At 33.7% G+C, this 72089-nt stretch overlaps 5 protein-coding genes, 1 long non-coding RNA gene and 1 pseudogene across 12 annotated transcripts; 4 read left to right on the forward strand and 3 right to left on the reverse strand.

Moving 5' to 3' along the window:
* The first annotated feature begins 6809 nt into the window (after positions 1-6809).
* Positions 6810-8780, forward strand: LOC109149730 (60S ribosomal protein L10a-like). The gene is made up of 6 exons (XM_019297680.1): positions 6810-6837; positions 6962-6997; positions 7206-7425; positions 7767-7932; positions 8160-8365; positions 8502-8780. The coding sequence occupies exons 2-6, from the start codon at positions 6993-6995 to the stop codon at positions 8553-8555; spliced, it is 651 nt and encodes a 216-aa protein (XP_019153225.1). The 5' UTR covers positions 6810-6837; positions 6962-6992; the 3' UTR covers positions 8556-8780.
* Positions 8781-9514: 734 nt separating this feature from the next.
* On the reverse strand, positions 9515-11998 carry LOC109149654 (myb-related protein 2-like). 4 transcript variants are annotated; one of them, XM_019297568.1, is made up of 7 exons: positions 11840-11998; positions 11541-11758; positions 11375-11451; positions 11034-11091; positions 10850-10940; positions 10689-10758; positions 9515-10485 (listed from the first exon to the last, which is right to left on the reverse strand). In XM_019297568.1, exons 2-7 carry the CDS (start codon positions 11749-11751, stop codon positions 9754-9756), a joined length of 1239 nt encoding a protein of 412 aa, XP_019153113.1. In that variant the 5' UTR covers positions 11752-11758; positions 11840-11998; the 3' UTR covers positions 9515-9753. The 4 variants fall into 4 exon arrangements, with proteins under 4 accessions (XP_019153113.1, XP_019153103.1, XP_019153122.1 ...); XM_019297558.1 differs by having other exon boundaries at positions 9515-10503; positions 11840-11997; XM_019297577.1 differs by lacking the exons at positions 11541-11758; positions 11840-11998 and having other exon boundaries at positions 9515-10503; positions 11034-11146.
* Positions 11999-12045: 47 nt separating this feature from the next.
* LOC109149715 lies at positions 12046-15735 on the forward strand. Of its 4 annotated transcripts, none has more exons than XR_002048995.1 (4): positions 12046-12182; positions 12764-12922; positions 15035-15286; positions 15438-15735. XR_002048995.1 is itself a non-coding variant. In XM_019297655.1 (3 exons), the coding sequence occupies exons 1-3, from the start codon at positions 12071-12073 to the stop codon at positions 15073-15075; spliced, it is 312 nt and encodes a 103-aa protein (XP_019153200.1). In that variant the 5' UTR covers positions 12046-12070; the 3' UTR covers positions 15076-15735. The 4 variants fall into 4 exon arrangements, 1 of the variants encoding a protein (XP_019153200.1); XR_002048994.1 differs by having other exon boundaries at positions 15035-15194; XM_019297655.1 differs by having other exon boundaries at positions 15035-15735.
* An 11465-nt stretch (positions 15736-27200) lies between these two features.
* On the forward strand, positions 27201-29617 carry LOC109153691 (alpha carbonic anhydrase 1, chloroplastic-like). The gene is made up of 6 exons (XM_019301567.1): positions 27201-27293; positions 27623-27849; positions 28017-28123; positions 28317-28425; positions 28914-29114; positions 29277-29617. The coding sequence occupies exons 1-6, from the start codon at positions 27215-27217 to the stop codon at positions 29412-29414; spliced, it is 861 nt and encodes a 286-aa protein (XP_019157112.1). The 5' UTR covers positions 27201-27214; the 3' UTR covers positions 29415-29617.
* A 1774-nt stretch (positions 29618-31391) lies between these two features.
* Positions 31392-32219, reverse strand: LOC109153216. The gene has a single exon (XM_019301057.1). The coding sequence runs from the start codon at positions 32217-32219 to the stop codon at positions 31392-31394; it is 828 nt and encodes a 275-aa protein (XP_019156602.1).
* Positions 32220-36804: 4585 nt separating this feature from the next.
* On the forward strand, positions 36805-50177 carry LOC109153741. Its single transcript, XR_002049571.1, has 4 exons — positions 36805-36814; positions 45668-45674; positions 49659-49665; positions 49938-50177. It is a non-coding gene; the product is annotated as an uncharacterized LOC109153741 (long non-coding RNA).
* Positions 50178-58773: 8596 nt separating this feature from the next.
* LOC109153226 lies at positions 58774-60106 on the reverse strand (annotated as a pseudogene).
* Between the last annotated feature and the right edge of the window lie 11983 nt (positions 60107-72089).

Consider the following 72089-nt stretch of genomic DNA (forward strand, 5'->3'; position numbering starts at 1 on the left):
TCAGTTCCTTCAACTCCACAACTTAATTGTAAAAATGTTGACCACTGACTTCTATTACATTTACAGGGCGTTTGGTTAGAGTGGAGGAAATTAGGTGGGAAATGAATTGTAATTTCATGGGAGATGAATATTATAGAGTGGAGGAAATTAGGTGGGAAATGAATTGTAATTTCATGTGAGATGAATATATTGTAGAATAAAATGGTAATTTAAATTTCAATATTTGGTTTGCATGAATAAAATTACTGAGAATTTTAATTCGTTTAGTATACATGGAATTGAAAGGGAATAAGTAGTATAAAGTCTAAAATGCTCATAATAATTTATTATTATTACTATGATACTCGTGCCAGACAAAAGATTATAAGTATTGTTATGTTATGATACTAAGAATTATTAGTTTTATTAAAACATCTTATTTATAATTGAGGTGTGGTTCAATTATAATTTTTTTTTCTCTATTTTCTATCTTGGTGTGGTTCCATTATATAAGACTAGTATGATACCCGTGTGATGCACGGACTAAAGATTATAAGTATTGTATGTTGTTATGTTATGATACTAAGAACTATTAGTCCTATTAAATTTGAAGTATAAATATATTATGTAAAGCTTATTCATTTAAAAAAGTTTATTTATGTAACAACTATGTTGATTTTTTATATATAATTTTCTTTTTATATATGTGGAGTCCAATTATAATTGAGGTATAGTTCAATTATAATCTTTTTCTTATAAGGATGGAGTTATATTAGTTCATACTTATATAAGGATGGAGTCAACAAATAAAATAATCGCATAACATAATTTCATCTTTCAGTGAAGTCACCATCCTCGTAAATCATAAGTATGAACTTGGGAACTGGGAATCAAGATTGTGACATTGGCACGCGCACACACATATCCAAAAACATAATAGGCTTGTTTATTAACTGAAAATTTTATCCAATAAAAACATACTTGTATTACTAACTTTATAGCAGAACAATAATCCTTTAATACAATTAGAAAATTAGATGCCTATTATACCCTAAACATACTTACATTTCTATCTGTAAAGCAATACCAGATGTCCAGATGTCTTTTATCCATGTTGCAGAATAATTATCTAAAAATCCCTACAAAAGATAGTTAAAAAGCATACAATAAATAGTTTAAATAAAACTAACCATCTAAGATACACCATTGAAGAGTACTTTTAATTCAATTTAAAATTACAAATACCAATGTCCAACCTAAAATTCATATTAATGTAAAATAAAAAATAAAAAAATAAAAAATACTCCGTAAAAACTTATTTCAAGACATCTTGTACCCTTAATTAAAAATATATTTGAATTGTAATGTTAAACTAACAGGGCGTTTGGTTGGAGGGAGGGAATTATGTGGGAAAGGAATTGTAATTCCAATTATGTGGGAAAGGAATTGTAATTCCATGGGAGTTGAATTACTGGGAATAAAGTGAGAATTTAAATTCCAGTGTTTGGTTGACAGGAATAAAATTACTGGAAATTTCAATTCCAACGTTTGGTATACATGGGAATTGAAAGGGAATAAGTAGTATAAAGTCAAAAATGTCCATTATTGTTGTTAGACATTAATTTTAGGTTAAAAAAAGGAATGGGTAATTTTGACTCATCACTATCTTTTTTTCCCAGGAATTAAAATACCAAGGGGGGACATGGGATTTTAATTCCATGAAAATGGGGAAATTGCAATTCCATGGAATTGCAATTCCCTCCAACCAAACTACGGAATTTAATGGTCTTTGGAATTAGGTGGGAATTAAGTGGGAAGGGAATTTAAAATCCCTCCAACCAAACGCCATGTAATATGTTAGTTATTCGTATATTCAATTGTTCAATTTTTTTACACTATATATTTGTTTGACTGAGCTTTATAATTTAAAAACAATGAATGAAAAAAAATATATAATTCAACAGGGCTTATCAAGTTTGAGGAAAAAAAATCTTTCACTGTATATGTGCATGTATTTTGACGCCTTTATTATTTTCTTTCAATTCAGCAAAATTGAGCTAAAAAACACTTTTTGGGTGTAAAATCAGCCTCGTTGACTATTACTATCTTGCCGTGAGTTCAGAACTTGTTCCTTCTTCATAGCTATAAATACCATATTTATTATTGAGAGAGAGACTTTTTAGCTACTTTTAAGTGTTAGCTTTTAGCTCGCGAGCCTCTGACCCACTAGCAAGCACTCCAATCTATAACACTTAAACCAACAAGTAGACTAAGCCCATGCCCGTAACTGACCCTAGAACTGTATTTCGTAGCTAACATCATTCGTATATACTACATCAATCATTATTATGGATTACAATGATGAGTGAAATTAAAAAGGAAATTATTATTGTTATTACGGAAACAAAAATAAAAAGAGGCAAGACAAATGAACAACAACAAGAGAATACAATAAATCTTAGGGATGGTAGGGGTAAAATGGTCATTTTATAATTAAGGCCAATCGACTAACCAAAAATTCTACTCTTATTAGTTTTTCAGATTTTGGCTTATTGTCCCAATAAACTAATTAAATAAGCCATTTTACCCAATACTTAGGCTATGTCTGGCAAACCTAGCTAAAAGTTGAAAAGTTATAAGCTATAAACAGAAAACTAAAGAGTTGTTAAGCTCGTTAATTATACTTAAAAATGTTTGGTAAAATTAGCTTCTTGATAAGTTAATAAATGTAGAAAGACTAAAAAGGACATTTTCATAAAATTTAAATAGTTTTAAATTTAAATAAGTTCGTTGACATATTAAAATTTAACATTATAAACTATAGAGATTTATAAAATCTTATAAAACATTATAGAACTCATATGATTGTATAGAATTTTAAGGAGAATTTTAGAGATATAATTATAGTCATACGATCAAGTAGATCTCCACCGTCCGGTGAGGACGTAAAATAAGTATAAATAACTTCATGTGGCTCATTTTGTAACCATAAGTGGTCTAAAAATAAAATGTCTTAAATTAAATAAGAGAAGAGAAAATGGGCGAAGAGATGTCGATGCACGGTATTAGCTATCAATTATAATAATGGTATTTAAAATTTAAAAAGAAAAAACATGAATCACACTACAGAATACATTCTAATAGAGCAATACTTAAAAGACAATTGCATAACACTATTAAGATGCTATCAATCATTTAAAATAGTCACGCAATTATCTACATTTTAAAAATTAGATAATTAAAACCCCAATTCTTAAAAATTAAGAATCCAAAAGAATATTAAAATTTTTTATTTTTTTTATTTTTTGAAATTTTAAAAACATAAAAAATGTATACCGTCACAATTGCCTTTCCAAAACCACATCACCACAAATCGCCTTTCCAAAACCACATCACCACAAATCATCACAATTGCCTTTCCAAAACCACATCACCACAAATCATCACAATTGCCTTTCCAAAACCACATCACCACAATCATCATAGTGTATCAATAACACACCATGCTATATACTTTCATTCAATATATTATCTCACTATATAATGTTATTACATAAATTTAAGTTAATTGATAAACCTGTGAAATGGTAGTGCATCAATAACACAGCATGCTATATACTTTCATTATGTGAATAAAATGATTCAATATATTATCTCAGAATATAGTGTTATTACATAAATTTTAAAGAGTAATATAAAATACTACCCAAGTTAATTGATAAAAATGTGAAATGGTACATAGATTTAATTCCCGAATTGTGATTCCTCAAATCCATTTCCATAAACGGAAGCTTGATAACACTCATTATTTATTGAATTGGGATTCGTTAACCACATAGACATAAAACTTGAAAAAAAAACATTTAGTTAGGAAAATCATTACAGATTTTAAAATATATAATTACATTAAGAGATAATTAAGTACCTGTCTAATTACCATTCCAAGGGTCTATAAACATTTGAGGACATACCTTCGTAAAATTCCAAAAACTAAAATAGATTCCTAGTACTTGGGTAACGTCATAGGAACGACAGATCTTAACCTCACCGGCTTTATATGTTTGAATACTTTAAATTATTGTATTTAAAGAAAACACAACTATCACTGGAATTAGATCCTACTCGCACAATATTTAGCACTACAAAACTGTGGAAAAACAACAACTGTGAAAAAACAACAACAGGATCGTGATTTACCTGATTTCCCCCACAAAAACCACGCAATAAACTAAAAAAAAATTCACTTACTGCGAGTTCTAAATAATAGAATCAATAAGCATGGAAGGTTTTCCAGCAATAGCTTGTCACCATAAACTCTTTCCCTTAAACTTGGTGAGGTAAATAGCAACATGCCCTTTTGGGATATGAGCAAAAAGTTCCCCTGTATATCATAAACAAAAATCCCGAGTTAAAAAAAAAAACATGAAAAAAAATTGCAACGTACCTCTTGATTCATGGAAAAGTACTCCTTGGCTTCACTCCCTTTCTCATCTTGGAGAGATTTCCGGCCAACAATGTATAAGGGAATATTCAATTAAGGATTGGTCTGCGATTGTGGTCGAAGTAGTCTGGGATGATGTGTTTTTATATGTGAAGTGTTTGTATTTGAATCAAAGTGATATATATATATATATATATATATATATATATATATATATATATATATATATATATATATATATATATATATATAGAGAGAGAGAGAGAGAGAAGGGTTCAGGTGCGGGTATAGCTTCTCATGCGGTTGTGCGGTTAGATCTGAGTTGTTGATCAAATTTAGATCAACGGCTCAAATCAATGAAAATTAAAAAAAAAAAAAACGCGTGTTTGAAAGAAATAAGCATAAGCTAAAAATGACGCACCTTAAGGGATAGAAACATGCACTTAAGTGTTAGATCTTAAGCACAAACTCACGCACATTAAGTACAAAACTCACACACATTAAGCACAACCACACGCATATTAAGCACAAAACACACGCACTTTAAATATTAACTCACAGACTTTAAGTTTCAACAACTATTGACATTAAGCACAAACTCACGCACATTAAGTACCGTACATTAAGCACAACCTCACGTACATTAAGCACAAAACTCACGCACTTTAATTATTAACTCACAGACTTTAATTTTTAACAACTACTCACATCAAGCACAACCCCACGCACATTAAGCACAAACCTCACACACCTTACGCACAAACCTCACGCACCTTACGCACAAACCTCACGCATATTAATCACAGATCCGCCAACCTTAATTTTGACCTAGATACAAAAATTACAAAATTACCACCACATTTTTTTAAAAAATTTTGGTAATCCTGGACGTTGATTTAAGCGAGATGAATGGCCCAGATTAAATCGCACAACCGCACCTGGACACCTTAACCGCACCAGAACCTATATATATATATATATATATATATATATATATATATATATATATATATATATATATATATATATATATATATATATATAATTATATATTAACATTCACATATAAAATATAAAATATAACAAGTTGAATTATTACGAACGAGTTAATCATAAATAAATGAGATAATAAAATTTAAATTTAAATTTAAATAAAGACAATATTTAATAAAAATGGTATTTTCAATAATCTGGCTGCTCTTGAAAATTGTTCAAGAGCAAACATGTAATCTTTAAAAGCCTATAAAAGGCTTCCTTTAGAGCTTATTCGGCCAGTTTTGCATTTACAGTAGCAACCGCTTACAATTGTAGCCATCAACATATATTGCATCTTCTTTTGTATCCTAAACATGCCTTTCATGTTTGTTCCTGTCAAATAAATCCATCTTGTACACAAAATGAGAACAAGTTGTCAGGGTTTATGAAGTCCCCGAGGTTAGGGGAGGGGGCATACAAGCAAGAGTCTTGAACGTTTGCTGCATGATGCATGAAGAGGTAATCTTATTGTTATTATTTTTTACAGCATTTTCTTCCCTAAGCAATCTCTAATTTTTTTTGTTACTCCCAGCCTTACTCTCAAACATGCGAATATAAAACTTGATTCCCAGGTTCACGAGTAATTCTTAAAAGAAAAAGGGATTTTGCACTTCCCAAGGCTGAGAGTAAAATAGATGTCAATATTGAGGTCACTGAATTGTCCATTTATTTAACACTAATTTGATGGAATAACAAACGAATGACTAAATTAAGCAAAAATACAAAAGTATGGGACTACATTATGTCACCAAAATCGTTTAGGACGAAATTGAAAAAACCCACTATAGTCAAGGACTATTTTGAATATTAACTCTATATTATACTATACATATAGCCATGCCGGATGAAACTACTAGTAGATAGATAAAAAACAAAAGCACCACTTTGTCGATTGCACTATTTAACCAGATTAATTGAAACATTAGTTAGAGAATGAAATTGCAATATTTTATTGATTTAATGAATGAATTTGGTATTTTTTTCTTAGAAATTATAAGTTATAGTGTGTGTAAAAAAAATGTACAAAAAAAAATAGTGTCTGTAAAAATATAAATTCGTTTTTTTTTCAAATTTTGCCAAAAATCTTGTGGTTCAACGGCACTAAGTTGTTCCCTCTTAAAGGATGTTGTGGGTTCGAGCCAGTGAATGTGATATTGGCTCTTTGTGCTTAAAAAAATAAATTCCTGAACCACCACATTAAAAAAAAAAAAAAAAAAGAAAAAGGAAAAGAAAAAGAAAAAGCAAATATATTAAAATGAAAATAAGGGTATAATCGGAATACGGGCCCAAACTCCAGAAACCCTAGCTACATACCTGAGGGTTTTATTATAGCATCGACAGCGGCTCAACTTCGCTTCGTATACCTCAGGACTTGACTTCAGGTTAGGCTTCTGAATCTTCATGCCTTTTCTTCCTAATATTGCCTTCTTCTATCTACGTGCCTGTGAATCTATCCATCTATATCATTTTCAATCTGATTTAATTTCCCCCCTCTACGTGATACAGGTATTTACAAGGGACAGCAAAGTCGTCCGCCATGAGGTAAATCTATAAACCAGCATTGACTTCAAATCGCCTTGTGTTATTTGTAGAATTGTTTTGAATCTTATCCAAATGGTGCTGTTTGTGCGGTGTAACTTTAGGGTTTTGCTACTTGTTGGTATGTCGTGTTGTTGGTAGGGTGAAAAATATTGTAGAATGTGATTGTTTTTTGTGATTTTGAAGTATTTGTGCTTGTTTTGTTTACTAGTAAATTGCAAAGTGATGCCGTGAGGGAAGCAATCACCCAGATAATGGGGGATTCCAAGGAGAAGAATAGAAAATTCACAGAGACTATTGAGCTGCAAATTGGGTTGAAGAATTATGATCCCCAGAAGGATAAGCGTTTCAGTGGCTCTGTTAAACTACCCCACATTCCCCGCCCTAAGATGAAGATATGCATGCTTGGTGATGCTCAGCATGTTGAAGAGGTATTTTGCTCATGCACATTAATTGATAATCATTGTTGCTTATTTGGATTGATTTTGTTTGTTTATTGTGTAACCTAAAAATGAATTTGCTAGAATATACTTGGGTGGTGTTTGTGGAAATTGCATTTCTAATTTGGAATGTACCAGCTATGATTGTGGTGTGCTCTGGTATCAGTTATGACTTTTGAGCTAGATATACTGTTGTTGTTCTATATATTTTTATATATATATATATATTGCAGTGTATACAATATAATTGGTTTTAAATTGTCAGTGATTGTGTGAATTCCATCTTTGATGAATGAATACCATCCTGATGTCACCCACATTCTATACTGCAGGCAGAAAAGATTGGAATGGAGTATATGGATGTGGAGAGTTTAAAGAAACTCAACAAGAACAAGAAACTTGTAAAGAAGCTGGCTAAGAAGTACCATGCCTTCTTGGCATCTGAAGCTGTTATTAAACAGATTCCAAGGCTTTTGGGCCCTGGTCTTAACAAGGCAGGCATGTGCACCTGAAATCCCTTTAGTATTCTATTAAATGATGCATTCTTGAGCGCTGTACCTACATAATTGTTTGCATGACTTCGCTCTGCACTTAATTCAAGTCTTATGGATCCCTGATCAGTATGCCAGAGCCTGGCTATTGGAACCTCAAGGATGATTGAATCTCTCTCGTTGGGACACCTTTGTTTTTTTTTTTTCCTGAACTTTTACCTCTTATATTATCAGGTAAGTTTCCAACATTGGTGACACATCAAGAGTCCTTGGAGAACAAGTCCAATGAAACGAAAGCTATGGTGAAATTTCAGCTTAAGAAGGTCCTCTGTATGGGTGTTGCAGTTGGAAATGTGGCAATGGAGGAGAAGCAGGTGTTTCAGAATGTTCAGATGAGTGTCAACTTCCTTGTCTCGCTGTTGAAGAAAAACTGGCAAAATGTAAGTTCAGCTACCTTGTTTTCAGTTGTCATCTTTATTTCATATATTCATATATAGCCGGATGATAAGGTTCATTACTTCTTGAATCATAACTGATTCACTGGTTGAAATATCTTATTTATTGTTTTACAAACAGGTCAGGTGCTTGTATCTCAAAACAACCATGGGAAGGACAGTCCGGATCTTTTGAGTTGGTGCTTTTGTTTTTCTAGAGTTCTGTAGGGAGAGCTGAGAATTGGATTTGTCATCTTCTTCTAGTGGTTAAAATCCCTTTTTTGTTTTTCCATTTTCTTGGATTTTCCAGCTTCTGATTATGCAAAACACTGAGATTTTGATTTGTTCTAAGGAACCATGTTTTGGAAACCAGAAAAGTGTGTGCCCTACCTTAACATGAAATGAACAAATATAAATGAAATTACTATATAAATATGGGGATTGCAAGTTGATCCAGCGAAGAATGCTATAATGGATTGTGTTTAGGAATAGCATCGGGGCCGGATATATTCCTGTCCCCGAGGAAATTTTGGGACGAATTTTTGTCCATAGTCAATTCTCCCGTAACAGTACAATTTTAATATTAAAATAACAAAATATACAATTTTTATGCATTCATAAATTTTTCGAGAGGTAATTTGATAGAATTAGTGACAATCAGAATCAAGCATTTTTTAAGGATTTTTTTTTGGTGTTCCATTTTACTATTTACTTCACTGCGATAAGGTATGTAAACGTACAGAGTCTGAACAAGCAACGAACAGAGTCTAAACAAACTCGTTTGATTTCGTTTAGTGTTGAACAAGCAATTAAGCATATGTACAAATTGTGTCATGAATATGTGGATGTGTTTGGTTATTAAGCATTCATGAACGTAAATGAACAAATTAAGTATATATACAAATTATGTCATGAATATATGCATGTGTTTGGTTATTAAGCATTTATGAACGTAAATGAATATGTTCATGAACGTATTCGTTAATTTTAACGAGAACGTTTGTAAACATGTTCGCGAACGTACGAAAACGTATATTCGTTTCGTAAACTGCCAAAAGCCCCTCACTACTGGAAGGATTATGAACATCAAAATAAAAAATATAGATTAAATGAATAGAAAGAGATGTTTGTGTTGAAAAATTATGAGCGGCTAAATTATATAAAAATAACGTGAGATTATTTTCTGGAATTAGAGCACAGACAGCTACATCGCAAATCTGGCGGCTTTAGAATTTTGATGATCTAGAATTCGTGTATGTCAAATGCTGTAATAGTATTGCAATACATTATTGTGAGTCAAGGTTTCTTCCTACAGAAAACTCGAAACCATCTACCTGGTCTATGGTTTTCCAATTCCAATTCAAATTCATTTTCCTGGAAATGTGGCCGGCCTCTCAGCTCCAACTGAAGCCATTCAAGTCGAATTGCTTGCAACTGGAAGCAACATCGGTTTCATCTTCTGTGTTGAGGTCCAGTTTTGGTCCAAAGTATGGGAGTTTGTATTCTTGTGCCATCTTCTGCTTCTCTGTTTTACCTGAATCACTTCTATCAGCAGGCCGGGAATAGAGCTTGGCGTCTCCATCTGCTCCGGTGAATTCGTAGCTCTTCTTGCTATTCCATCGCCCTCCTTCAAGTCCAATGCTCATCGATAAGTCGCTGCACTTCGTTTCCTTGTCAACTGCTTTTTCCAGATCCTCCCCCATTCCAGAAAGGAACTTCCCGGTCTCTTTGAGCTCATCGCTCCATCTCACTTCGCTCTGCTGTCGCCTCGTCTCATTGTCCATCTCCTTGGGATCCATATATGCTCTCAAGTTTAGGGATCCTAATCCTATCTGGCTATTGTGCATTTCATGCTCCCTTGAAGGCCCTTCACAGGAGGTCAGGCAGCTATCCAGTGAACAATCGGTTGGTTGCGTTGTTCGTGCTTGCTGTGGGCCCAATCCCGGTACTTCTTTCATCTCTGAAAATGTTGAGTTCAGGCATTGGTTGGATACTTTGGATACTAACTCTGATATCTGAACCCTGGCTGCCTCTAGGCCCATTGTTCCCAAGTTCTGTCTCCCTAGGGTTTCTTGTGCCTTCTCCAGGACCGCCTGTAGGTATTTTCCTTGAGCCTCTATCCTAAGCTGTAAATGTCGTTGTACCTATGTCATTCCAATTGCATATCATTTAAAATGAAGCTACGAGTTCTCTTTTGACACTTGAAATTATGATATGAGAAAAGGGCATATCATTTGCAGCAGTTCGAGAACTTAACGCTACTGCTAAATAAATCCAAATTTGGACAACACTGACTACAAAAAAAAAAAAAAATTGAATAATATTTTACCTCAAGCTGCTCATGTAGCCTTCTTTGCACTTCAATTTGCATTTGTATTGCTTCACTTATGTGCACGTTTCTGAGTATAAAATGTGTTGGTCAGAACAACTTTGGTTGACGGTTTTTTATCACATGAAATAAGGTGTTTGACTAGTCATACGAATTCTTACTTGTTTGTTTGGGGCACGGTGTTTGAATTATTCATATTCATATGATTTCCATTTGCCTCATATATCTTGTCTGTTCCTGACCCTTCGGTTGCTGCATTCATTTCCATGCTCAGCAAATTGATTTTGTATTTTCTAATTAAAATATATTTGCAGATATATTACTGAGAAATTCTGGATTACTTACTTGTTTTATTGGACCCGCTATTGGCTTGCAGGTGAAGATTCTTACTGAGTCTGTATTTCTGCCATCCCAAACGTGAAGTGTTAGTTTGCTTTACCATTCCAAGATGAAAGTATCTGTTAACAATGCTGTTTAATTTTTTAGTTGAAAACAAATGATGGAACTTTTTAGATTTATATGCATGAGTGTTTCCTGGGCAACAAGGCCCGCCAAGCCCTATTGAAGCCAATAGCATGCATGTAGTTTAAAACCACTGTGCTTGGTTGAAAAGGTCTAAATTAATGAGCAGCTCAAGGTGTTGTAAATTTAGTCAAGGATGATTTATGGGGGTGATGAGAATTTACCTGAAGATGACTCTTTAAGTGGTATAAGGTTAACCCCTGAATTCCCATTAGCTTCAAAACTGACTTTGGAGTGGCTTCTGCATTAAAGGAATTCTGAGTTGAGTTAGCAGAACAAAATCTCATATTTCTGTCGCTTCTTGAAATTTACACGTTTGCTTGCACTTACTGTCAGCTCCACCAAGTTGATTTACTGCTTCTATAAACCGCTCATGGAGGTCTGCAGTCCACTTCAATCTTGGCTTGGCATCTGTTGAAAGAACGAGTCCTGAATCTCCTCCATGGACGTTCCCATCTTGCAGGAACAAATGCCTTTCAGGAGGAACCGACATCCTTGTGGAAGGGTGCATACTCCTTCCTTGATGGTGGTGATGGTACATAATTGGCCTTCAATGTGATAATTAGCAAGTAAGTCGCATATATGAGAAAACTGGTACTGGGCCTAGTTATAGATAGCTCTAAATGTACCTGAAGGAGGTATTTATTTGCTTGTGCAGTCTGTTCCCACCCTTGAATTGTGAATAACGTGTCTTCTATACTCTGCAAAGTATATTGTCTCTGACGCTTGATTAAAGAAAGCTTCTTCTACAGCTCTTATTTATCTCCAATTTCCTTGACAATTTTTCACAATACAAAGTTGTGCTCAAGGAGGATTTATAAGGATTTGAGGAAAGCTAGTGGGAAGGGTCCATGTAAGGAATGGAATCTTGCACAGGGCCACTGCAAGCTTACACAGCTACATCCAATCCAATCTTCACAGCAACTCAAAAGGAGATCTTGTCCTTGCAGTTCTACACATCTGTGGGCCATGGTATGCATGTTCTCTATGTATAATCAGGCCGCAGCAATATGCATTTAAATCTTCTGCAATATAAGTCCTGAAACACTTCACACCTTACAAAGGGTACAAGAATAGATCCACCACAGACTTTTTCTTTGCATACATATTCGTTGCCTGAAAAAAATTTCGAACCTTATTCGCAAGATTAATAGCGGAAATTTTATTATATTTTTTTTTGGTGGGAATTGGAGGAATCCACTATCTATGATGTCCTGAAACCTTCAAAGTCGTTTTCTCTTTCCTATGGAAGATTCTGTTGACTGAAGCATCTTGTACCTGGTGTTATATACTTGCATACATATAAGGAAATGGTAGAAATACAGTAGAGATATGCTTCTGCTGTAGTGCTGTTTGAAGTCCATCAATAAGAAAAGCTAATGCATCCTTTCTTTAATAAGTGCTATTTTCCCCTTGGTTATCAGGTTTTGATATGCTGCAATACTATATAATTTGTCATATTAGCTCGACTGCTCAAGTATAGATCCCATGGGCAGAAGAAAAAATCCAACTATTTTCTAGCCCAGTCCCTAATCACTTCTATTTGCTTGCAGATATTGGTTTGTTATTTATTCATAACTGCATACTTTTGCTAAAGGAAGGAGCTTCAGTATTGTTTTCCATAAATGACTTGGGCATGGAGCTTGCTGCCTTGAGCATTGATTTCTGGAAGCTAATCAATGCTGCTCTATATATTAGTTCTTCAGTTCCAGGTACAGTGCACAGTGAATAAATATAGCTAGCGTCAACTTGCTTCCAGTATCTTGGTTTACAATTATTCTCTCTCTAATAAACTTTATAAGTGCTCTTTCTGTCATAATCTGCCACCAAAACATTGAATTTGAGTTAAGAAAAACGAAAGAAGATAAAAAGAAAAATAGCATAAGAGATGCTTTCCTCTGGCTTAATTTGAAGGCCAGGAATAGAATTTGGAATACATTCCTTTGTACCCTACGGTAAGTTTGGTACTTATTCGTCCTGGACAGAACTAAAATAGTGAGAAGAGGGGCCTCGGTTAAATCATTTCAATTCTAATGGTATAACATTGGGACCACTTCAAAATGTAAAAATAAAGGATTGTACTTGCTTCCATACTTGCGTTTGATGTAACACATGACAACTTGCAACCAGAAGAAAACCGCTTGCTTTCCCTAGACTTGAGGCTTAATTGGCTTTGCAGATACCCTGTATGAATCTACCTATCATTGCTGCACATTTTTACTTCTATTCTTTTTTGTGCTTGCATTGCTTAGGTCATGCCTATGTGTGAATTCATCATTTTTTTAAAAATATAATTTTCTTTACCTGTGTAACATATATGTGTTTTCTTGTAAATAAAATTTGTAAAAGAATGGTGTTCAGGTTTCACATCTGTTTTATTAAGTTTCCAGTTATAAGCATGCACATTTCTTTTAACTGTGTGAATTGAGAAACACAGCCCTGTAAGTTTAATTTTATACTTTACTTTTAACTGCTATTGGTGGATGATTGTCATTTTATGGATATGGTGAATGTTTCAAATTCCATGCTTAATCTCTGTCCATAGATCTCGCATAATGGAAATAGTTGGAGAATAAATAACTATCAAAGAATATTATCAAAATGATCAACAGCTAATGCAGAATAAATTCTAATACTAAGCAATGATGAAGAGGTCTGCTTATGATCACTATTTCACTAATGCTACAAGTTGAAACCTAACTATTCATCATAACAAGGAACATAATTCATTGTTTATTTAAGGAATGCTTCATGGTCTCTAAAAGAAGCATATGGAGATTAATTCGAACTTAAATGATTTTTTAAAACCTAAAATCAATTACAATATGCTGTGAGGTGAAAAAAAATCTATTCATTGGAACAAAAAATAAGGACCTTAGTTCCATTCGAACTTTTTCCGGAAAGATGAATTGATTCTGATATCTTAGGAATATTTTATGCTGTTTGGAGGAATCTATTTGCTACCTTTAGGAAAAGTGCAAAAGCAGAATTCTCCAAGTGTTCTGTTGGCATGTGGATAGGAATGAAGTGCAGATGAGGAATGATATGCTGTGCTTCAAACTTTGTTAAAGTGAAAATGTGCATATATTTCAACCATAGCCAATATATGAGTTCTCTTTGGTCTCATTAAGAAAATCTTTGATATGGGTTGTGTTGCATGCTCTGCATGCTTATGATTCTCCAGAACTTTGGATCTTGCAGAAAACTTTATTTGGGGCAGGCAGGCAGGCAGGCAGCCTCAACCCTTAAGATTATTAATATTTCTACTGGTGTTTACTTCAGTTGTCATGTGACATAAATGTGTTCTGATGTTAAGGCAACGAAATACCCCTTAAAATGGCCTATATGGTTTGCCCTTTTTTGTAATCTAAAATTTACTGTCTCTTACGAGACATAAAGCTCTTGATTGCTTCGATCTGTCGAAGATTTTTAGCCTGTTTTATGTTGCTGCGTTAAAACCATATATAGAATAACCTTGTAATAATTAATTTTCATTTCTTGTCTGTATGAAGGACCCAATCTGTTTCCAAAATTGGACAACTAAAAGTACTTAAACTGTCCTTCCTTGATGTTGCCATAAAGCCATAACTGCTGCTCTCTCTGGTGCCTGTACGGCATGCAAAGCTTTTGCTATTCTATTCTATTCTATCTTGTGTTGTATTTCCTGTGCACTTGTATCAGATTCTCCACTTTAGGGAAGAGAGAACATGGGCTGCTGTTCTTTCTTGTACTTCCATTTTCCTTCATAATTTTTACTTTTAAGTACTTGATGAAGCTCTGATCTTTGAATCATCTCATGTTTTTCTGCACTGGTCAATCATTAGTGGCGACAGGTGTACAACACACATTGGTGGCTGCCTGTTGACCCCAGGTGAAGGCATTAGCCAAGGAAAGGGCAAAAAAAAAAAGCACAGAAATGACCACAGGAATGATATTCCTTGTGGGAGAGACAGAGAAGAAAAGTAAGATTCTGGGGAATGGAATGTAAGCATCTTAACTCAAAACTAAAGCATGGGTCGTATTCTCAAGTCAAGAATTTTTGGTTATTCTTTCCTCTTCAAGGCCACGAAAAATGGGTTCCTCCCCTTTACCTTTTATCTTTAATCTGCTTAATACAATTTCTGATGCTTCTCAAAATTGCATATAATCAAATATTTATTCCTCCTAAGTATGCCACCCTCTTCTGTCAAATATTTCTGATGCCTTATTTTTGTCTGTGCTTATCAGCTAAATATGCTCTCCATCTTTGCAAATGGCTAATCTGGTAACCACTTCCCTGGGAGATGCTCCCCTAAGCCTACGAACACAACCAATCCTTGCTAAACATGAGTTAACATTGTTCCTCCTATGTCTCTCATGATAACCTGCATGGCCAAATGTAATGAGACACACAGATGCCACAGGAATTGAACTATGGACTTTTTAAACTTCTCTTTATTATTGTTAATAGGGAAAATCTACAACTGCAACTTTTTGCACTGGGTACAACCATATATACTTTTTGGATTGTATTGCGTATTGTCAACTTTTGTCTCCACAATATCTAATACAACTGGACATACCAGGGGTGTTTGGTAAATAACTGTTAGCTGATTGGCTTAGTGGGTTTGAATAGCTGATAACATTAGCTGATTGTAGAAAGATGTTTGATAAATTAGCTGTTAGATGATAGCTTATTACATGCAAAATAACTTTCTCAAAAAGCTGATTGAAAAAGTTGTTTTGAGTAGCCTTTTTGCATTTTAGTGTTTTGGAGCAATAAGCCATTACAAAAAACTAATTAATCAAACTCTTATATTGGATATTTAACCAAGCCAAATAATTAATAGTGGTCAAATAAGTCCAAATTAACTGATAAGCTATGTTACCAAACATGACCATCATATGTAATTATAGTCACCTACTTGTATAAAAAGCACCAATGATTGACCAACATCTTAGAAATTTTCATTATTATTTGTTTTTTTTCCATGAAATATATACTACTATAAGAGGGATGTGGAATATTTTGTGAGTGGTCACAGGCTCTGGAATTATTATATATCTTTTGAAAGTTGAGGAAACTAAGTTGCACTGAATCTCTTTTGTTAAGGCATGGTTGTACTCTTTTTGATGTCTCAAGCAAAGTATTTTGAGAACTCCAAACTGATGAGCTTTGTCTATATAGCAAACTTGTTGCATACGAGAGTTTATTCAGGACCCCTCAGTTGTATAACCATGTTAGGCGAGGCGAGGGGTGTAGGAGTTAAAGATTGTTAATTTAGTTGTCATTAGTTTTATAAATGCAAACTATATCAATCATTTTGCCGAGAACCATTGTTACATTGCAAAGTGGGCTATTGACATTATGGGTGGGAATAGGCTTGGGTTTCAAATAGTGACCTATAACATGACTTAGTTTTGACTCGGTTTGACTTAGCCTTTTGAATAAAAAGGTCAAGCTTGAGTCTATATTAAGGTTCATTTAGATAAATAGTCATATGTTAGGCTAATATTTTTAAGGCATATATATCATATATGTAGGCATATAAATAGGCATATGCTAGGCTAATATATTTAAGGCATATATATGTGTGTGTATATGTATGCAGTATGTATGTATGTAATGCATGCATGTATGATTATCGATTCATATGGAAACCATTCTCCAGGTGAGAATGTGAGGAATAAGTTTGTGTGTTCATTTTTTCTATTTGGATGGTGATTTCCTAAGATGACACATCGATTTTTTTTTTTTTTTTTTTAAGTGGGGGCAATAGTGTTTTCTTTTTAAAAACTTAGGTGATCCCTGCGGTCAGATCCTTGTCTTTATGTATGCACAAGGGATCTAATATAGACTTTCCAACATTCTTGAAATTTTTTTTCATACAACACTACCACCTCCCGTCATGACTTTTAAGTCAAGCGACGAACCAACTACGCTAAACACCAATTGTTTTTATTTTATTTATTTTTTCTTAAATTGATGTAGATGTGGCTAGATTCGTTTCCAATTTTCTTGTGTCATCACTGTTGCAAATTGGAGCTGCGATTTCTTCATCATTGGTGGGGAATATACTCTGGGTTCAGACTCCCCGTACGCTCCGTGCTCCTGTTTGGGTCGAGGTTAAACAGTTCAGGTCCCGGTTCACGTGTCAAAGTCAAACCCGCCTACGTTTGGGCCTATAAAAGGAGCCTTAGCCCTCCAAGTTAGGGGTTCCTCCTCTTCCACTCTACACTCTCTTTCTCTAAAAGTGTATTACTCTCTAAACACTCTCCCCTCCCTCTACAAACACACACTTATGAATAAAAGAGGATCCCTTTGGACTATTTTCTTATTGTCTACTCTATGTTAGTCATACATACATCGTAGATACACGGGGATTAACCATATCAATCATCGATCGAGTGTTCGTTCATAGAAAGTGATCGTTTTTTAAAGTATAATATTGCATATATTTGGATGTTGATTTATATGTACGCATTTTGGTAGTACGGTTGTGCAATCCAGTGTTGTGAGTGGTGTATTGTAGGATGGTGAGATGTGCATTAGTGCGCTTAGTGCAGTACATCGTAGGATGTTGAACTGTGTTTGAAGGCATAACTAGAGCTATCGATGCATGACAAAGCAATATGAATACACGGCCCGGGCTAAGCGAATAATCAAACCAGAGAGTTATAGATGCACCGGCATTATGTATAAGAATGCATAACATTCTGTATAGCAATGTATGATAGGAGCCAAGCGATCACGTGGCATATCAATGGGTTCAATAGACCCGTTGAATAGTACTGTTGAGCAGATCCGTTGGTCTAATGGTACTACTCAATGGATCTATTGAACCTGTTGTGGAGCTCGTTGATTGACCAAATTGCCTTTCAAAACAAATTTCCTCGCCTTTAATCAACGCTAATAGATTATGTTGATTTTGATCACAATCGTGGATTGTCTGATTTTAATAGCCTAGACTAAACTACAGGTTCTCACTTGTGGAGTGGTTCTCATAAGAGCTAGACCCTATATATATTGTATTAGTCCATGTATATGTAATATTGAAGCCTTGATGAATGTTGGTGTAACTTTATGATTTCATTGTGCGTGTTGCTATGAACTTATGATGATTTTATTATCGTTGTTATTCTGGACTTGTTATTGTATTTCCATTGAACTTGTTATGAACTAGTTATGACATTTATGAACTTGTAAGTATTAATGTATTAGTTAGTATGTTTGGATGATTGTAGGTTTATATGTAATTCTGGAGATTGTGGTTTTTTATTTGTGATTTGTGAACTTGATTATGTAGGCTTAAGTTTGAGCAAAAAAGTAAAGCTCACTTATAGGCTTAGACCTAACTCCAGCCCTAATCTCACATACCAGGGCTAGGCCTATTTAGCCAAAGTCTAATCCGACTTAACTTATTTTTACCCCTAATTGATATACATGTTTATTTTTACATATACTATTTATTATTATTTTTTTTAATGTGTGTGTATATATTCAATTTTTGAAGGTTGATTTTTAATATACTTAAAAATTAATTTATAGTACATTAAAAATGAATTTTTAGTATATTAAAAATGAACATTTTTATTATTGATCTATATCACAATATAGACCAAGATCAATAGTATAATTGCTGTGAACTAAGCGATGGGCCAAACTAGTGTATCCTAATGGACGCATGGCTTTGGGGCAGATGTGCAAGATCTGGCCCGGGTACATATTTCTGTGCCTATGAAGGCCCACCCAAAAGGGAAAACAACGGATTGTTATGCCGAGGAATCGTGTAAAGGTGAACACGGTTCTATATTCATAATTACTGAATTCTATACTTATAATTATAAAATTTTATGTTTATAATTTTTGAACTTCATATTCACAATTATTGAACTCTATATTCACAATTACAGAACTCTATGTTCATAATTATAAAACTCTATGTTCATAATTTTTGAACTTCATATTTCACAATTATTGAACTCTATATTTACAATTATAGAACTCTATGTTCATAATTATAAAACTCTACGTTCATAACTCTATATTTATAATTATAGAACTCTATATTCATAATTTTTGAACTCTATATTCATAATTATGAACAGTTTTAGAATCGTGTTCACCTTGCAAGGTGGTTCCATAGCATAATTTGCCAAAAACAACCTATTCATCAAATGAGGTTCTTGATAGAGTGGCACTTGAAGTTCCCATCGATTATTGGCATATTCTTCCTCACTTGGTCTCATGGGATATCCTTCATCCTCAATGTCAACATCGGGTACAATAGTGACCCCCAACGCCTAGCCAATGCCAAGGTCTCCTCATCTACTACATACCTCCCAACACTCGGTGAATGAGTGTGAAGATCATATGGAGGTTGAGTGTCTTGGGGGTGTGGTGTGTAATGAATGGGTGATGGATATGGATTTGGAGAGTAATCTTGTGGTGGGAAAGGATGTTGAGGTGGATTGTAGTCTTGTGAACATTGAGGGTATTGATCATAAAAAGCATATTGGGGATCTTGGTATTGTTGAGGATATGGATTATGGTATGGAGGTTGGGAATGACAAGGTAAGTCTTGGTAGGATTGTGGTGGGTAAGGATCTTGAAATTGAGCATCATGATAGCTATTTGGATGAGGGGTTTGAGTTGTACAAGGACTAATGGATGGGGCATTGTAGTATCCTTGTTGAGGCATGTAGCCCCCATAACCCCCATAAGATTGAGAGTTATAATATCCTCCTTGGTCCATCTTGCAAAATCTCTTTCAATCAAACCAAATGAAGTAAACTTGACAAGAAGAATAAGCAAATAAAAACAAAACTTAGTCTCCTAAGATTCCCTAAACTCTAATGCTAGTAAAACAAGCAATCACATAGAACCACCAAATTGCCAATCCCCGGCAACGGCGCCAATTTTTGATTTGTAGCAAAAATAAGATGTGAGCTCGGGTGTGTTATGTCGTCCTCAAGGGATTGGGGGGTATGGCACGCAATATGCAATCACAAGAAACTAGACACTAGCATAAGGAAATCAACAAGAAGCTAAGCAAATCATAACGAGATTGAGGCTACGCTAACTAAACAAAGTAAGACAAACACATATTAACAAGATGTAAACACGAAATAAAGAAATAGGACTCAAGCTAGGGAGCATTATCATCTAGATGCTTGAACAACCTAAGGGATTAGGGAGAACAAGTAACCAAGGAATCAAGAGGGAAAGCACGTAAGCATCCTAGTCTACGAACCATTCTCGTGATTAATAAACAAGGATTAGAACAAGGAATTGCCCCACTTTCGTGGTGAATCAATTCCAAGTCCATCAAGCACACAAAGCATCTAAAACCCCAAATTTCTCCTATTTTCGTAGGAAGAAATTGGGTCTATGCAAGGGGTGGCTTGGATTCATCACCCAACTCTCGTTGAGGCAAGGAATCCTCCAAAAACAAGCTAATGAATGTGTACATCAAACATTAACAAGATATAAATACAAAACCTTCATAAACACATGAACCCTAGGTTGGAGTTCATCCCCTTTTTTGCAATAATCACAAATCAAGCATCAAGATAGATAACACAACCCTAACTCAAGTCCATAAAGTAACTACTCATGATTAAATAGCATAAAGAACACAAAAGCATAAGTAACAAACATAAATCTTGCAAAAGAAAGAGATAAAAGGAAGGAAAACATCTCTATTGAAAATGGATGGTGGAATCTTGAAATGTTGGAATCCAAGCTTCAAATCCAAGATTACAAGCTTCAAAAGTGTTAAGAAATATAAATCTAAGTCTATTCTAACCTAAAAATATGAAGGAGAATGAAAGAGAGTGTCTAGGGTTTTAACAAGAGTCAAAACCAAGCAAAAATGACAAAAAACAGAGTTTTTAAAAAGTTGCAGCAGAAGTGACACGGCCAGGGACATGGCCATGTCCCTGGCCATGTCCCTGGCCGTGTCCAAAACAGCAGTAGCTACTGGAATGCACAGAAAATACACGGCCACAGACACGGCCGTGCACTTGGCCGTGTCTTTTGGCCTTCAAAACGTCAGATTTTGGAACTATGGTCTTCATGGAAGTTGTATCCCTTCGAGTCTTCTTTCCAATGGCGCAAGAATCACTTCATTTGGACATTCCTAGGCTGAGATATGGTCCAAAAAACAAACAGTGGTCAGTTTTGAATTGTAAGTTTGGAACTTCAACTTCAAGGATAATTTCGACCCCTGTGTCTTCCTTTTTAGGCTTTGATGTCTGAATATAATTTGTAGCTCTTTGAGTCTTCTTTCTAATGGGACAAGAATCACATAAATTGGATATTTCTAGACCGAGATATGGCCCGAAAACAGAATAGTGGTCAATCCATGCGAGAATTTCAACTTGTTCCACTTTTGCCTTGGTTTAATTTGTCCATATGATCAACACCATTGAAAATATAACTCTTTGGCTACTTTGGAAGTGTTGCATCCATCTCCTTAGCTTCACCTTGGCTCCCCTTGACTCCAAATGCATCCAACATGATCTAAAATTCTTCATTTCTACTCAAAGATAATGAATTGTGCATAATGGATCAAATGAGCAAAATAAAGATCATTTTGAACAACATTGTCACACTTCATAAGCAAAACAATGCTAAATATGGAGTAGACATGGGGTATAAATATGAACAATTATGCACTTATCAGTAAACATTTATTTTAATAACAATTATGATCAATCTCTTATATTATCTTGCATTTGTATACTTTGAATTACTGATTTAAATAAATAAATTCAATATTCAATTATCTATGCATGAACATTTGTTATATAATTTTGCATTGATATACTTTAAAATACTTATTTTAAAATAAACATTGATATTATCCCATTCACAAGTACTTATTTTAAAATAAACATTGGTATTATCCCATTCAAGTGAAAAACTAGTCTTATATACACCGTATATTTTTGAAAATGCAGTTTTTCCCATTTATTGTTTTATGTTTCCCATTTTCATGGAACATAGGACATAAATTAGCCACCATATATAGTTCATAGCACATGAAACATTATAATCATTATTTGATAGATAATCAAATTTCTATTAAACTGATAAACAATTATCGCCCCAAATAAGATTCATGAAAACTACAATCGTCCTCTTCTTCTCATTTAGGGTATGTTTGGTTCAAATATGAGAATTAGAATCGAAATAAGAATCAAATACTTGGTAATTGGAATGATCGGGTTTTGGTGAAAGCATTTTGCGTATTTCGTAGTATGATGGAATTGTAATGATTACTAATATTGATGTTTAGTTATGTATGACTATATAATCATAATAAAGGTTTTAAAACATACTTTCAAAAAAAAAATACAAAAAAAAAAAAAATTAAGGCAATTGAAGGGCAATTATGTAATTTCACATTTCTCTTTAATGACTGTTCTACCATTCGAGGTTAGATATATATGGAGTAATGTCAACATGAATATCAGATTATTAAATTGCTACTTTTGCATGCATTGTATCAAGCTGATGACTCATATATATATATATATATATATATATATATATATATATATATATATATATATACTAATAAGAGCCCAAGAGAGTTAGGCCTATAATGGGTAAAAAAAATGGCGGTCAATTTTTTTTAATCAAATGAATGGCTCAGATTGATCAGATTTTAATTTTTTTCTTGGGATTTCTTAATTTATCCTTAATGAATATAATTATCCGTTAACTTTTCCGTTAAATATTATCTTTTCCGTTAGTTTCTGTTAGTTCACCGTTAACTTACTCATTGATTTCAATAAGAAGAATGGTCTTAGGTTCGAATCTCATCTCAATCAAAGTTGGCATAATTAGTACTCTATTCAGAATTATGTGTTTACAATGCCTTTATTCAAAAAAAATTATTCATTATCAATAAATTAAATAAGAGTTGTTTAATTGAGATGTCTTTATTAAGAGTTATTCAAAAAAAAATTCATTAGTTATATTGTCTTTATTTTTCTCCAATATAAAAATTCGGATTATATTCGCTACATTGTCCCTACAATGTATTTATTAAAAAAATTATTCATTATCAATAAATTAATTAAGAGAAATAATTTCATTAGTTATATTGTCATTATTTTTCTCCAATGTAAAAATTCTTTACATTCAAATTCATCAATTGATTATATTCACTACATTATCTATTATCTTTTTTTGTGCACTATTTTCTAATTAAATATCAAAATTATAATACAAAATAATGATATGTATTTATTTACCAGGTATTTTATTAATACCATTAAAAAATTTAAATTAATAAAGTCAATCATATTAACTACTTTGAGAGATTTGTTGACAAAGAGAGTATTCAAATCACACAACAAATTGAAGTGAGAAACTACCTCGCAGTGTTCTTGTTTGACAATCCGCAGTTAGCGGTTAGCGTTAGAAGATTTGACCAGCGAATTATATCAACGGTTGGTAAAAAAGATATTTTAAAAAATTAGCTTTTTAAATTAACATTTAAAATGACATAATAATAATAATAATAATAATAATAATAATAATAATAATAATAATAATAATAATAATAATTGTTTTAATAATAATATTTTTTTTAAAATATAGATGTATTTTGGGAAAAGCATTCTAAAAAACGCTAAGTGAAAATATTGTAAATTGTAATGTTTGTATTTTCAGTGGTTTGGAATAAATTGTTGCTTCAAACTGTTGAATAATCAAAACATTTTCTTTAGCATTTTGATCTTTGGGTTATATCATATTTTCCAATCGTCCAATATCTTTGGGTTACATTATAATTAAAATTTTTAAATTTTTACTACATCTGAAATTCCTTAAATTATGAATTTCTTTATCCATAATCCATAATAATTTATTCAACAATAACAGAGCGTTTGGTTTGAGGGATTTTAAATTCCATTCCCACTTAATTCCCAACAAATTCCAAAGGCCATTAAATTCCGTAGTTTGGTTGGAGGGAATTGCAATTCCATTGAATTGCAATTCCCTCATTTTCATGAAATTAAAATCCCATGTCCCCCCCTGGGATTTTAATTTCTGGGAAAAAAAGATAGTGATGAGTCAAAATTACCCCTTTCTTTTTTAACCTAAAATTAATGTCTAACAACAATAATGGATATTTTTTACTTTATACTACTTATTCCCTTTCAATTCCCATGTATACCAAACATTGGAATTGAAATTCTCAGTAATTCTATTCCTATCAACCAAACACGGGAATTTAAATTTCCACTTTATTCCCAGTAATTCAACTCCCATGGAATTACAATTCTTTTTCCACATAATTACCCCTCCAACCAAACGCCCTGTAATGGTTGAACTAAATGAACACTGAGCAAAACACCTAAAGGACTGGTACCGTTGATTTATTCATTGATCTTGTATATACGTGCATTCATTAAATATATTAGAACCCTTTGCAACAAAAATATTTGGTTACTATTTAAAATTTGTTTAGTAACAATTATAATGAATCTCCTATATTACATTGTATTCATATACTATGAATTACATATTTAAATAAATAAATTAGACATTAAATTACTTATGTTGAACTTCTCATATATAATCTTGCATTAATATACTTTCAAATATTTATTTAATCATAAACATTGGGTAGAAAAAATGGCCGTCAAATTATTAAATCAAATGAATAGTTCAGATTTTATTTTTTCTTTGAAATTTCCTAATTTATCCTTAATTATATGATTATCCGATCCGTTAACTTTTCCATTAAGTACCGTTAATTCACCGTTAGTCTAATTCTAATATTAAAGTCTAATATAGAATTATAACTACAACATTGATCTAATTCTAATATTAAAGTCTTAATAGAACTCTAACCACAAATCATACTGCAGGAATCTCCTCAAACAATATTAGTATATATTTAATATTTTATGCTTTAATTTTTATTTGTTCTCCCTTATGTCCCGTATTTGGTTTCAACTATACCATACAATTATTTTATTGATAATTATAATCTTGACTATATTATCTTGCATTTGTAAACTTAGAATTACCAATTTAAATATGCAAATTCAACATTCAATTATTTATACATGAACAATTCCAATATAATCTTTCCTTGATATACTTTAAAATACTTATTTAAGAAAAACATTAGGCATTATCCAATCTCGCAATGCGCGTAAAAAACTAGTATATATATATATATATATATATGTATGCATCTAACTAAGCATTCTTGTCTGCAAAATTTTCCACAACTCACGAAGACAGCTTACAATCATCATACTGCTTGGCTACTCCGCAGAGCTTGGCAACTGCTGCTTCCTTGTTTATGAGTATGTAAGAAACATGCCCCGTAATTAAAATACACACATCACGCCGGAAAAGCCATCCAATTCCAGAAAATCATACATTCTTCATTCAACATTCAAAGCAAAGAGGAGCGAGCCACCATGTCGCAAAAAATCCACATGGGGGCGAGGCAGTCCAAAGAAATGAACCTGGGAAAGAGAAGCACCATAACCTTGCAGAGGCGCCTAGTTGGAATTTTGCCGGAGAATCCCAACGAGACGGTAGCAAGAAGCACTACCAGAATCTCCGGAAGAACACCCACCACCAGTCGCCGAGGACCCCAAGGAGTAGGGGCTTCAGTAAAAAACAAACCACCATCCATTGAAGCTCCTCTCCGGTCACCGTGAAACATGGAGAGACCAAGAAGGGGAAACAGGGGAACTCGTCCTGCCTTGAACTGGAAGCTTTGGAGGCCAGTTGTGGTGGCCACCGGAACAAAAACCAACTGAGAACTCCAAACAACAACCACCGGACGGAGGAGAATCAGTCGCACCTAGGGGTGTAAACGAGCCGAGCTGAGCCCGAGCCTGGGTAGGCTCATGCTCGTGCTCGTTAATGATAGCACTGCTCGAGCTCGTAAAATGATGCTCAAACTCGAACTCGGCAATTGTCGAGCAGCTCGATTGTCCGAGCTCGAGCTCGAGCTCGAATTCGAGCCTGAACTCGAGCTCGAATTCCATCTCGAGTTTAGGCTCGAATTTGAGCTCAACTTTAATCTCGAATTTGACCTGTTTGATTTAAAATTTATACTACTTTGTTTTATGACTTTTATCCATACATAATTATTAAAGTATTTTAATTTCCCTCCCCTAAATATTATTTTTATATACTAAATATAATATAATTCTATTATATATTATATATTATATAATATATTATATGGTTCGCGAGCGGCTCATCGAGCCGCGAGCCTACAATACCTAAGCTCGGCTCGTGCTCGTTTAATCCACGAGCTGCTCGAGCTCGAGCCGAGCTCGATTTTGACCGAGTTCGAGCCGAGCGTTGACCGAACCGCTCACGAGTTGGCTCATTTACACCCCTAGTCGCACCCATCAAATTTGTTGTTCGGTGAAGTCGCCGTCCAGAAGAAGCACCGTTCATGTCTCGTTCGAGAAGCACGCACTTGTCAGCAATGGGAGGGAACACCATGGGACGTTGAAGAAGATAGAGAAATGTGAAATTACATATTTGCCCTTTAATTTAACCGCCTATGGGTGGAATTTTAATCTGTAAGATTTTAATAGTTGAGAACTTAATTGGGTAAGGATTATAGTCGATGATCAAATTGATAGTTTCGCAATAGTCAGAGAACCAAATTAGTTATTAACTCAAATCCTATAATGTGTATTACTTTCATTCTCATTCCTTGTGTCTAACAGCATGAATCAAACACACCCTTACCTTTTGTTTCAGTCGATCCTTCCTGTGCCTCAATGTCTTCATTAAGCTGGCATTTTTACATGTCACTTTTCATATTCCTAATTAAGGGCTTTGCTCTAAAAATAAGTCTTTGGAGATTCCTAGGTCCTTTACACAACCATCAAGATCACCTTTACTCTACCCCATAACATTCTCGATTTTTACAGTAAATTTTTTTTTTTCCAACTTGCTATATATATTGAGGGATAGAATGCATATAGAATTACTCAGCTCTGAGTTCTGCTCTTCGAATATGGCTAAGTTTGTTCTCATTGCAATAACAGCCTTTCTCGCTATATTCAACCCCCTTGCTTCTTCATTGCTTTTACATAGTATGCTCTCTCTCTCTCTCTCTCTCTCTCTCTCTCTCTCTCTTTCCCTTTCTCTTTCTCTTTCCCTTTCATTGTAAACAAAACTGTTACTATATATATACTTCGTTTTACATAGTTTGTTCATCATCTCCTTTGAATTTGCTTTAATTTGCTAATCGGAAAAAAAAATCGAAAAGGTGAAACCAAACAAACCACAAATCGGATTTTGTTCTTTGCTTTTGGGCTGTAAAACACACATATTTTTACCGTTTTAATTACTGTTTCATATTCGGTCTTGCTTCAACGGTAAGATAAGTTGTGGTTAAATTGGTATGCATGCATGCATGCAGATGAACATGATAGCAGGGTGAAATTTGGCTACAGTGGGCCAACTGGGCCGGGAAGATGGGCCGACCTAAGCCCAGCTTTCTCAGAATGTGCAAAGGGGAAATCACAGTCACCAGTCAACATTCTCACCCACAGCAATGCTATTGTTCACACCAAGTATAAGCCACTGCTCATCCATTATGCTAAATCTGTGAATTCTACTTTGATCAACTATGGCTTCAATGTTGGGGTTAGTTCAATTCTTTTCTACCCTTTTATTATTTTTGTTCAATTTTTGTAATTCGGCTGCAAGTTTTAACACTAGCTTTAACTCGATCGGTAGTTGAGTTTAATATGAGATTAAAGGTCGAAGTAATCTCGAAGGGGTATTTTAGTCTTATTATATTGTGCATGCAGATACGTTATGGTGCAGAGGCAGGAATGATTGTTTTGGATGGTAAAAATTACACACTGAAGCAAATGCATTGGCATGCCCCGTCCGAGCACCGAATTGATGGAGTGCAGTATATATATCTTCCTAAACAAGTTTACTTTTTGAAATTAATTAAATGGCTTAATCCGATTGCTAAAAAGATTATACTCTAATCCCGAGAATCCTCGATCACTATTTATGTTCTAGAGATTTGGTGAAGGAGCTGAGATTAATCACGGGATATGTTTTATATGATTATTGAATGTATGTATCTATATATGTAGGTTTGCAGCTGAGCTTCACCTTGTCCATTTTGGTGTTGCCGATCACACTCTGGCTGTCATTGCAGTCCTCTTCCAATTAGGCCACCGCCCTGATCCCACACTTGCTAAGGTTATTTATTTTTAATAAAATTATTTCGACTTATTTTATTTATGTTGTCATACATAGACTTAAGATTTTGTTTCGAATTATGCTCATCAAAGTGGACATATTTCATGTGCGCACTAACAATTGGTTCTGTTTGATAAAATAGTTAGTTTATCAGTTAATTTTGATTTATTTGACCATTATTAACTGTTTAATTTGGTTAAAAATCAATATAAGTGTTTGGTTAATCAGCTTTTTGTAACTTCACAATGCTAAAATTCAAAAAGCTGCTCAGAACAACTTTTTCAATTAATTTTTTGAGAAAAGAAATTATACCAAACAGTTATTAGCTCACAGCTAATTTATACAAACACTTTTCTACAATCAGCTAATGGTATCAACTAGTCATACCCTCTAACTCAATCAGCTAACAACTACTATCAGCTAACAATCATTTACCAAACAGGATCATTATGTTATTTTTAACGTACAATAGTAATTGTGTTTTTCAGATTGGAAAACATTTGATTAAGCTGCCAAGGGAATCATCATCATCATCATCAAAACAAAATCAACCTATGATTCCACTAGGCAAACTTAACACGCATCAAATAAGAAAATTGTTGCATAGCCGCCACAAGTATTACAAATATTTTGGCTCTCTCACCACTCCCCCATGCACTCAACATGTTACATGGGCAGTCCTTCCCAAGGTATATATATAGTACTCCGTATAATAATATGTACAATTAACAGTATGGAATATACATACACTAATATCGTATGTAATCTTTTTTTTTTTTTTTTTTTTTTAATATTCTGGTAAAGAAAGTAAAAGTTTTTTTTTTTTTTTTTTTGACGAAAAATGATTGCAGATACACTCAATATCAGAACGTCAAATTGAAGCATTGAGAGCTCCGCTAGAAGCTACATGCAAGAGAAATTCAAGGCCAGTACAACCCTTGTATGGGCGAAAATTGCAACTTTATGAGGCCCATCATCATCATAATTGATTCAATTACCTAATGAATTTTGCCTTTTAATTTAATTCCATCAAATATGGTTGTATTTGCATGCGATCATTTAGTATGTACTCGTATAACTAATAAATTTTTATTTAATAACGCACACACGTATAATAAAATAAATAAACGAGCATTGGTATTACCATGTTAGAAATAATGAATTTGTTGTGCTAATAAATATTGAAAAAAGTATGGAGCATATTGTAAACATTTTATTGGTATATGTTACTTTTTCTTTTTCTTTACTTTTTTGTTTTCTTCTATTGTATGTGTTTTCTTTGATTAACTTGTTCAAATTTGTCAATGCCCTCAAATAAGAGAAAATTATGATAGTGACTCTTAAGACTCTTGATGTTGACTTCTTGGATATATTAGTTGAATATTATTAAATATAATATAAAAATTGAATTAAATTATACACATCTTTACATTTCAATTAAAAAATGTTCAAATATAAAAATATTAAATATTTTCACTACTACTTTCTCAACCTACTAAAGTACAAAGAGTCAATATCGTTATTACAACTTTCTATTTGGAAAAGTCATTCTGTGCCACTATACCAAGGTCATTAGTCAAACTACAAGATATTCTGAGTATGCTCTAATTGTAGGAGACATATTTAAGTTTGTACTATATTTAAATTAATCTATGTTCCCACAAGACCAACTCAATTAAGGGAAAAAGGGAAATGTGCAATTATATATAACTAGTAATTCACCCGCGCGATGCACGGGGAAAAATTATGTTATTATAAATATAAATAAAAAAAATATTTTAAATTGTTTAATATAATAATATTTTTGAGCTTCCATTGGTCAAGTATTTATTATTTTTATAGAATACAAAATTACAATTAAAATTTTGTATGGTTAATATAATCTCTAATTATGTACATATTTAAATAAACTTATAGAGAGAATTTACACAATACGAATAATAACTAAGATAATTACATTTAGAAAGCAAATTTCAAATTTTGTATGAGTAAATTTAAACTCTAATTGAACACATTTTTTATATGATTATATAATATATTCTTTATGCACATGTCATTCCATAAACCCAAATGTCATTTTATAAGTTCAAGACCACTTCTTGTGGAGATAATTCATATGTATTTTTTTCTTTTAAAAGTCCTAAGTTTAGACATCCAGAAAAACATTAAAGACCCATACGATATATACATTTATATATATTTAAATTTTTATTTATGGCTTAAATAATTTTTTTTTATTCTGAAGTCCAATAATTGACCCACCCCCACAACATTTGCTTTCTTCATCCCTTCCCGCTTCTGCCATTTCTTTGAAGCATTTGAGAGGGAGAAAAATTATATGTAGAGGCTTGCATTAATTGCATTGTTTCAGATATCGAATAGACTTTTATCGAAAATTTAATTAATATTGTAATCCCAAGAACCACCATAAATAACAAAAGCATATCAAATAGACTTTCATTGTAAAGCCAGAGATTTAATTAATATTGCATCGTTTCATATTTTCTATTAATCGGGAATCAGAATACTTAATCCTAATATCATAACATTTAATAACTCTATTAATTCAATAAATGTAATCTTTTGTTATGGGCGAGAAAAAAATAGCTATTTTATTTTTCAAATGTTGTGTTTTTTTTTTTTTTTTTTTATAGTAAAATATGTTGTGGCTATTTTATATTTATAGCTAGTAATAATATTAATATTGGTAATTAATTGTAACATTAATTAATTCCTAAACCATATAGCTTTATTATATGTAAGATAAGATGAGTAAAGTAGCATTTGTCAAAAGAAAGACTTTTAGCTCAAAATTTTAAACATAGGAGTACTAGTATTGAATTGGAGGGTATCATTATACATTCACTAATTAATGTCAACGTTAATAAATTCCTATGCATATGTAGAAAAAAGACGGTAAATTTCAACTATCACGTCACACTTTGACGGCAGTTCCCTTTGACGCCTCATCGCCGTTCCGTACCAAAAGCATCGGAAACCGCCGCGTTGATTTCATTCGCTCCCCACGATTCTGACTTCCGGCCGGACGCGAACCGCTTCATTCCTCCCAAACCAGGCGGCTCAGCTAGCGGTTCAATACTCACTGGTACTTGACGACTTTTTGTCTCCTTCGCGCTCTTCCTTGACGGCGTTTGCTGCTCTGTCTTTGACTCCGCCGGTTTCTTTCCCCGGTTGGATAAGAACACGGAAACTAACCGCGAGTAGAACCCGGTTTTCCCCTTCCCTCCGACGCTTCTAGATTTTTCTAATTTCTCCGGAGAAGATTTCCGGCGACCGCGCTTCGATCGTACTCTTCCTATGCACGAAACCTTGGGGGACGACGGTTCGCCTACCGGTTTCCCCATCGACTCCGCCCGCCGCGGCGGGAAAAGACGGAAATTCGCCGGTTTGCTGCAACTCCTCCGCATCGAGTCGGCGTAGTTGTTCTTCTGAGTCCTGGGAAGCCCGATTATCGAAGCCTTCGACTTCGCGAACCTCTGCGAACTCGAATTCGAACTTGAGTTCAAATTCGGGTTGAAACCTTTGCCTGACTCCTTACGCTCCAAAAAAGCGTTGCGGTCGAACCAATCAAACTCGGCATCTTTCGATATCAAGAAGGATTCCGGCAGAAGATCCGGAGCTACTCTCTTTTCGTAGTCGTCGACGGAATCATGATTATCTCGCTTGTCATCACTCTCGACTCGGCCGTCTGCCAAGGTTTCACACGCAATTTTCCGGTCAGTTCCGCCGCCTGCACAGGCGGAGACTAGTGTTTCAAGATCAACTTGAGGCATTGTTGAGGGAGAAAGGAGGTAGAAGGCGATCAGAGATTTCTTGTGAGAGAAACCGATCGTAACGGGTTTGATGGTGGGGATGACAGATTGAGCATTTATAAATGGAATTAGAATTAATATTTCTTTCAGTACTACAAAATTAATATTTATTAAAATCCAACGTGTCATATGTCTCTTATTTAAAAAAATTTATCTTAATTGATTCTTAATTTTAATTTTTTTTTTTTAAATTTATTAGGGGGTTTGGGAAAGATTAACCAAAAATGTATATGGGTTGTTTTAGTTTTTAGCAGTTTCGAGCAAATTGTTAAGTTATTAAATAATATTTTTGGTGTTTTTGATAAAATATAAAATGTTAAACAGACGAATTTCTTAAAATTTTGACGAATTTGTCAAATAATCAAAATACAATAACAACAACAACAACAATAATAATTCAAACAAAACTATATACAAAATAAAATAAAATAAAAAACAAAAAACAAAAAAAAAACAAAAAAAACAAAAAAAAAAAAACAAAGGGGAGTCACGGGCTCCCTTTGTAAATGATTTTGAGATCATTTTTATCCCACATTGAAAATGTTTGAAAAGATATAGCTCCTCTATATAAGAGGATCAATGATCCCCTTACAAACCTAATTTCTTGCCCATCAATGTGGGCAAGTATTGAGATGTCAAAAGGTTCTTATCTCTTCTTATTTTAGTTTTTACTTTTTTATTTATTATTAATGAGGGTTGTGAAAGATTAACACAAAATGTATGTGTTGTATTAGTTTTTAGCCATTTGGAGCAAATTACTGAGTTACTATATAATTTTTTGGGGATTTTGATTAAAGTTAAAATGACAAATTTGTAAAAATTTGACGAATTTATCAATAATCAAATAAAAAAAATAATATAATAATAATAGTAATCCAAACAAAACGATATACAAAATAAAATTAAAACTAAAATAAATAAGAAGAAGACAAAAGGGTGTCATGGACTCCCCTTTGTAAATGATGTTGGATCATTTGATCCCACATTGAAAATGTTTAGAGAAGGAGCTCTTGAGCTCCTCTATATAAGAAGAGCAATGCTCCTTTTACAAACATAATTGCTTGCCCATCAATGTGGGCAAGTATTGAGAAGTCCAAAGATTTTTTTTTTTAGTACTATTGACCCGATAAATTATGCTGTGGAATTGTGTCCACCTTGCAAGGTACACACGATTCCAAAATTGTTCATAATTATGAATATATAGTTCAACAATTATGAACATATAGTTCTATAATTACGAACATAGTGTTGTGAGCATTATTATGAACATATAGTTATGTAATTATGAATATAGAGATTCAAAACTTATTTGGTAAGTAAATGTCAAATGGAAATTTGGAAGATTGTGATTTCGAGCCTCAGTGGAGGCGTTATTGGCTCTTTGTGTTTCAGTAGGTTGAGAAAGTATGAACAGATACTACATTGTAATAGAGCTAGTAGCATTCAAAAAAAAAATGTCAAATGGAAATTAAATAAAATCTATTAATTGGTAATATTATATATGATATTATATTCTATAATATAATATAATTGATAATATTATTGTTCAAGTATAATAAATATATTATTGTTCAAGTATAAAATAAAATCAAAATAATAACAATAACAACAACAATAATAATTATAATAATAATAATAATAATAATAATAATAATAATAATAATAATAATAATAATAATAATAATAATAATAATAATAATAATAATCCAAACAAAACTATATACAAAATAAATTTAAAATTAAAAAAATAATAATAAGAAGAAGACAAAGGTGGCTCCCCTTAGTAAATGATGTGGGATACCCCGTGCCTCTCGCATGCGAAGCGAGCGCTCTACCATATGAACTACACCCCCATTGATCCCACATTGAAAATGTTTGGAAATAGGAGCTGTTGATCTCCTCTATATAACCATACAATTGCTTTCTCATCAATCTGGGCAAGTATTGAGAAGTCCAAAGGCTTTTTACAAATGAAAAGTTTAAAGGCTCTTAATTTTTTTTAGTACTATTGACCCGGCAAATTGTGTTGTGGAATCGTATCCATCTTGCAAGATAAACACGGTTCCAAAATTGTTCATAATTATGAATATATAGTTATACTATTATGATCATAGTGTTGTGAACATAATTTTGAACATATAGTTTAGTAATTATGAACATAGAGTTCTGTAATTGTAAATATAGAGTTCAATAATTATGAATATGAAGTTCAAAGATTATGAATATATAACTTTATAATAATGAACATATAGTTCAGTAATTATAACCATAGACTGTGTCCACCTTGCAAGGTGGACACAATTCCATAGTATAACTATTCGATTGACCCTGTTACATGTATACTTTCTGAACCTATTGAAGACCAACGTGTCAAAATGCTTTTATTTAAGAAACCTTATCTTAATGGCTTCTTATTTTAGTTTTTTTTTTATTTAATTTTTTTAATTTATTAGGGGGTTTAAGAAAGATTAACCCAAAACGTATATGAGTTGTTTTAGTTTTTAGCAATTTGGATCAAATTGCTAAGTTATTAAATAATATTTTTGGTGTTTTGATTAAATATAAAATGTTAAAAAGACGGATTTCTTACAATTTTGACGAATTTGTCAAATAATCAAATTAGAATAACAACAACAACAACAACAACAATAATAATAATAATATCAACAACAACAACAACAATAATAATAACAACAACGACAACAATAATAATAATAATAATCCAAAACAAAACTATATACAAAATAAAATTTAAATTAAAAAAAAATTGAGTCACGGGCTCCCTTTGTAAATGATCTGGGATCATTTTGATCGCAAATTAAAAATGTTTGAAAAGAGAGAGCAATCATCCTCTTACAAACATAATTGCTTGCCCATCAATATGGACAAATATTGAGAGGTTAAAATGTTCTTATTTAAGAAGTCTTAACTTTGTCTTCTTATTTTAGTTTTTATTTATTTATTTATTTATTATTTATTTATTATTTATTATTAGTGGTGGGTTATGAAAGATTAACCCAAATGTATGTGTTGTATTAGTTTTTAACAGGTTGGAGAAAATTACCAAGTTATTATATAATTTTTTTGGTGTTTTGATTAAAGTTAAAATGTTAAAATGTTAAAATGACGAATTTGTTAAAATTTTGGCGAATTTATCAATAATCAAATAATAATAATAATAATAATAATAATAATAATAATAATAATAATAATAATAATAATAATAATAATAATAATAATAATAATAATACAAACAAAACAATATACAAAATAAAATTAAAATTAAAAATAATAAGAAGAAGACTAAAGGGAGCCACAGACTCCCTTTGTAAATGATGTTGGATCATTTTGATCCCATATTGAAAATGTTTGGAAAAAGGAGCCTTTGAACTCCTCTATATATTACTTCTCTTACAAACACAATTGTTTGACAATCAATGTGGGTAAGTATTGAGAAGTCCAAAGGCTCTTATTATTATTATTATTATTATTATTATTATTATTATTATTTTTTTGAGTACTATTGACATGAAAAATTATGCTGTGGAACCGTGTCCACCTTGCAAGGTAGACACGGTTCCAAAATTGTTCATAATTATGAATATATAGTTCAAAAATTATGAACATATGGTTCTATAATTATGAATATATTGTTGTAAACATAATTATGAACTTATAGTTATGTAATTATGAATATAGAGATTCAATAATTGTGAATATGAAGTTCAAAAATTATGAATATATAGTTTTACAATTATGAACATATAGTTCAATAATTATGAACATAGAGTTTTGTAATTGTGATTATAGAGTTCAATAATTATGAATATGAAGTTAAGAGATTATGAATATATAGTTTTATAATTATTAACATATAGTTCAGTAATTATGAAAATAGAATTGTGTCCACCTTGCAATGTGGACACGATTTCACAGCATAACTATTTATAAATAGTCAATGAAAATTAAAAATGAAACGAAAATATTAGGTAAAAATATTATTGCATTTATATTCTAATTGATTAATTGACTAAAAATAAAAAATAAATATTGACTGAAAATGAATCTAATATTACTAATTGACTGAAATTATAAGAGGAAATGAATATTAATAATTGACTGCAAATAAAAAATGATCCATAATTGACTAAAAAAAAAAAGAAGAAATGGTCAGATCATTGCATTTTAATTAAAAATGGAATGGAAATTAAAAATTGGAGGGAAATATTTCAATAATAATATTCTACATTATCAATAGTAAATGCATATTTTAAAAAATAGTAAAAGTAAATTAAAAATAGAACGGAAATATTTCAATAATAATATCTACATTATCAATTAAAAATGGAACGAAAATTATGTAAAAATATCTCTACATTTGATATTCTAATTGACTAATTGATTGAAAATATAAAAGGATAACTAATTGAAATTCTACCATTATATATTTTCACCCAAGTAACCTGTCCTGTTGGATTGAAGGTGTTAGCTCTAGATGAAGATGAACAAGATTGTGTTGCCACTACCAATGTCGTCTAGAAAGAGGTTTCAATAATGTGTAAATATAATCGGTGATATTAAGTTTTTTTTTTTTTTAAATGAAAAAATTATTATATATCTAGACAAAAAAAAAATATCTTTCATACAAATGAATAAGGATAGCAATTCATTTCTAGAACTGAGCTGTTAGAGTACGAGCACATTTGCCTAATTTATAAAAATACTAAACAATGATAAATAAAATCTTTAAAGTTATAGCACCGCATGCGTACATCTAGACATTAGCTATTAATTTGAGCAATTATTTGCACAAATTCAAGAAATGATATCATCAAAATATATAAACGATCTAAACCATATCTTTATTGCACTATATATAATATTTGTTGTTCTAATTTAAATAATTATATATAAATTCATATATTCTTAACAAATTCATTCCGTGCATCGCACGGGTGCAAATACTAGTTAGAATTAATATTTCTTTCAGTACTACAAAATTAATATTTAATTAAGAGAAAATGAAACTTTTTTTAAATTGTTTTTTTTTTTTTAAAAAAAATAATAATTAAACATAATCTATATTACGTAGTGTTTTTATTTAGATCCATGCAAATTTTAATTAATTTTATTCCCAACCTAATATGGCCCCTAATGAATATCATCCTTATGTTTACAAATGTCACATTTTTCTTCATTAATACCAAATATGTATTTGTAAATATATGCGGATTGTTTTATAAGTGCATTGCCGACTCAGTCTCGTAAGTACGGAGTTTTTCTTCTCTTTTTTTCTTTTTAGAAATAAGGTTCAAATTGGCCATTGAACGTAACCTGAAAATGTAATTAGACCACTGAATGAAAAAAAAAGTGCAATTAGGCCACTGAACACTTCAAATGTATACAATTCGTTACCTTCAATTTTAGCAAGTTACTTCTTACGTGACAGCTGAGTTGACATTTTAATAATTTTTAATAATAATTTTTTTTTAAAAAATTAAAAAATAATGACAGCGGCCACCCCCCTCTTCCTTCGTCTCTGGCGAAGACGAAGGGGGGGGGGGGGGGGGAGGGGGAAGGGGGTGGCGCGGCCACCCGTCGTTTTATTTATTTATTTTTTAATTTTTTTAATTTTTTAAAAAATTTATTATTAAAAATTATTTAAAAATGATTAAAAATGCCAACTCAGTTTTCATCTAAGCATGTAATCTGCTATCCGATGAAATTGCATACATTTGGAGTGTTTAATGGCCTAATTGCACGTTTTTAGAATGTCCAGTGGCCTAATTGCACTTATTTTTTTCGTTTAGTGGCCTAATTGCATTTTCAGGTTACGTTCAGTGGCCAATTTAAACCTTATTCCTTTCTTTTAATAGTATCTTTGGTTTCTATATTTATACAAATAACAATTTTAATTCATTAATGATTGACGTGAATATTATTAACTTTTTAATTTTTTACTAGACAATCATTTTGAAATTCCTCTTTTAATGAGGTGATAGTTTTGACAATTTTGATTTATCGACCTGTTTACAGAAACTTTAATGACTTAAAATTGTAAATTATAATTTTCCATGATCTATACTAACATGCACTACACATGTAATATAAAAGTGACAAGATTTAACGTTCTCAGTTGGCAGGAGTAAAAAATCATCACCTTTTAGAAAATTTAAATGTTAATAATGCTTATGTTAACTAGGGGTGTAAATGAGCAAAGCTAGTTGAGCTAGAGCTCAACATATATTTGAATTTATTAAAAGGAAAAAATAGAATAGTGAATAGAGAGATGAGGGAGAAAGGATGATAGTCTCTTCATTATCATCTTTTTCTACAACAAGCTAAGTATAGAGTATATATACATAATACAAAGGTATTAAATTGATGCAATAAATGTATAACAGTTACATACGTTACAATAATAATGTCCATAATGATGATGAATTATAACACTCCCCCTTGGACATTATTTGACCACGATTTCGTCTCGTAAAAAAAACTTGCTAGGAAAACCCGGTGGGAAAAACCTAGACAAGAAAAGAGTACAATAGAAAATATATTCATGCCTCATTAAAAACTTCACTAGGAAAACCACGTGGGAAAAACCTAGTTGAAGGAAAGAGTACATGATATATGTAAAAACATATATTGTATTTGGTCGCCTCATTAAAAACCTTAACTTAAGAAAAACCCTGTGGGAAAACTTAGTTAAGGGAAAAAGAGTACAACCATAAGCCTTCAGGGCGAAAACCGCATAATCTTCAGGATTTTGGGGTTTGTCCATTTAAGCAATTATTTTGCAACTTTTTCCTCATTGTCATTACTATATCATACTCATGCCTCGTTAAAAACCACACTAGAAAACCCAATGGGAGAAAAACTAGTGAGGAAAAGAGTACATGATATTTATGTATTTATGCGTTGCAAATAGTGCGCAATTGTTAGTCTTTTATGACTTAATCTTCAGGATTTTACGTTCAATCTTCCGGATTCATCCAAGTAAATGTACTTCCCGTTGTGTTGCAAATAGTGCGCAACTGTTAGTCTTTTATGACTTAATCTTCAGGATTTTACGTCCAACCTTCCGAATTGATTCGAGTAAATGTACTTCCCGTCTCCCCCTGAAGATAACAATCTTCAAGTTCTACATATATTTCAAAATTTGAAGAGATGGATTGGACAAATCTTCTGGATTGTCACTATAGTGTACAATAATCTTATGGCTCTTCTAGAGCTCATATAACATTTGTGCAACACAAGTGTTATTGTCCTCATTTTGAACATTTAGGAAAGTTCATTGTATAACCAGTTTGGGTTTCGCATTGCGGGGATCAAACAAAACAGCCAGTACCCAAGTAGCCTATTAAAACCGAATCATGGTTTCTTACATAAATGTCATGTCTTTGTATCTCGAAGATACCGGAGGATATGTTAATCATTATTCAAGTACTTCATTTGTAGGGGGAGAGCACTAGATTTTGCTAGCAATTTCATCGCAAATATGTTGTGATTATAGAACTTCTGGTTCTATAATGGTGCTCCAACGATAATGAAGTAAGGGACTTCGAGTCCAAAAAGGTTCCTTATCTGCTTCAAGAGATTATTAGGCAACCTTTAGTTTGATAAAAACATGACACTTATATGCATATAGACATATGAAAAAGCATTTTTAGATGTAGGCTGACTGGTGTATATAAAAAAATCTTCAAATAAAAACTCGATCTCCAAGTCGAGATAATACTTATAGCTTTCACAAGCTTTTGTTTCAAAAGTCTCAGTCTTTAAACATGAACTGACATCATTAAGCTCTTTATATCTTTTATTGATGTTTACACCATCAATCTTGACTGAGATAATAAATAATAAATAAGTTCATTATCAACCCTTTATCGAGCACACAATGGTACATATTATTCCTTCAATGAGGATATTAACTCCATTCGCAACCCTTTAAAGAGTAAATAATGACACATAATAATACTTAAAAATCCTCATTTTGAGAATTATGAATCCATCAGGGATTTCTCAAGATAAATTTAACTGCATATCTAAATTTATTATTCTGCCAATTGTATTGTGTAGCGGAACTTAATGCCATTTACCGTGGGAGATTATATTTGATTAAAATCAATTAAGGGTTTCTGCGTGAACCCATAGGCTACAAACTCGTTTTATCACCTCATTATTCTTATTTCTCTTTCATGCACACACTCATTTGTAACCTTCAGGGTTAATGCTCAAATGGTGTATTGTTATAAAGAGAATTTATTCATTTTAGCGAGTCAAGCTATGCCTTAATTGCTCCTTTATATATTAAATAGTCATGGCACTTCTGGTGCCTAACTCTGGATCCAGATTATCATATAACGAGCAATTTGTAATGGCAATAGTGTTGTCGACAACTATAACCTTTTTGTAAAACTCCCATATTTGTAAAAGTAATGGCAATTTCTAAAACAACCAGATTCTAAACATTTCCCAAAGATATTTTGATCTGGTCATTCCGCATCCCTAGTATTACGTTTGTTTGGTGCACCTATAAATCTTACCAGGGTTTTTCGTCATCTGGACAAACGTCTGCAGGACATAATTGTTCAATCTATTTCAAGAGTGACAATATTTCTTTACTAGATCTAGTATTATGATCCATATCTCTTTCACCGATAGATCTCCTACACTTCTAGTGTCAAGGAGTATCGATAGATATGTTTGGTCCAAGGATATAGGACCTAGTCACTTCTTTTATGATCATTATGATCAATAGATGTATTTGGCAGATTATTTGCTAAAATCACAAAATAGATTATCTTTTGAACTTCCAGTTCAATCTAACTAGTACATGGATTTAAATAATGAAGATGTTTTTATTCTTATGAAATTTCTTGGCATTCCAAAAAGCTACGAAGTAGTATATTATCTCCCCCTAATGCCGAGAAACAATCTTCATTAGGAATGTAGTCAACGTACCCAATTATATGTATTGATCCCCTATCATGGGCTTTCGGTATTTAATCAATAGATGGAGGTTTCTTTGCTAGCCCTTTTAGAGGTACGTTGTGGTGGTGATATAAAAATAGACTGCGCAAATAAAATAACGCAGATAGGGAAATGTTACTTCTTAAACCACGTACTAGGTGAAAAAAGGGGGTATAACAATCCTTGAAGGATTGATTTGTGATATGCATCGAGTTAGACTTAGTAAAAAAAACTTGACTCATAGTAACGTCAAGCAATCCTTCGGGGATTGATGGGATAGGTTGACCATTTTTGGTCAAGAATTCATTGTCAAGATTCATCCTAAAAGGATGACTTAGAGAATTAAAATCCTTAATCTACCTTCTGGGCAAATAAATATACAAAACAATGAGGGCTATAAATTTAAATATCATATGCCCAAATCTCATGTCAAAAAGTTTCTATAGCAGAAACTAGCACTGTAAACATGTCATAGCCTTTAACTATTATCACATGCAAGCTAAGGTTTAGCAACGACAGGTGCAACCTAACCATATTGAGAATTCATGATATTGCCACACTTATAAGTAGGGTGATGAATCTCAATAGCTATGGCCTATAGCAAATAATTAATTGCCAACAAGAAATAACAAAAGCTGTTATATGAGCCTAATCAAGAGATTATATGCTAAAAGTTGTCAATTAAAGAGAAGCATGCAATAGCATGTGATATAATTGTCCCTTATGTCTTGGACACCAAACTCTCTATTGAGTCATGCACATCCATTAAAGAGTATCATGTTTGGTACACACAAGGCATGACATGACAAGAGATATTGTTTATTAATTCATAAATTAGAAAAATGAGAGAAGTACCGTTCGTCGAAGAATAATGAGCACATGTTCGCTGCCGGGCCCATTCATTCCTATTTCGGGGAGTCAAAAATAGCACTTTTCCAAGCAGGCTCTCATTTTATTTCATAGTTTCATATCAGCATGAAAACATCACAAAACAGCAAGATATACAAGCTGAAGACGGCAGAAAATTTTCAGAATTTTGACCTGGATTGCAGGATTTTCTGGGGGAAAACGGTAACACATTTTGACACAAAGTTTGGCAGATATGTAGTTCAGCAAGTCTAGAACGTACATAAAAATTTTCATCTCAATCCAAGGTGTGGAAGTATTTTTTCTGAAATTTTTCACAACATTGCTCCAGGCAGAAAAATAATTGGCAGCACACTGCCAAAACTTTACAAATTTTTCTGGAATAACCAAAGCATATTTTTAACAAAATATTTTTACAGACATCAAATATCACGAGTCTAGGTTCTCCAGAAAAAATTTCATGCCAAAAGGAGTTCAACAAGTATTTTTCACGAATTTAATTTTCAAACTGCGCCTGTCAGAATTTTCAGGCAGTGATTACTATGTGTAAAAAAAATCACAACTTGTTTGCTTCAGGCAAACCAACATGATGTGAGTCAATTTTAACTTTTGGACAGTAGCATAGCATTAGAAATAGAAGTTGCAAACTTCATTCATGAGTCATAAATCACCTTAAAGATCAATCCCATTTGAGGTCTTATAGACCTTTATTAAAAACGATCCAATGACCAAGCATATTTGCCAAGTAGGAAAGGCACGGAACTCATAAAGTACATTCCAACAAAAAAACTAAAATTTTGATGTCTTTTTAAAAAACAATGACATTCAAAATACTTATTATAATCTGGTCATGTACTACTACAGGAGTACAAGGTGACTATCACATATGACAATGAGACGCACACTATTTTAAATAATTTTTAGTTATGTACTTCTACTAGAGTACAACGGATTCATGTACAATCCGAAAAGGTACCATCCGGGAAGTAAAAACCCGTCCAGAAAATTAAACATAGAGAAGTAAATTCTAAATTGTCAAATAATTTCGGGTGACCCACGAGAATTAACTTCTCAGATCATGCGTCCATTTTGTACATTAATGGATCACAATAATTTATTGATCATAGGATCATACGATCCTTCAGGGATCAACTTAGACTCTAAATCTTTTCGATCAAATATTCATAACCGATGGTTTAGACTAAAAGGTGTCAAATAAAAATTAGTGCTCTAAGTGTTTACCTTCTGGGCAAAACAATATTGAAAATATGCACTTTTATTGTGTTCAAATACTCACATTTGAGATATTCAAGATTCAAGACTCATGCCATATAATTTTATGATAAAAATTAGCACCATCAATATGCATGAATTTGGAAAAATAAATCATTTGACTTCCAAAACAGAATTAACTCAATTTGACATTAGTCATATAAATTGTCGTAGTGTTATTATCATATAACTAGTGCTATGAATTCGCCTTCTGGGCAATGCTATGTGTAAAATTCATGTTGTAACCACTTGTTGATCATGACAATCCTACAAGGACTATCGTATAATAAGTATATAAATCAATGACTTTAATTTTTCATCTGGGCAAAGCACCCATTAAGATTTATAATAAATCTTAACATATATGGCCTATAGCAAATAATTGTTATGTCACATTTTCTTCTATGATATACACATAGCCATATTGCATAAGAGAGCAAATTGTGGCACAACAATAATTGTCATGTAATAATCAGTAGTGTCACAACATTATATATTTCAATTAAGCTCTCAAAAAAAATTAGGCATCAACAGGATGGACATGCATATGACATATTATTATCTTAAATAATAAGCATAGTCAAAATTATCTAAAAAGATAATCACTCATCTAAGTTCAAGTAATCTATGGCTTTTACCACATTTCAGTTTATAATTTGACATGGTATAACAACATTATGCAATATGATTGTATTGCCTAATAATAATAATAATTTATTGACATAATTCAAGGCAATAATATGAAGTGCATAATCAATCAAGTAGGCATAGATGATGTAGCAGTTTTAATCAAGTAGGATCAAAGACAAAGCTCGCTAGAGTATGGTCGAAACTCTAGCATGATTTTCCAACCTTTGATTTGATTTCCACTGTATTTCTATGCTAAGAAGTGTACTCCCACAAGCTAATTTTGCTTTGATACTGGGTTTATAATATGCATACGCACATATACATACAAAAAATTAGTCATAATGCATATGTTATCAGGTTCTGGAAATGGATAATACAAACACACATATCCTTATTAACATGGTTAAAAAAAATTATCAAACTGGATTCTGTTTGCTGCCTCATTGCCACGACTAAGTGGATTATTAGCAACAGAAGAAATCAAAGGGACATTACCAATACTTAGCCAATTAAGAGCATTAACACTAGGACCACTAACACTTTGTGATTCATTAACAGTGGTATTCATATTATCAAGACCAGAAAATCAGAAACAATAGCACTATCACTAGCAGGAACACTAAGTACTGGTAGTGTGGTTTGAGTAGCTCCATCAAAGGTCCTATGACCAGCCAAATTACCAAAGGTAGGCCGATTAGGAACAATGATTTCATGTGTTCTATGACCAGCCAGATCACTTTGGACCAGCCGATTAGAAACAATTGCAGATGATAAGCTCACCACACCAGTACTTTAAAGTGTGACCAGAAAATAGAAGTACCTTGAAGAGCCCCAATCTCCAACCACTGTGATAATCGCCGGCCTGGAGCCTCTGTTGGTTAGAGCTCGTGCTGATAACGTATTGAAAGGAAAAAATAGAATAGTGAATAGAGAGATGAGGGAGAAAGGATGATAGTCTCTTCATTATCATCTTTTTCTACAACAAGCTAAGTATAGAGTATATATACATAATACAAAGGTATTAAATTGATGCAATAAATGTATAACAGTTACATACGTTATAATAATAATGTCCATAATGATGATGAATTATAACAGAATTGAATTGAATTGGGTTATTATTAAGTTGAAGTCAAACTCAAGTAATTCAAGTAACGAGTTGGTCAAATCAAATTTGAGGCTACATTTAACATTCTCGTGAAAAGTGATATATCTTTTTTGTTTTTTTTCGTCAAAATAAATTTGGGGAAAAAATGAAATTTGTAAGATTATTACATTTTTGAATTAATGGTGTTCTACTTTTTGAGATTCCTCAATCTCATAATGTTTGGACCGAATGTATGTAATGATTGTTTTGTTAACTCTTAAGTAGGCAACTATTTTAATTTCTTTACTATGTAACATTGCACGGTGTAATATTATGAATATCATCATATATTTTTTAAAAGAACAATAAAAGGGTAAACAAGAGCTAATGAGTGTGTGTGTGTGTTTTTTTTTTCAAGTAATTGCCAGTTTATCTTAATCACTAACGGTGTCACTATTATATTTTTAATTTGTTATTTAATTTAATTATTCTATGATTGTTTTTATTAATTTATGATGAAATTAAAGTCACGGTCATTATCTGCAATTTCTAACTTTATGCGACATGCTCGATTGAGAGATGGCGTTGGTAAGAATTGAACTCGTAACTATTCAAATACAAGAATGATGCTTTAGCCCGCATGGGCAGCTCAACTGGTCATAGAGGTGAAAGTTGGAAAGAATGACCAGGGATCGAGTCTCACTAGCGGGGGTGCAACCTCTGTGAGGGGAGCTCTTTGTGCGCAATAAGCAAATGTCTAGCCGCTGTGGTTCATGTTCAGGGTTGGGTTCAATCTTTTGAGAAGAAGAATGATGCTTTATACACTCAACCATCATTTATGGGACAATTTTATTATTATTATTTATTTATTTGTTTGTAACTATAGATAGTTACATTAGAAGTGGATTAATAAATATAAGAAAAATGATAGATTTTCCTCCTTGAATTTACCTCATAATGTTTACTCTAGCATAATGATAAAACTATTTATATTTATTGAATTTCCAACTCCACCACTAATAAAAAAAGAGGTTTACTTAGTAATTATATTAAAAGTAAACAAATTAAGTAATGTCACATAAAGTGGTTTATTATTCGCTTCTTCACAACCTGATTCTCGTGTTTGGTTTTCTGATTATCCGTTTTGTATTCAACATTTAATTATTAATAATTAAGTTGATCGTTTTTTGGGTTCAAAAAAAAGAGGTTTAATTATTATTATTATTATTATTATTATTATTATTATTATTATTATTATTATTATTATTATTATTATTGTTATTGTTATTTTGAAATAGAAGAGAGGATTAAGATTAGTAGAGATATCAAAAAGGAAATTGGGAGGCCTAGAGTGACATTCCCCTTGGCCTAACATAGAAAATATTTTTGGGATATGCTTCTCTCCTAAAAGTGTGAGCAAGGCGATTCGTAGACCTTTTGTAAAAGAAAAAGGTTATTTCAGTAAGATATAAAGTTAAATCCTTAATGTCTTGGATGTGGATGTCGAAGTATGAATAAGTAGGTTTCAAATGCATGGTATTCACCATAAATTGATATTTTTGTTCTACCTCAATGCCATCCAATACGAGATCCTTCAGCCAAGTTTGCGCTTCGCGTATACATTTGCCGAGATGACTATAGATGAAGAAACAATATTTGTAGACTTCCAATTTTCAAAGTAGGAAATTGCATTGAAAACTATGGCTCTAGAGTTTAATTAATTTAACATTTTTGACTTTATTTTAGTTTAAATTCTTCCTTTAAAAAATAAAAGTTATTCCGGGCTTACCATAATTCCTAAGTCATTATGATCATGAGTTCAAAAGTCCATCTCGCAAAACAATGGTAACTAGTCACAATCCAATGCAAGAAGCTATATTGAACTTCACTCATCACCCAAACTTGATCCATCAATCTTTGGTCGTTCAACACTTGACAAATAGGTGAAAGATTAACTCTCTAGTGATCGAGGCATCGAGCAATATGAGCATATTTTTATGCATTGGATCCTATGAACTCGAAGAATGTCATAAGTGGGGAGACAATAGTTGCAAGCATGCCAAAGGAAGTTCTTCACCTTAGGATGAATATTGAGTTTTTAAATGCCCTTACATGGTATATTGAATGACCTTATGACTTTCCCGATTAGTCGTTCCAAACGGCCATGGACGTCCATAGCTGTCCGGGTCGGGGGCGTCCCCTGACAGCTATGGTCGTTTGGAACGAGGGCGGCGGCCATGACCACCGTCCTCGTTCCAGGCCGTTTGAGGTCCAGATCTAGACCTCATGTTCGACAGCCCTGGCTGTCCTCGCCGTACATCGTCGGACAGCCGGTGGCTGATTTGTTTTAATAATTAAATAATAAATAATTTTTTAAAGAAATAAAAATTAAAAAATATTTTAAAAGCGACACACGTCAAACTTGGGATGAATTAATCTGCTATACAGGTTAATTTGGACTCAATTGAACTATTTTACAGGTTTACAGGGCGTTTGGTTGGAAGGGAGAAATTATGTGGGAAAGGAATTGTAATTCCGTGGGGGATGAATTACTGAGAATAAAGTGAGAATTTAAATTCAAGTGTTTGGTTTACAGGAATAGAATTCATGAGAATTTCAATTTCAATGTTTGGTATACATGAGAATTGAAAGGGAATAAGTAGTATAAAGTCCAAAATGCCCATTATTATTATTATTATTATTATTATTATTATTATTATTATTATTATTATTATTATTATTATTATTAATTTAAATGACAAGTATTTCTTGGATCCATTTGCATATTCAAACACCAAAAAATATAAAATATTAAATTCAAATATCAGTCATCTATCGTATCTCTTGAACTAGATATATTGTAATTAAATTTCATGCAAATACTTCATCAAATGTTATGCTTCATAAACTCAGATTCAAAAAAAAAAATCATAAAAATAAAAGTACACAACCTAATTAAACCTAATTTAAATATTTGAGAGTTTTGAGAAAACGTACTTGATTAAGGTTGACCTAGAATGATTGTTGTTCAGGAACATTTATCTCTCTTGGTCGAAGAATAATACACGGCTATATCCAGAAGGGAAGGTCAACCATTAATTTTAGGTTAAAAAAGGAATGAGTAATTTTATCTCATCACTATCTCTTTTTTTTTTTATTTTCCTAAAATCCATAGAATTAAAATCTCGGGAGAGGGGCATGCGATTTTAATTCCATGAAAATGAGAGAATTGCAATTCTTTCCAACCAAACACATAAATTTAATGGCCTTTAGAATTAAGTGGGAATTAAGTGAGAATGAAATTTAAATTCCCCCAACCAAACGCCCTGTTAACGAATTTGAATGAAGGGTTTTTTTTTTTTTTTTAAAAGGAAAACTTAATTGCACTATTTGAATGACTTGGAGGGCCAATCTGACACTTTGTCCTATCAAATAATACTTACTTTGTAATTCATTACTCTAGTAATTACCAGGAGTATTGATAAAAGATTTCCAATCATTGATTAAGGTAGGGATAGAGTGTTTAATTGTCTACCATAATTCGACAGAGTTGCCCATATTTAGGTTAGCACACCAAAACATAAACAGCTAATAATATTGCGCGTGCGCTGGTTAAGAGCCCCATTAATTACGTAGGCTGTCGGTAATGGTAGAGTAGTAGACCACGCAATTAAATCTTAATAACAAATTAAATTGCTTTAGTTAGAACTAAACAAGTAATATTGCTTCAGCCACATTAAATTGCGTTACTTCCTTAAAGCTAAGTGATCTCCGTGTGTAATTCTGTGACTAATTTTTGTTAGCCTATTAAAAGTAACACAAAAAATAATTATAGGTGTTAAAGCGGTTAATCAAAATTTTAAAAACTTTAACCGTTAAACGAATCGTACTTTAATTGTATTGCAGAATTAATCGAGCCGATTTTATTTTTTTTTTTGTTGGTTAATAGGTCAGTTAACCGATTAACAGAACTTTTATAAATTACGTTTTAAATCCTAAAAATAATACCTATAATAATAAATCTAATTAAAATAATATAATAAATCCATAAGAAAATATACAAAAACAATATCATATAACAACATTACAAATTTATAGGGATTTTACATATTTATATATATATATATATATATATATATATATATATATATATATATATATATATATATATATTTATTTATTTATTTATTTATATATTTTTATATATTAAAAATTTTGATTAATCGTTCGGTTAACCGAAGTGTTGAACTGAATTAACCGTTAATCAAAATTTTAAAAAACTTCTGACCATTAACCGAACAAAAAAAGTTTGATTAAAAAAAGGTTAACCAAACTTTGTTGGTTCGATCGGTTAACCGAAAATTTACCGAAGTTTGTACACCCCTAAAAGACACACAAAAATTTAATCTAAATTGATGGATGATGTTAAGTAAAATGATTTTAATATTTAATATTAATTCTTTTATCATTTAACTAAAACGATTTTACATAATTAAGTTGTAGGCAAGATGATAATGAATGTAATCATGGTAATAAATAAGAGTTAATACCAGCTAAGGTCCCTCGAGTTTGGTGGTTTCGCCACATATAGTCCTAAACTTTCGTATTACCATCAGGGATCCTCCGATTTTCAAAATTTGACCTCCTGCCATCCTGTGTTAGTTTCTTCCGTTTGGACCGTGTAAAGTGGGGATAGAATTGTCATTCGCCTTAAATAATTTATTTTTAATTGCAAATATTACTATTTTGCGGCTACAGCCACCCCTCCGGCGACCGCCTCAACCGGTTCTGTACTTGTATTACGAAACCCGTTTTGCGGCCACAATGCCGCCGCCGCTGCTTCGGAGTTACTGACTTGGGGATTGAAGCTATGGGTAAAGGTTGCCCAAATCTGAAGTAGTTTAGCCTCCGAAGTTGCACTTTTCTGGTATCTGATTTTTCTATTACTGCTTTTTAATTATTTACTTGGTAGAACGCTTGCTCAGCTTGAAGATGACATTGCTCCTTGTGAAGCACAAATGGAAAATTGGAAAACGAACCTGACAATTATAGATTCCAAAGAGAGGCAATATTTTCAACAGTATTCTAATTACTCCGTACAAGGTAACTCCATTTTGCTTTAAACATCATTTAGAGATCAAAGCCCTAATATTTTCTACCATCTCTGGCTTGATTTATACTATTTTTTGTTAAGAAAAAAGTTGTATGAACTCTGCATTTTTAGCTAAATGCTTTGTCTGCATATAGCATTTACACTATCAAATCCACAGTTGGGGCTTATCTTTAAAGAAAAGTAATCCATTTGCTTGGTACTCTTATGTTGTGCTAACCTCCTTCTGTGTGATAGAGCTTCAAGGTGTAGTTGTATTTGAAGTGCATTAAACATCAAACAGATAGTGCTTTTTCTGCTGGGCTTTTGTGGCTTAATTCTGAAGTGTCTAGACTCTAGGTGCCTCTCAAAATTTTATTCTAAAAAGCAGTGAACTTCAATGATTGTTTCAAAATAAAGCTCAGAGATACGTGTTTAATTTTGGGGTTAGTGTTCCTTTGCGAGGGATAGGCAGATGTCTGGTAAATACTAAGCTATTTGTAAGCTAGCTGTTTGACAATCTTGTGTGGTTTGGAGCATTTTTCGTTTGCTTAATAAGACCTTGCCTCTCTTGCTTAAGCTGGGCAATAGCCTTGTTGGTTTGAACATCCAAAATTGCCCTAGAATCAGTTCTAGTGGTGTCGATTCGCTTGCAGAGCGGCTTTGGAGGTGCGATGTTCTTTCTTGAGGATAGCTAGCTTTCAAAAAACCAACCCCATCAGTCTGTTCGATCTGTACTACGGTCTGTTGAATCTGGTGGAGAATACCGCCAACCCCATCGGCTGAACTTGGCATTTGAGGCAGAGGAGACCAAAATACATAAAACAGTGATATTTGCCCTTAAAAATGAATTATTTAAGGCAAATGACAATTCTATCCCTACTTTAGATGGCCCAGACAGAAGAAACTAACGGCAGGATGACAGCAGGTCAGATTTCGAAACTCGGAGGACTACTGATGGTAATACGAAAGTTTAGGATTATATGTGGCGAAACCACCAAACTCGAGGGACCTTGGCTGGTATTAACTCTAATAAATAAATATTTAAGTAGATACTGGTGAGAATATAATGTGGTTATAATGACATTTAGTCAAATCGATGATAGATGCTTCTATTTTTTTATTTAGAAAACAGTTCTAAAAAGTAGAAAACTGAAAAATTGTTTTCTGTTTTCAAAAAGAAAAACTGTGCTAGTAAACAAATTTTTCAGTTAGTAAACAAGCTCTACATGTTCCATTTGAAATAAAATTAGTAATATAAATGTAAATTAAAATTTTGTAAGTGACAAGTTCAATCAAAGATTTAAAGTATAATTAAACTTGTGATCTTTATATACGAGAGTTATCCTCTAGATTAAGGCGAAATTTATCTCGTTATCCCTTTCAAAACATGGAAGAGTCAAGGGAAAAGTATATGGACTTTTTCATATTCTGACTTATTAGTGTGTCGCGTGGCATTAAATTGTGAAAATGATTTATACTCTTACAACTACATATAGCGTATAGAGTGGGGCATTGCTTTAGAAAAGTCTCCTATTTCCTATTTTCATTTGCATGGAGGCCAGGTTTATTTATTATTTATTTACATTTAAATAAAATCTTTCTAATTTTGTTGGTATGATGTGACTGAAATTTGTTGTGATTGCAATTCTCTCACTGTAATCGTCAATGTCGACAAAAAAAAAAAAAAATTTAAAGAGATGATATATCATATCACGTTGTCAATAAGGTCATATGTATGAAACACATTGTCATATTTCATCACATTTTTCGGGAATATAACCAGTATGCTAACTATCTCGATAACTTGGGGCAAAGTGGTGAGTGGAGTACTCATATATTGGAGGAACCTTCAGACGGAATCAACGATCCCATTGAGCGGGACGCCAGAAGCGTAGCTACAAGGCGTATCTATTAATTTCCTGAGATCTTGGTCCCTTTGTTGCACCCAAAAAAAAAAAAAAAAAATTATAACATGCACTTTCTTTCTTTTATTATTAAAACAACAATATTTTGAGCCATTTTCAAACTAACTTGTATCAATGTCGAATACTAAAATAATAAGAAATGAGGTACATTTTGTACTTTAACCAAATTAAACCCATTTATTTAATTTGTCAAATCACAACCATTTATCAAACACTCCCAATAACTTATAGGAATAAAGGTCAAATGTGTCACTTCAACTACATTTTCAAAAAAAAAAAAAAAAAAGTGTCACTTCAACTACACACCAAACTACAATTAGGCCATCGAACTCAAAAAATATGCAATTGGGTCCCTGAACAACACAAAATCATGCAATTAAACCTAAAATGACATGTTTACTCAAAATTATGTTGACGTGGCGTTTACTGATTTTTAATTAATTATTTAAAAAAAATTAAAATTGGTAACCGCCACGCCAACATAGTTTCAGGTAATTGCATAATTTTGTGTTGTTCAGAGACCAAATTACATGTTTTTTTGAGTTCGATGACCTAATTGCAGTTTGATGTGTAATCAAGTGGCCTATTTGACCCTTATTCCTAACTTATAATGTGTTTACTTCAATTATCTATTTCCCTTTATATTTTCATTTGGTTATTAGTTTTTCATTCAATGTATTATGTTTTTCAAATGTTGAAATAAACATATTCTCTATTTTTTTTTTCGATTTTTTATGTACCATTTTTTTTTTTGTGAAACTGCCCCCGCCCAAGGGGTATTAACTGACCCTTCTGAACCTAGCACCGTTGGCATCAACCGAAAGGAGCCTCAAGATGTTATCGAGTGGGGCCTCTAAGACTGTTGTACCTGCATCATTTGCCTGACCAAGATTTGCAAGGAAATCAATACATTTATTACCTTCCCTCATGTATCATGTCTCTAGAAAATATGATAGTTTCTCAAATTAGTAGATATATATACACTTACTTTTTAACTCTCAAATTTTAATACGCCACCGCCATATCTTGTTCCGATTCTTGCCAATGATTTAATGAATTAAGTTGTTTCTTCCAAAAACTCTCAAATTTTACAAAAACAAAAAGAAATTGATAACAAAAGGCTAAATTGGACATTATCATGATATCAAAATTAATATAAAAATGTGATCAAATTATTAGTTCAAAACTAAAAAATGAAATAGCATTATATATACTTGAAGGCTAAAATCCGAAATTAAATTAATTCTAAGTTAAAATATCTCCCTTAGCTTTATGAGGGGAAAAAACATGTGGTTTGAGTGTTTGACCAAGGAATTGAATTACCTAAGATAAGTATAAGCATGTATGTCATCATCTCCCAAACAAAAGAAATTTGGTTCTTATCAATATGAAAAATCATAGATGGTGAAGTGTTGGGTCAAATAGTTGGGGCGACTGTGTTTCTGAATTCTAAATTTCTAATAATAACAACAAAGACCAAACCCAAGTTTAAGTAGATATTACATGCATGGACTTAGCTCAATGATTCAATGGACAGTATTTTGGAGAAGAGATCAAGATTCGAACTTCGGCGGCGACAGTGTGAGAATTATGTCCAAAGTGAACAGATTTCTTGTACGCATCGGTATTTGGCTCTGTCTTCTGAACCATTGAGTTATCATGATTTGCACCCTTCCAAGTGCTCTGTTGAGTCGGAGTGTGGGGCCCCTTGAGATTGAGGATTCAACATTTTGGGAGAAGTTTAAGAATATATTTACCAGTCAATGAGGTACAAGCTAAGACCTGAACTCACGGTTGAATTGGGGGACCATTTAATACGTACGATGAGGGCAATATTTTGTGCGGTGATCTTTTATACTAATTTAATGTCTATAACCAAATAAAGCATATCATATATTTTTTGAAAAAAGTCTCTGCTCATTAACCCAAAATAAATTTATAAATTTTATTTAGTTAGCCGTCATAACGGGCAAAGTTTATATCCAATTAATAATTTTTTATTTTTTTTAAATGGAAGTATGGATTTGGCTTTATTGTGGCATGCGGGTAGAGTCGTCAAAACGGGTTTAGACCGCCGGATAAGCTCGTCCCGTCCCGCAAAAAGGGCGGGATGGACTTTGATATTTGGAACCCGTATTTTGGCGTGCTTTTTTACCCGGGGGCCCGCTAAGCCCGCCAATTGTATAATAAAAAAATTATTATAATAAATAAGTACTATATATATATATATATATATATATATATATATATATATATATATATATATATATATATATATATATAATCAAGTATAAAAAAATTAGTACATTGTATTAATGATTCGTTATTGATTTATGGATTAACATATTATGTATTTTGATTATTTGTTAGTTATTATTGTATTTTAAAAAGTACAAATGTATTAATATATGTTTAAATTATTAAAATTATTGTAGTATGCGCTTATTATTATTTTTTATATTAATATAATTTTTATTTAATATTAAAACGTTTAACATTTGGCGGGCCCCCGCCAAGGCCCGCGTGCTTAAGGCGGGGCGGGGCGGGCCGACCTCACCTAGGCCCGTATTTTGGCGGGCTTTTTTAGCCCGCCCCCGCCATATGACGGGCTTTGGCGGGCCCCACCCTGCCAGCCCGTTTCGATAGCTCTACATGCGGGCACATAGCATGGTCAGTTGAAGCATATCTCATAATTTACCTTTTCCACTAGTCTCTAGAACAGGATCGGTGAGGGTAGGTACTCTTAAGTTTGAAACTTTCTGTATGTTGGTACTTTACAACTAAATTAAAATTTTGAATTCAAGTTGATAATAAGATTATAAATTTATTATTGGGATAATGGTCAAATAGACCCTCCAATTATACATCAAAGTACAATTAGACCCTCGAGTTAATTTGTTTTTTTTTTTTTTAATTAGATCCTTAAACTTGTTAAAATTGTGCAATTAACATATTTGACATATAATAGCATGTTACCTCCAAGTCACATGCCACGGATTAATATTTTTTAAAACTATATATTTTAAAAATCATAGTATATATATATATATATATATATATAGAAAAAATACCAACAACAATTTGTCATGGCAGATAGGCTTCTTCGTTCGTGTCGATCTGGACGGAAAAGAAATCTTTTCTGTCCAATCTAGAAGGAGAAGTCATGGTTGTACAGTTCAAATCGGATAGAGAAGCCTGCCGACTTTTCCGTCGTCAGAAATATTTTTTTAAATAATTTTTTTTTAAAAAAATTTGAATGAGATGTCACGTCAAGTGCCATGCAAGTACAATTGATCGTTACCTTTTGCCCTATTGGTAACTTATCAAATGTGTTAATTGTAAAATTTTAACCATTTGGTTGTCAGTTATGTTCATCGGAAATGACCAATTTTTAGTAATGTTTTTAGTTATAAAGCTAATTGAATTTTGGTATATAATTTGATGACCTTTATCTCTTTATTATTTTATGTATTACAGACTTAAGGGAAAAGTACTATATAGTTCCTTTCATATTTGTAATGATGAAGTTGTCAATTTTGAGATGATAAAATTGGTTGCTTCTTAATTATATTATTTATTCTCCTTAACATAGGGTCCAACTGTCCAAGTTTGAGGTGCTACGCTTCAATAGTAGAATAAGTCTAACATCAATTCATGGTTCTAACTTCTAAACCTCGTGTGGAATAAATTGAATTGCTGAAAGAGTCGTGCTTGAAAATCATTCTACAATATAATTATGTAAAGATTATTATTTGGGAAGAATGTAAAGATTATTATTCAAAATAATGAAGAAATGACTAGCTAGCTAACCTAGCTTCATGCTTCATATTTATTGCGATTTAAAAAAAAAATAAAAGTAATGTATATATTGTTAGATTAATTAATATTATGTGACAATAAGGATCGTACTAACCTCCAACCATAACTCTATGTTATCTAAGAGAGAGAATTCGTTCATTGGGCGGCAGTGGCAAATCCAGAAAATTATCTGAGTGGGGGCGATTATTAAATGATGTTAGAAATGTCAATGACAAAATATCAAACAACCATAATAAGCAGTGACGGATTCAAAAATTATTTTCAGTAGGGGCGAAACATTAAAACAAAAAAGATGGCTTAAAAAATGAAACACTTAAGAAGTTAGCCATAAATATTGTTAGATATTAGCAAAAAATAAAACACATCAAATCTTTATAAAAATATTTATAATAAAATATGCAATGTAATTAATTTGATAAGATAATTCTAATACAAAAAATATTATAAATTACACATCTCAATATATATATATATATATATATATATATATATATATATATATATATATATATATATATATATATATATATATATATATATATAATGAGATGTGTAATTTATAATATTTTTTGTATTAGAATTATCTTATCAAATTAATTACATTGCATATTTTATTATAAATATTTTTATAAATATTTGATGTGTTCTATGAATATATATATATATATATATATATATATATATATATATATATATATATATATATGTGAAAAGCTACGTTTAAACCCCTGACCTTGTTAACAATAACACACATGCTTTGCCATCTAGGCTAACACATTCCTTGTTAATGTTAGCTGTTTTCTTCTGCTAATACTAAACCTTATACTATATATACACATATATATACCAGGGTTATATATGGGGTGGAGGTGGGGTGAGTGGGAGCAGATGTTCCCACTGTAGGTCCGCCCATGTTAGGCGGTATGTAATCTCGATATTGTTCAAGCACATTAAATGTCACGTCATCTTGCGAATTCTTTCTAATATAATTATGTAGTGCAAATGTGGACATAATAACATCAATTTGAGTCTCTCCACTAAACTGTGACATTTTAGCAAGTATCTTTCATCTCTTGTTCAATATTCCAAACGACCTCTCAATACAACCTCAAAGAGAAGAATGTGCACAATTGAGATCTAACGAATGACAAACATTGATTTTTTTAAAAAAACAATGCGGTGCCATTTTCATAAATAATTGAACATCGAAGTGCAAGTAAAATGTATTACAAGTGCAAGTAGCAATTTCATATAGTGCACCTTGCAAGTAAAATGAATTACAAGTGCATGTAAAATGTATTACATGTGCAAGTAAAATTTACATTAAGCATCAATACTAAATGGACCAAACGTTATAATTAGTTGCACCTAGGTGCACGAATGTTTACAAGGTAAATTACTTGCACTTGTAAGTGACAATAGGTGCACTTGTAAGTGATTTTACTTACACTTTTTACTTACAAAGGTGCACCAGCTACTTGCACTTATAACACATTTACTTCCACCAAAGTTCGAGTTATTTATAAAAATGTCACCGCTTCGTCTTTTAAAAATTACATCTGATTTGTTGATCTGGACATGTGGACAGTTGTAAATGATTCTTATTTCTCTCCAGGGCGAGCGTTTGCATTAGAGCGCTCCTATATATATATATATATATATATATATATATATATATATATATATATATATATATATATATATATATATATATATATATATATATAATTTTATAAAATATTTTAGAACTCATATGATTGTATAGAATTTTAGAGAAGATTTTAAAGATATAATCATAGTTATACGATCAAGTAAATCTCCACCGTCAGTTGAGTGAGTGGAATAAGTATAAATAATCTTATGCGGCTCATTTTGTAACAATTCCAATGGTCCCAATTCTTCGAATGAAGATGAATGATGATGTTTGGTGGTGAAGGAGCTCCTAGAAAAGAAAGTCATTTATTTAAAAAGTTTAGGACCTACATACTAGTTTATCTTTAAAATATTATTAAATAGAACTTACAAAATAAGCAATAAACATCTAAATAAGTTCGATCAAACAGAGCATAAATCATATATGCTTGCTCATGTGAAATAAATACTATAATATTATATTTCACGATCTTTTGAAGGAGATTAATAAATTGTTTGTAAAATGGAATACTTATAATTTTTTGTGACTTTAACAGAATCTATTCATTTAATTGAATGGAAAAACATAGAAAAATTTTAACTTTTGGCAGCTAGCAATGGTTTTAAGCTTTCTGCCGCAAATATTTCTCCCAAGCTTTCTGCCGCTGCCGCAAATATTTCTCCCAAGCTTTGCCGCAGATATTTGTCCCAAACATGTTACCATACCAATGAAACTAAGATTGCTATCCAGGATTAGTGGCGAACCCAGAAAACTTGTTCAGGGAGCCAAAAGCATTAAAACAAAATAGATAGTTTGATAAAAAAATAAAACACTTACAAGTATAGAATAAATATTGTTGGATGTGGACGAAAAATAAAACATATCAAAACTTTATAAAAAATATTCATAACAAAATATGAAACATAATTAATTTGATAAAAATAAACCTGCACACACACTAAGGATTTGAACCTAGCCACTTACAAAACGCATGTCTTTGTCACCTAGTCTAGTCATGTTTTGTTAACTTTTATCTATTTTATTATACATATACTAAAACTTGTACTATATATACATATATACATACAAAGATTATATATGAGGTAGGGTAGGGTGAGGGGGAAGGGGCAGCTGCCCCCATGCTGGGTCGGCCGCTGTCCAGGATCTTGTTGTCCAGGTCCTTGCTGAGCTGGTCCGTGGCTGAGGTTGATGTCCTATTCGGTTGCCAGTCCGGTGTGTGGCTGAGGTTGATGTCCTATTGGGTTGCCATGGGGAGGTGGTGGAGGGATCATAGCTTGATAGGGTGGTGGAGGAAACTGCTGATAAGGTGGTGGAGGGGGAGGGATGTAGCCATAGGGCGGAATGGGTGGTGGATAATAGGGCCTTTGAGGTTGTTGTGGGGTGGGTGGACAACCAAAATGTTGCTAGTCAGGACCACTTCTATTTTCACCTGAAGCTCCTGCATTTGAACTCTCATCTTGGGAAGAAGCAAGGGCTCCCATTCTTTGAGGGTCCATTGAAGGATAAAATGCTCGCTCGGGCTGAGGCATATGCGGAATGTTGAAGTAAGGCATGTGTGGAGGTTGATCCTGGTTATCGAGCTGAGCCACAGCCGCCTGCTGCCTCAACTCATCAGTTGGTCTTCTCCAGAGTAATTTCAGCAGCAGGCCCTGTATTACAAGCTTGTTTGCAAGTTCCTCAACTGCACTCTAGGCACCTTCCCTTGTTGTATATGTTACAAAAGCACATCCACGCTGCAACACCATTTTTACGGACTCAATTTCACCATGTACATAAAACTGATCCCTAAGGTCCTGCTCAGTGATTCTTGCATCAACTCCACCAACATAAAGGGTTTTGATGCTCTCATCGTCTGGAGGCTCCAGAGAAGGCATTTCACCTGCCTTGTTAAGTAGCTTCAAGGCCACTGGATCATTTACTCCATAGTAAGGATCTTTAATATTTTGCTGTGACAACTCCCCTGCCATTTCATGCCTATAAGGACACTCAAGGCCTCTAGTACATTGACCCAGGACATAGAAACTGCAAACATGGGCCCGATTTCTCTTGTAGTATGGAGTCATTCTTTGAAGCTTCAAAATAGTATCATTTCGACGGACCTTTCCTTATGATGATTCATAATCTATCCCAGCTCTTGCCCTGCGGTCATGCTCCTCAGCAAAATATTCTCTATTCACATCACTCTTCGGAATGGCACCATTGGAATTGATACTAAGTGCGGTATCTCGGACCTGAACAGGTAACCCATATTCAAGATCAAGAAGACAAACTTGACAAACGTTCTTCAACTTGCAGCAGGTCTGGCAGATCTCAGTTTTCTTGTACCTCGCATCCCGACCAGGCCTCCACCTGAAAACAGTGAAGGGTCTTGTACAAATCTTGCATTCCTTGTCGTAATCAGCTTTACTCATCCGAACGTAAGGACTGTCGCCCAGGCACGACTCGCAGATGATCGGAAAGTCCGACCGTTCCCATATCAGCTGCGGCGTCTCTCAATAGCCTATGCGCCATTGATTAACCTGGTGAGCGAATATGAATTGAAGCTTGTTAAACAATGAGCCGATGTAGTTTAGGCTGTAAAAAGCGGCGGCGAAAGCTTGACGGGGCAGAGATTCCAGCGAAGAAAGATTGGGGCAAGGAGGCAGCGTGAACGATATAGAAAAATCTATACTATATATAACTTTCCGTCCCATTTCTAAAAAATCCCGCTTTCTAATAAAATATATTGTTTCTATCATTCCTATTCATATTATAATTCTACATAAAAATTCATATTCATAATACAAGAGGACAATCTATATCTATTTTATAGCATTTCCCCGTTGTCAAATTATTTAATTATGAAAAACTATGGAATAATTAATTATGGTAATAAAAATTCTAAAAGAATATAGAATATTTAATTATATTTCATTATAGTTATATTCTTCCAAAGGCTAAATCCCAACTCTAACGGCCCCCACACCCCGGCCCGACAGAGCATTTGGGAGGATGTAAATCATGGTGACTCAACTGAACATGAACCATAGAGGCTAGACCGGTGCTCACTGCGCACAAGGAGCCCCCCTCACTTTGAGAGGTTACTCCCACATTGCCGCTGGTGACCAGTTGAGCTACCAATGCGGGCTTCATTATAGTTATATTATTATTGTGCTTCACAGTCATTATATAGTAACATAACTTGACATGAAAATAATAATATAAAAATAATAATATAAGTGGTAATAATAATATTAAAAGTAATCAAGTGTTAACAATAACAATAAGAATATTAATGTAAGAATTAAAACATAGAATAAAATGTAATAATTAATCTATATATATATATATATATATATATATATATATATATATATATATATATATATATTTTGTTGAAGTATAATAAAAATCCTATGTAATAACAATAATAATAATAATAATAATAATAATAATAATAATAATAATAATAATAATAATTTTAATTTTAATGGCTTCTTATTTTAATTTTTTTTCAAAAAATATTTTTTTAATGTTCGGCTGCACAGCAAAAAATTGTCTATAAGAAAATTTATATTATTATTATTATTATGTAATTATGTAGTAATGTAATAATAAAATAAAATTGTAATATTTATAAAATTAATAATTAATAATATAATAATAATCAAAACAAAACTATATACAAAATAAAATTAAAATTAAAAAGAAAAAAGACAAAGGGGAACCATGAGCTCCCCTTTGTTAATGTTGTGCAATCATTTTAATCTCACATAAAAAATGTTTGGAAAGATAATCTCTTGAGCTCCTCTATATAAGAGGAGCAATGTTCGTCTATATAAGAGGAGCAATGCTCATCTTCCTAACATAATTGCTTGCCCATCAACGTGGGCAAAGTATTGAGAAGCCAAAGGTTCTTATATAAGAAGTCTTGGCTTAATGACTTTTATTTTAGTTTTTTTTTTTTTTTTCAGAAAACATTTTTTTTAATGTTTGGCTGCACAACAGAAAATTGTCTAAAACAAAATTTATATTATTATTATATTTTTGTTATGTAAATATTATAATAATAATAATAATAATAATAATAATAATAATAATAATATAATAATCAAAACAAAACTATATACAAAATAAAATTAAAATTTAAAAAAAAAATGACGAAGGGTAGCCCGTGGCTCTCCTTGGTAGATGATGTGGGATACATCGAAACTGTTTGGAAAGATGAGCTCTTGAGCTTCTCTATATAAGAGGAGCAATACTCATCTTCCAAACATAATTGTTTGCCCATCAACGTACGTGGACAAGTATTGAAAAGTCAAAAGACTCTTATATAAAAAGCTTTAATGACTTCTTATTTTAAATTTTTTAGTTAATTAATTAATTAATTTATTTATTTATTTATTTATTTATTTATTAGGGGGTTTTGGAAAAAGATTAATCTTAATCTTTTCCCAAAATGTATGAGTTGTTTTTTGTTTTTAGCAGTTTGGAGCAAATTGAAGGTTGTTAAATGGAAAAATATAATTGATTATATTATGTTTCTTTTTTAAATGGAAAAATTGCTATATATTTAGACAAAAAATATATCTTCCATACAAATGAATTAAGATAGCAATTCATTCATATAACTGGGTTGTGAGAGAACGAGCACATTTGTCTAATTTATGAAAATACTAAACAATGATAAATAAAATCACAAATGAATTAGGGGGTATTCAATCATGACTTTTGTAGAGTTTTAACGACTTTTAAAATGATAGATTTTAATAAACTTTGATTGACTTTCATAGAGTAGTTCAAAACTTTTTAAAACTTTATAAGACTCTAAAAGTCTAAATAAAAAACATTCATAGACTTTTGTCAAATTTTTATTTTAAAAAGTCTACGAAAGTCATTGAAATTCTAAATTGAATACATCCTTACAAACTTTCAGTGACTTTGACTCTTATCATTTATAATTTTCTTACAAAACATTTATATATATCATTTATAACTAGTTGGTTTACGCGCTTTGCGCGAATGAAATAATGCCCAATAATTATTTTTAAATAAATATTTCAAAGTATATCAATGCAATATTATATCGGAGATGTTCATGCATAGGTAAATAAATATTGAATTTGTTTATTTAAATCGGTAATTTAAAGTATATAAATGCAAGATAATATATTATATATGAGATATTGATTTTATTGTCACTAAAATAAATGTTTGCGATTTTGTAATAACGCTAGTCTAAATACTTAGTCTAAAAATGATAGTCTAAATAAATACTACTTTTGGTTTAAATTTCTCTAATTCTTCTTAATTCTCTTTTGGGTAGCATTGTCATTGTTTCATCTTCAGTGCATGTCTTTTTTTTTTTTATTGGTAATGTGTCATGTGCAATTGGGTTACTGATAAAATATTAATATTTATTATATTTGTATAAAATACTTTAGTAAATAAATATATATATAACATATTTTGTATTATAACTTTGATATTTAATTACAAGATAATGTAAAAAAAGGAAACAATGGACAATGTAGTAAATATAATAAATTAATAAATTTGAAGGTAATAAATCTTTGAATTGTAAAAAATAAAGATAATATAACTAATGAAATTATATCTTTTTTAAAAATTTTTATAATGAATAATTTTTTTAAATAAAGGAATTATAGACATCTAATTCTAAATTAATTAAATGCATATTATTATTTTTTGTTGTAGCTACTACTTTATTTTTTTTTTTTTTTTTGAATGTAGCTACTACTTTATTTAATTTAATAAGAGTAATAAAGTGGCGTACCTAATAATGAAATCATTGATTTTTTTTAATTTACATTCGTTGTTGAGACAAATTGTTTTGAGAGTTTGTCAATAACAATTGTTACAATTCCTGTCAATAGAGGATGAAATAAATAATTCAAAATATATAGTTACAATAGATATTGTTATAATGATATACTAAAAATTAACTTACAAATTTCTTTAGAAGTTTTCATGCATTGATAAAATTCTGAAGTGTAAACCTGTTCAATTGGAGTCACTGGGATGTCAACATTGTCAATTCGTTAGAAAATGATCCTACCTGTTTTCAAACTAATTATTTGAACAAAGTTTATGTTAAATTTTATATTATATATATTTTTTAAATATATTTTAACATATTCGTAGTATATGTTTAACAATTATGTCAACTCTATTTAGAAACAAGAATGAGTTCGGAAACGCTCTCAACACCGCGATCGGATGAAGATCTCGATCTTCTTGAGCGTAGCACCAAGAAATCGAAACGTGAGGCAGCCCCAAACAACGACATGTCGGTGATCATAAGCCCTGATGCAAATCCGATGGAGGAGGTGGAGATGGTTTAGGAAACGCCGTTGGAAGATCTGCCTGGCGATGGTGTACAGGCCTCGGCTGATGAACGTGCAGCGAGGGAGACACAGGTAGTATCGGCAGGATCGGAGCCACAACGAGCGCAGCCGGTGGTCAGACGAACTTACGCGGAGAGCCTTGCCGGATGGATCGAACCTGGACAGTGCTCGCATGTGCCCAGCCCGGATCAGGAGCGAGTGCATGCGGAGTTGATCGCGGAAGAAAACGATGATCCCCTCTGCCCAACGATCAGGCTTACCAAGGAAGAACTGGAGATGATTAGGGCGCCGTGGAGAAAATCACTCATCATCAAGGTGATGGGGCGAAAAGTTGGCTACGCGTACATGCTGCGGCGTCTCACGGTGATGTGGAAGCCGAAAGGTGGCATGGACCTGATTGCATTAGAGAATGACTATTACTTGGTACGATTTGGATCTTTCGAAGATCTGGAATTTGCAATGTATGAAGGACCGTGGAAGATCCTTGACCATTACCTCATCGTAAAGCCTTGGGAGCCAGATTTCGACCCGATGAACGATACAATAGAAAAGGTTCTTGTGTGGGCGCGAATCCCTTGTATCCCGATGGAATATTACGACATTATCTTTCTCCGGAAGCTTGGTAACAGGATTGGCCGCACAGTTCGAGTTGATAGGGCAACCAGCTTGGGGTCCCGAGGGATGTTCGCGCGTATATGTATTGAGATAGACATGCGACAGCCGATCATCTCAAAATTCAACTATGAAGGCAAGATCAGGTATGTTGCTTATGAGGGTATCCATTTAATTTGTTTTTCGTGTGGTGTGTATGGACATGCAAAGGAGTCATGCCCGAAGCTGAGCAAGGAACGAGATGGCCAGAAAGATGGAGACGCGGAGGAAGCGACGGATCAGGCGGAGTGTTTGAATCCAGCCTTTGCGCGCACCTCTGCGCCCATTGCGAAGGAAACGTTGGATCCTACCATCCCCTTTGGCGCCTGGATGCTCGCACCACAGCGGCGAGGTCGCCCGGCGGCGGCAAGCTCCGACAAGATTTCCAGAAAACCGGCGAAACGAGGTGAGATCACGAGAGGTAGAGGCGGATTGATGACAAGGTCCTCTAGATTTGCACCGCTGCGAACTAGAGATGAAGAAGAGGACTTGGAGGAAACACCGCCTGTGCCTCCAGAGAACCATGTCGACGCTGCGAGGGATACAGAATTTGCGACGGGCAGGGACGCCAACGCCAACCCACCTTCCACCAAGAGCCACTTGATCGTAAACAGAGGGGATAGCCGCCGTAGACCAAATGTGATTGTGCAGGAAAAGCAGATTCTGAACACACCGGCACCACCGCAGGGACGAAATACAAGTGAGAATGTCGCCGTCTCGGGACCGCGACGACGAACCGAAGGGACACCTAGTCGGGCAGCAGAAGAGGAAGAGCATGTTGTGGTTAGAGGGGAACAAGGAGGCCTAGTGATTCAGACGGCCCGCGTATGCATGGACAGTGCTGGGGACCACATTACGTCTCCGGTATGGCAATCGTCAAAAGAGCACCATAGCGACCCCCCGGAGCTCCTAGACGATGAAGGGGACGTGGTAATGGATCTCAGAGGGGTCCAGGCGTTACGCGGGAGTGGAGGTAACGGGGGAACTTCTTGAGTAACCCCGGTTTACGCGTTTTTTTTTCTCGTTTAATTATGCTTGTTTGTGTCTCGTGTTTGTCCTCTTTAAATTAATTTTTTTTATGGATTGTATTTTTTGGAACTGCCAGGGTGCGGGAGGAAATGCATTCCTTCGTGCACTTAAAAATTTTCTTAACATCTATAGGCCTAGCATCTTAAGCCTTTTTGAGCCAAAGGTGTCTGGAGCTCAAGCGAATGAGATTTGTAAAAAGTTGGGCTTCTCAGATTGGATCAGGGTGGAAGCTGTGGGATTCAGCGGTGGCATCTGGGTATTCTGGAGGGATCCAGTAAGGCTAAAAATTTTATATACTCACCCCCAGTTTATTCTTATGCAGGTGGAAGAAAATAATCAGCCGCCTTGGCTATTAGCCTCGGTGTACGGTAGTCCTACCCACCAGCTACGCCGGAGACTTTGGAAGGATCTTCGGCACTCGGAACGCAACATCACGGGACCCTGGATCGCGGTCGGGGATTTTAACGCTGTTACTAGCAGGGACGAGACAAGCAATTACAGTTCATTCTCGGCCCATCGGAGCTCGGACTTTACAAGCTGGATCCAGGAGGAGGGGCTCATTGATTTGGGCTTCTCGGGCCCACATCTCACTTGGATGAGAAATGGTGGCGATGGCGCCCCTAAAGGCGCCCGTCTGGATCGGGCTCTATGCAATACGGATTGGAGGTTGCGCTTCCCAGGTGCGTGTGTTACACACCTTGCCCGTTTCGCCTCTGACCATGCACCTATCTTATTACAGGTTCAGGGTGGAAAACATCAACCAAAGGTGGCGCCTTTCGTTTTTCAAGCAGCTTGGTTGACCCATGCGGATGCCCGAGGGGTTGTTGAGCGTATCTGGAAGCCAGACCAAAGCATTATGGACAATACACGCAACCTGGCGGCCGGTCTGTCGGTGTGGAACAAATCTACCTTCGGAAACATATTCAAGCGCAAGCGGATCCTTCTGTCTCGGATTAATGGCGTTCAGAAGGTGTTGGCGAGAACACACCACCGCGGCCTTGAGAAGCTGGAGCACAAGCTTAGAGAGGAGTTAGAAGCCACTTTGCACCAGGAAGAACTCCTATGGTACCAGAAGTCCCGGGAGGAATGGATTTGCTCGGGAGATAGGAATACGTCTTTTTACCATGCAACAGCTGCCATCCGCAAGTCGCGCACCTCCGTCTGGAGTTTGGTCGACGACACCGGAGTATGGATTACGGAGGAAACAGGGCTCAAGGACCACATCCGGAATTTCTACGTGCACTTATTTTCCGAGGAGGGCACGGGGACCCCACAAGAACAGTTCATGGCAAATTTCCCGGCTTTACGAGACCTCGACTGGAGGTGTTTCAACAGACAGGTAACCAAAGATGAGGTCTACAATGCACTCAAAGACATGAAGCCTTTCAAGGCTCCGGGGCCGGATGGTTTCCAAGCGGGCTTTTACCAGCACATGTGGGATGTCACCGGGGAAGACATCTATCAGCTTGTACACAAGGCCTTCACGACAGGTACTCTCCCGGATGGTTTGAACGACACTCTTATTGCCCTGATCCCCAAAGTTCAGGTCCCGGAGAATATAAAGCAGTTCAGGCCGATCAGCCTTTGTAACGTGAGCTACAAAATCATCACCAAGACAATTACCAACAGGCTTAAACACATCCTACCCAAGGTTATTGGGCCGTTTCAGAGTTCTTTTGTTCCAGGCCGACAGATAACGGATAATGTCCTCATCTTCCAAGAGGTCATGCACACCATGTGCATAAAACGGGGGGCCAAAGGATACATGGCAATCAAGCTTGATCTAGAGAAGGCATATGACCGGCTTTCTTGGAATTTCATTCAAAATACTCTCAATTGTGCTGGCTTTTCTGGATCCCTAAGGAATCTCATTATGGCATGTATACGCACGCCAAGGCTCTCTATTATTTGGAACGACGATCGTCTTGAGCCAATCCGCCCAGAACGAGGCATCAGGCAAGGCGATGCAATGTCCCCGGCGATCTTTGTGTTGTGTATGGATCGGCTGAGCCAGCTCATAGTTGCAGAAGTGGATAAGCAAAAATGGAAGGGTATCAAACTTGCTACTAACGGACCTATTCTAACCCTTCTTTGTTTTGCAGATGACATGGTTCTTTTCACGGAGGCTACAATCGAGCAGGTGGAGATAGTCAAGGACTGCTTGGACCGTTGTTGCCAGGCCTCGGGGCAGAAAATTAGCTTCAACAAATCACAAGTGCTCTTTTCAAAAAACACGGAGCCAGGTCTCGCGGCAGACATTACAGGGCGGCTAGGCATTGCAAGCACCAACGACCTAGGAAAGTATCTGGGAGTCCCGGCTATACACGGGCGTGTCACCTGTGCAACACACTCGGATTTGCTCACAAGGATCTCTAACCGTCTTGAGGGGTGGAAAGCGAAGACGCTCTCTTTGGCGGGACGGGTTGTTCTTGCAAGGTCTGTGCTAAACGCGATACCCGCCTATACCATGCAAACAACATCGCTTCCTAAAAGCATTTGCCTAGAGATCGAAAAGAGAACGAGAAGTTTTATATGGGGACGTAATGGCACACAAAACAGAATGAGCCTGGTGAACTGGGATTTAGCCACTACGGCACGAGAAGCGGGAGGTCTGGGTCTCAAGCGTTTAAACGAGATGAACACGGCTTATATGGCGAAACTGGGTTGGCGACTAATAGCGGAGAAAGAAAGTCTTTGGGCGCAAACTTTAAGCACCAAGTACAGACAACCTAGGGACGGGTTTGCTGCTAGGCAAACGCGGAGAAGTACATCGAATGCGTGGCGAGGGATATCGGCAGCGTGGCCACACCTGGAGCAAGGATTAATGAGCTCGGTACGGGATGGCAGGAACACACAGTTTTGGATGGATAAGTGGTTAACATCTGAACCGCTGTACGCACAACTCGATGTATCACTATCTCTTCCTGCCCTCTATGCCCCTGTAAGAGACAACTGGGATGAAGCGCGGGGTTGGAAGTGGGAGTTTCTAGAACACGTCGTGACGGCAGAAACCAAAGATAAACTGGCAGGCTACGTTCTCACGGAGGACCACGTGCCTGACAAGGTGGGGTGGAGTTTTGAGCTCAACGGGAAATTCTCTATAAGATCCATGTACGAACATCTGGTGGAATCCCCTGATGATGCCATAGACAAGGACTGGCGCAACCTCTGGCGAATCCGTGTACCAGCTAGGATATGCATGTTCATCTGGTTGCTGCGGCATGAAAAGATCCTCACTAATGCTGAGCGTACCAGGCGACATCTTACATCTAACCCTTTTTGTTATCTGTGTGCAGGTCAGATCGAGGACTTATCGCATCTCTTTCGAACGTGCCTGGCAGCGAGAAGCATTTGGGAACCGGCTATGCCCAGGAGGATAGCGGCCACCCTGAACACGATGCCTTGGAAGCACTGGCTAGAGGCGAATCTGAAGGGTGGGGCAAGTCAGGGCTTTGGGGAGGACTGGCCTGAGAAGTTTTGCATCAGGTTGTGGTGGCTTTGGCGCTGGAGAAATGATGGCATTTTCAACGGCCGGAGAATCCCGGTGAAAGACAAGTTAGATTGGCTAATCCACTACGACGTGGAGGTCAAAGCTGCGTTTTCCAAGCGCATCCATCCGGAGAAAGGAACAAGGAGGAACCAAGATAATCAAGTAGGGTGGAAAAAACCTGATAGCGGTTGGCTCAAACTTAACATCGATGGAAGCTGCAAGGGCAGCGGAGTGGCAGGCTGCGGTGGTCTCCTCAGAGATGAACATGGGGATTGGCGTGGAGGGTTCACGGCCAACATAGGACGGTGCCAAGCTTTGGAAGCGGAAGCATGGGGACTCTACCACGGTCTGCGCATGGCGAATACAAATGGGGTGTCTAAACTCATAGTTGAGTGTGATTCTAAGCGCCTCCTGGAAAATTTCCGCGGGTCGAAGAGTGAGGCAGATTTTGATAACAACATTGTAAGGAGATGTGCACGGGAGATCGTAAGGTTTAGAGAAATTCAGTTCAACCACGTTTTCCGAGAAGGGAACAAGGCAGCGGATTGGCTGGCTACGGCGGCGCTCGCACATCAGATTGGTTACCATGCGGTCCACGATGTGCCTTCGGAGCTGAGTGACATTATTGGTCACGACAAGCTGGGAGCTTTGTTTCCCAGGTGTCTTTGATTTTTGGGTATCCCCCTCCGTTTTGATGTAAAAAAAAACAATTATGTCAACTCTAATTGGGATGGGGTTTGAACCTAAGATCTCTCTTATAAAAATTAATATGTAAGTTAAAAATAATAAATAGTTAACGGGCCATTACTAAAGTTTATACTAACGAAATTTAAGTTATTTAAGGAAAGAAAATAATATAATAGAGGGTAAATAAGGAAAATCATTATAAAAATACTAAAATCAAAATAATATGAACCATTCATTTTAAGAAACAATACTACCCGACATTTTTTTTTTGTTCCAGTTAAGGACCTAACATTATTCGCTCTTATTAGAATTGTAGATGTAGATGTAGATTTTCTTACAAAACATTTATAATATATCATAAAATTCTTCTTATTATATAATTGTTCACTCACATCAACATTCTCAACGTTATTATTTTTATCCATAGTATGCTGATACTCATATACTAATTACTTACATATATTATTAATAAACATCAACAAAAAAAAAACTATATTTCATTAGAAATTCATAACAATATTGAACAATAAAAATTATAATAAAAGAATTGATCAAATAACATATTTAAAAATATAATTACAAGTTGCATAAAATAAAAAAAAATAAAAATCTAATATTAATAATATATATATATATATATATATATATATATATATATATATATATATATATATATATATATATATATATATATATATATATAATTATACAATTTTAATTAATGTCCTCGCAAGTGCACGAGTCCATTGTAGTAATAGTGTGCAAATGCAAAGGTCGATCCCACTGGAAATTGATACAATGCAATTTAATTACTTAAATTTAAAGTGTTAGAATCAAATGCCAAAGATAAATCCAAATGCAAAGTAATTGAATCAAAACTAAACAATATTAAATATCAACTTAAATGCAAAATGATTGAATCAAAACTCAGGAAAATAACAACTAATCGCAATACAGAATTATATGATAAAACACAATAGATTGACAAATTAAATAATTATTGCAAAACTAGTGTGTTGATTTCATCACATTCATAGACAAATTAATTAGGAGTTAATTCCAGCATTGGTCCTCCGACTATGTTGATTTTCTAAAATTGATCCTCGACTTTTAATTTGGATAATTTAAACCTTCGACTATCAACAAGTTTCCAATGTTAGTTCTTTCGTTCCCTTGGTGTTAAGTTGACGTTAAAAACAGGGTTAAAAGAGTCTTTTTACCTTCAAAGTGTATTATACGTTTGTTCCCTTGGAGTGAGCTTTAGCGTTCCAGTTGCTAATTCCCAAATCTTGATAGTCCGATCAGCTGAGCCTGTACAAAACCATAAATTACCGTGGTCCACTGCAACAGACCGCACCCAACCCAAATGCCCACTAATCACCCTGTAATTCTTCCATTTACTTGCTATTCTTTCCATTGTTGCAGCAGTAGAAAGATTCCTGCTTTCCATTTGAAGGATGAGCAGAAGGCTTTGAATTAGAATGAGGTTGAGCTGCTGCTTTGCTTGCTATAGCTCCATACTCAAGATTTAGCTTATGACTTATTGGAATCTCTTGTTTTGCGGATCGAAAGGGGAGAAAGTAGCCGTGGAGAGGAGAGAATATATCGAGAGGAGCGCACTTCAGAGATTTGAAGATCTGTTTCTTACGGCCGGCTGGTGCGGCTGTGGCATCCGCGGTGAGTTGCAACCGGACTCCAGCACGAACAGGTCTGCGCTAGCGACGACGGCTCCACGGTCGAAGGAATGACTGTTCGACCACGGGAACAAGCTGATCCGTAACCGCCGAGTGGTCCCATTGCAGTCCTCATTAAATTAACGGCCAACAGCCCAACAAACTGATTGGACGGAAGAATCTTTGGTGAAAAGATTTAGAAAGTTAAGTGTCTTTTTCGTCTAAATTAAAATGAGGACCAATTTTGAAAAATTGCAATAGTTAGAAGACCATTGCTGGAATTAACTCAATTAATTAGCAAGAAAAAAGACTAAAGACTTAACATTTTTCCAAAGTTTCACCTCCCTGATCAGTTGAGCTACCCATGCGGGCATAATGAACACTAACATAAATTGCCAAAAGCTTGAGAGATAAAAAACTAACTAAAAAAATATCAATAAGCATTGTAATCCTTAAATCACAGCACGGCTCTCTAAATTGGAACAAAAGAAATGCAATCAAATTTGGAATGAACAAGTAGGAAAACCAAAGCTGCTGTCGTGGAACAATTTAGCCGCCGAAGGAATTCACCGCACCGCCGTCCAACATTAAGCAATTGCCAAACTAAAAGCTGCGGTCCGGAATTTTGCACT

Source organism: Ipomoea nil, unplaced genomic scaffold (assembly GCF_001879475.1).
Source record: "Ipomoea nil cultivar Tokyo-kokei standard unplaced genomic scaffold, Asagao_1.1 scaffold0268, whole genome shotgun sequence".
Taxonomy (NCBI): Eukaryota; Viridiplantae; Streptophyta; class Magnoliopsida; order Solanales; family Convolvulaceae; genus Ipomoea; species Ipomoea nil.

Excerpts from the sequence above, each read along its gene's own strand:
- LOC109149730 (XM_019297680.1), top strand. Across the intron at positions 7,426-7,766 it reads ATGCTCAGCATGTTGAAGAG|GCAGAAAAGATTGGAATGGA; the intron begins GTATTTTGCTCA and ends TCTATACTGCAG. Across the intron at positions 8,366-8,501 it reads TGAAGAAAAACTGGCAAAAT|GTCAGGTGCTTGTATCTCAA; the intron begins GTAAGTTCAGCT and ends TTTTACAAACAG.
- LOC109149654 (XM_019297558.1), bottom strand. The coding sequence starts at position 11,751 with ATGTACCATCACCACCATCAAGGAAGGAGTATGCACCCTTCCACAAGG. Across the intron at positions 11,092-11,374 it reads ACTTAAAGAGTCATCTTCAG|AAATACAGACTCAGTAAGAA; the intron begins GTAAATTCTCAT and ends TTGGGATGGCAG. Across the intron at positions 10,504-10,688 it reads GGCTACATGAGCAGCTTGAG|GTACAACGACATTTACAGCT; the intron begins GTAAAATATTAT and ends GGAATGACATAG.
- LOC109149715 (XM_019297655.1), top strand. The coding sequence starts at position 12,071 with ATGGAATCTTGCACAGGGCCACTGCAAGCTTACACAGCTACATCCAAT. Across the intron at positions 12,183-12,763 it reads CTACACATCTGTGGGCCATG|ATATTGGTTTGTTATTTATT; the intron begins GTATGCATGTTC and ends ATTTGCTTGCAG. Across the intron at positions 12,923-15,034 it reads TATTAGTTCTTCAGTTCCAG|TGGCGACAGGTGTACAACAC; the intron begins GTACAGTGCACA and ends GTCAATCATTAG.
- LOC109153691 (XM_019301567.1), top strand. The coding sequence starts at position 27,215 with ATGGCTAAGTTTGTTCTCATTGCAATAACAGCCTTTCTCGCTATATTC. Across the intron at positions 27,850-28,016 it reads ACTATGGCTTCAATGTTGGG|ATACGTTATGGTGCAGAGGC; the intron begins GTTAGTTCAATT and ends TTGTGCATGCAG. Across the intron at positions 29,115-29,276 it reads CATGGGCAGTCCTTCCCAAG|ATACACTCAATATCAGAACG; the intron begins GTATATATATAG and ends AAATGATTGCAG.
- LOC109153216 (XM_019301057.1), bottom strand. The coding sequence starts at position 32,219 with ATGCCTCAAGTTGATCTTGAAACACTAGTCTCCGCCTGTGCAGGCGGC.